Source organism: Microcaecilia unicolor, chromosome 1, assembly GCF_901765095.1.
Source record: "Microcaecilia unicolor chromosome 1, aMicUni1.1, whole genome shotgun sequence".
Classification (NCBI taxonomy): domain Eukaryota; kingdom Metazoa; phylum Chordata; class Amphibia; order Gymnophiona; family Siphonopidae; genus Microcaecilia; species Microcaecilia unicolor.
The window spans coordinates 113644245-113716333 of NC_044031.1; positions in this window are offsets into that span (position 1 = coordinate 113644245).

A 72089-nucleotide genomic window follows, 5' to 3' on the forward strand; every position below is an offset into this window, starting at 1 on the left:
CATTGATTCTATCTTTGTGGCCTGTGTACTAAATATTGCACTTAATTGGAGTGTGCAATTTTAGCTTGCTTTTTTGTAGTTGTGGTACATCAGATTTTAATGCCCATTTTGTGCATAAATGTTTTAAATATGTTCTTTCACATTAATTGCTGAGAAGAGAACACTGGGCCTTTTCATTGCACCTCTGGGTCACCCTCCATAACCCCCCACGAAGGAGGACTTATTTCCTAGATTCCTCCCTTGCTCTCGCCTCAATCCCTGGAGAACATGAGAAAAATGCACTGTTATCTGGGAAGGTCTGAGGATACCATTTTAGAGGGTACCATGCAACAAAAGTGAGGTAAGTGTCTTTCTTCCTCCTGCTGAACTTTGTGGAGGGCAGGGGTGGGGGCTGGGTGGGGTACAGACCTGTGGGAGTCAGTAAAGGTTTCTTTGTGGTAGAGAGGTGGGAAGAGTAAGCAGGGCTGTGAGCCCATCTTTTGAGGGGAGTGGGTTTCTTTCAATTTGGGGGTGACTTTTAATAGGAGAGGCCCAGGACTCCGCCTTGTACCCCACGGCTAAGTGCTTCACTTTGAGCTGGTCATAAAACTTTGCATGTTGAATTAAGTTCTAATATGGGCTTAGTACACATTGGGCTAATTTTATAACAGTGCAGATACATGTTCAATCAATTATGCTCATACAGTACACCAGTTTTCAAAGTGGAGTTATGTGCACAACTTCACATTGGAGTTAGCTTTCAGCCAGAGTGATCACCATACCACGTTAACACTGACACTGGTGTATAAATTTATATGAATACAGCCCTGAGGAAGTATTTAGCAGCAGCTTTGAACATACGTAAGTGGTGACTGAACTGGTACAATCCATTTAATTAATTTCTGTTATTCAGCATGCCTAAATGGATTTACAGTGGTGGAAATAAGTATTTGATCCCTTGCTGATTTTGTAAGTTTGCCCACTGACAAAGACATGAGCAGCCCATAATTGAAGGGTAGGTTATTGGTAACAGTGAGAGATAGCACATCACAAATTAAATCCGGAAAATCACATTGTGGAAAGTATATGAATTTATTTGCATTCTGCAGAGGGAAATAAGTATTTAATCCCTCTGGCAAACAAGACCTAATACTTGGTGGCAAAACCCTTGTTGGCAAGCACAGCGGTCAGACGTCTTCTGTAGTTGATGATGAGGTTTGCACACATGTCAGGAGGAATTTTGGTCCACTCCTCTTTGCAGATCATCTCTAAATCATTAAGAGTTCTGGGCTGTCGCTTGGCAACTCGCAGCTTCAGCTCCCTCCATAAGTTTTCAATGGGATTAAGGTCTGGTGACTGGCTAGGCCACTCCATGACCCTAATGTGCTTCTTCCTGAGCCACTCCTTTGTTGCCTTGGCTGTATGTTTTGGGTCATTGTCGTGCTGGAAGACCCAGCCACGACCCATTTTTAAGGCCCTGGCGGAGGGAAGGAGGTTGTCACTCAGAATTGTACGGTACATGGCCCCATCCATTCTCCCATTGATGCGGTGAAGTAGTCCTGTGCCCTTAGCAGAGAAACACCCCCAAAACATAACATTTCCACCTCCATGCTTGACAGTGGGGACGGTGTTCTTTGGGTCATAGGCAGCATTTCTCTTCCTCCAAACACGGCGAGTTGAGTTCATGCCAAAGAGCTCAATTTTTGTCTCATCTGACCACAGCACCTTCTCCCAATCACTCTCGGCATCATCCAGGTGTTCACTGGCAAACTTCAGACGGGCCGTCACATGTGCCTTCCGGAGCAGGGGGACCTTGCGGGCACTGCAGGATTGCAATCCGTTATGTCGTAATGTGTTACCAATGGTTTTCGTGGTGACAGTGGTCCCAGCTGCCTTGAGATCATTGACAAGTTCCCCCCTTGTAGTTGTAGGCTGATTTCTAACCTTCCTCATGATCAAGGATACCCCACGAGGTGAGATTTTGCGTGGAGCCCCAGATCTTTGTCGATTGACAGTCATTTTGTACTTCTTCCATTTTCTTACTATGGCACCAACAGTTGTCTCCTTCTCGCCTAGCGTCTTACTGATGGTTTTGTAGCCCATTCCAGCCTTGTGCAGGTGTATGATCTTGTCCCTGACATCCTTAGACAGCTCCTTGCTCTTGGCCATTTTGTAGAGGTTAGAGTCTGACTGATTCACTGAGTCTGTGGACAGGTGTCTTTCATACAGGTGACCATTGCCGACAGCTGTCTGTCATGCAGGTAACGAGTTGATTTGGAGCATCTACCTGGTCTGTAGGGGCCAGATCTCTTACTGGTTGGTGGGGGATCAAATACTTATTTCCCTCTGCAGAATGCAAATAAATTCATATACTTTCCACAATGTGATTTTCCGGATTTAATTTGTGATGTGCTATCTCTCACTGTTACCAATAACCTACCCTTCAATTATGGGCTGCTCATGTCTTTGTCAGTGGGCAAACTTACAAAATCAGCAAGGGATCAAATACTTATTTCCCCCACTGTATGTTTAGTGGCTGAGTATCACCACTAAGTGGGGAGGTTATCAACGTGGGTTACTATTAAGACATGCTATTTTACTGCAAACCCCAGTTATTAGTAACTAGGTTTCTGCACAAAATGGGATCTGTGCATGAGTTAGTGGTAAAATAACACATTTTAATGGTAGCCCATGTTGATAGCTGTGTCCCTGAATGAATAGGGCAGATATTCAAAAGAACTTATCTGTATAGTTCAAATAGTATGAAGATAATAAAAACACTGGGCCTGATACTCAAAATTTTTTAACCAACCAGGAACGGCTCCTGGACGGTTAAATATCATTTTAGTGCCTAACTGCAGATAACTGGTTATCTCCCGCTGAATATTTGCAGGAACCGGCTATATCACGTGATATAGCTGGTTAGAGGTGATATTCAGCACCACACTGGCTATGTTTAGTGGTTAAATTGGGCCACATAACTAGCAGGCTGATATTTAACTGCTAAGCCCTTAACCGGTTAGTGCTGAATATAAGCTTAACTGGTTAAGTTGCTGCGGTCAAGAATGAAACCGGATATTCAATGCTGGTCGCTGGAAATGACCCAGCATTGAATATCTGGGTTTAACGTTGGCGGCGGACAGCAAAAGTACTGTCCACCACTGGTCGAATATCGTGGGGGTTGGAGGTGCATCTACTTTGGAGCGTATTCTATAAAGAAAATTATGTGCCTACTTTTCTTTATAGAATACTAATGTAAAAAGTCAAATATGTACCTTTGGTTTTAGTGTGAGCACTGACCCCTGCCATAAAGCTGGTATAAATGCTGGCCAGCAGTTTGCACATATTTTCATGGTGGTTGACTCTCGCAGATACTGGCATTAAATTATAGTTTTTATTAAAATAAAGTGCTTGCTGCATTGCTCTAATATTGACCCAATAATTTCTGGTGCTGCCTGCACTCCTTCCTTAACCTGGCCCAAATTATTCAGGTACCTTCCTCCTTTAATCACCAGAATTTATCAAGTTGCGTATTATTTGTCCATTAGTGTGACTTGAATGGTGCTAACAGAGGCTGTCTTGCTCTAATGCAGAGATTTTTAAGTCATTGTGAGTTACACAGTAATGAGATGCAAAACATGCAAATACACATAAAACAGCGTATTTACTATGTAATTGCTGTAACACCACTTGTAGTGAACACCGGCTGCACACCACAAGTTCCATTATAGCTCTAAAATGATGGAAAAATAACTCCAATTATTTTACTGCACCAGAGCATTGGGCTGCCAAGCCATAGCCTGATGCTTCCAGCCATGACTTCACAGCCTCCCTCTGATCCCATCCCCTCATGAAGAAGAGCCTTCAGATCCAGAACACTCTGAAAAGAGCCCCCCTCTAATCAATCCCCTACCCTATCAAAGGTTCTCCTCTACCCTTATGGTTGTACCTTAATTCCCTGGTGGTATAGTGGTCTTCAGGCAGGAGTGATTCCCAATCGCTCTTGCCCTTCCGGCACCATCCCTCAAAGTGGCATCTCTAGGGGTAGTCTCGTGATACTCCTGCTAAAGATTCTGTTTCCTGTGCCCCCTCCCCCCCCACCGAAAATACAGCATGTCTCTGGGAGAGGTGCCTCTTCAGAGACAGAAGGATATCTTGTCTTTTTGGGAGAGGAGGTGTCTCTCCCTCCAGCCAGAGCTGCCTCAGATGTAGTGGCTTGAGGTGATCTTCAGAGCTGCAGGATTGCAGGTGCAGATCGATGAGGTCATTTGATACTCCCTGTCAGGAGGATTGGCTTCTAATGCAACTGAGATCCAGTGGAGTAGACGGAGTGTCTGTCATTACGACTGGAGGTTTGGAGGCATCAGTCGAAAAGTCAAGTAACTTCCAGATAAGAGTAGAAGGACCAGTGGAGAGCTCAGGCTCATTCTTTCTGACATCAAGCCCCCTCCTGCCTCTGTTGAAGCTGCAGGCTATCACATTGGATTCCTTTTTGACCGCACTGGTGAGACTTAATGAGTTTGTTAATTTTTGTATTAAGGATATTTATTCAGTTGCCAAGAATATGGAAATATTAGCCCAGAAACATAGCACCAGTTTGTCTGGGGTAACTACTACAAATGAGAACAAGGCTTGGAGGAAGTTAAGCAATTAAATGTTAACTTGGTTAGTGTTCTGCCCCCCATATTCATGGAGACAGGGTATATTGTGATGTATAATATGAGTATTATGTGTATTCAATTGCATTGTTTTTGTAATACATAGCACTGTGTATTAGGACTTCATTTCCTATAGTTTTCAGTATTCTGTGATTGACTTCTTGTGAGCTTTCCCTATTGGCTATTCGCATTGAGCTAGGGCCAGCCCTCTCTTTCTACCCCTGCAGGCTGTATGAGAGAGCCCAGCTTTCCTTGCGTGCCTTGGTAATCAGCAGCTGTTCTCTGACCCCTCATTAATCTACTGCAATTTCATCAAGATTTTTCACCATCTCCGCAAGTCATTTCGCATTTAGTTTCCATAATTTTTTCTCCCTTATTCTCCTTTGAGTGTTACAGCTTTTCCTCTCAGCTGGGCTGAGGTTGTGGCCATCTCATTGTCTCTGGAGTGGATAGATTCAGACTTTATGTGCAGAAGGCAACAATTCTCTTCTAAGCAACTGAACTGTAAGTTGGATTTTCTTTGTTATGAGTGTTACAATAAAGATTTGCTTAAGAATTGAGAGTCTACAGGTAAAGTTTCTACTTGGAGGTGGTTTAAGCTGGCTGTTTAGCTACACTATACTTTGCCTAGCACAGTACAGTTAGAGCTAGACACCTAATTAACCATAAATGGGAGCAAATGGAGAATGCACGAATGAGCTGTAATCTTAGGTTTTTCAATTTTCCTAGGATATATGGTCAAATATCTGTGGAGACCCTTAAGAAATATGGTATGGAGATATTAAATCTGCTAGAGTGGACTACCACACTTAACAAAGTATACTGTCTGCCAGGGCGGAGAAGAAATGGAGTGGAATTGCAGGTAGGGGGAATTCCAACACCTTCTGACAGTTTAGATGTAACAGTGTTGTTAGAATAGCCTAATCTGATCTCCTTTGTTTTTGCTCGAGACTTACGGCTTAGTTTCCACAAATTGCAAGTTCCTTTTCTGGACTAGAGGAGCTGGGTCTATCCAATGTCACAAAAGAAACTCGGTGTCACAAATTATTTGTCTTTTCACCCAAAGACTCAAGGTCTTGGCTGTTCTTGTAAATGTTGTGTGAATTATGCTAGTGTTGGATATGTTTTCTTTGTCTCATAGCAACTAAAGGCATTTCTAGCTGGCAAGAATGTCTAGTGCAGGTAGGACAGAGGTGCACTTACTTAGCTAGATAATAATGAGTTGTGCTATCCTGTTAAGCCTTTCATGATTTATTTCCTTCGATTGCATCTGCTTTATAACTTCCAAAGATCTTCTCCCCCTCCCTTTTTTTCTTTGAGGGCTAATTCAGTGCCAGTACCTGAAGACTGGTTCTGTTAATTTTACAAGCACTTTTACTAAACTGCGCAAAATTATTCATGTACTGCAAATGAACTTCTGTGGTAAATAGAGGGGGCATGCCCTGCATTTACTGCATAGGGCACACGTTACATGCTTCGGTTGATAGTACAGGCTGTCTGTACTATCCGCTGGGGGAGGAGGGGGCATTTGGTCTGTGTCAGGGGCATGTGGATGCTGCATTGGGGGAGGGTTAAGTCTCATCATGGGAGGTGTCGGTCTTCAACAGAGGTACAAGTGACTGATTGGGTTTATATGCCACCGCACTGCTACCGACAGCATACTGTGCTGGTCTGCCGATAGCGCAGCTGCACTTATTGCTTCCTCTAGAGGTGGTGGTAAATTTCGGTTGTAATATTGGCATGTCTGACAGGTACTGCATTGTAATGACCTGTGCGCTAGCTGTCACAGACAGCAACTCCTCCTCCTCCTCCCACCCATGTCCTGCCCAGATCTCACTGTTTCCCATGTTGAGCAGCTAACACAAATTACCTTTTAGTTTCTTTATTTGGATATTTTGGTGCCAGTAATTGTTTTTTATTTATTTATTTTTACAAGTGTTTTCCATTAAATGGATTGTTAGTATTGCTGTAAAAAGAAAAGGAGATATCTCCTCTTATCCAGGACATTTTGAGGGGCATAATTGAAAGGGACGCCCAAGTTTTGCTGAGGACGTCCTCGCAAAACGTCCCAGCGAAGGGGCGGGGAAACCCGTATTATCGAAACAAGATGGACGTCCATCTTTTGTTTCGATAATATGGTCGGGGACGTCCAAATCTTGAAATTTAGGTCGTCCTTAGAGATGGTTGTCCCTAGACTTGGTCGTTTCTGATTTTTGGTGATAATGGAAACCAAGGATGCCCATCTCAGAAACGTCCAAATGCAAGCCCTTTGGTCATGAGAGGAGCCAGTATTCGTAGTGCACTGGTCCCTCTGACATACCAGAACACCAACCAGGCACCCTAGGGGGCACTGCAGTGGACTTCAGAAATTGCTCCCAGGTACATAGCTCCCTTACCTTGTGTGCTGAGCCCCCCAACCCCCCCAAACCCACTATCCACAACTGTACACCACTACCATAGTCCTTACAGGTGAAGGGGGCACCTAGATGTGGGTACAGTGGGTTTGTGATGAGTTTTGGAGGGCTCACATTTACCACCACAAGTGTAACAGGTAGGGGGGGATGGGCCTTGGTCCACCTGCCTGATCTGCACTGCACCCACTAAAACTGCTCCAGGTACCTGCATACTGCTGCAATGGACCTGAGTATGACATTTGAGGCTGGAACAAAATATTTTGAAAGATGTTTTTTTGAAGGTGGGGGGTGTTAGTGACCACTGGGGGAGTAAGGGGAGGTCATCCCCGATTCTCTCTGGTGGTCATCTGGTTAGTTCGGGCACCTTTTTGTGGCTTAGTCCAAGTGTTCGTCAGGGGCGCCCTTTTATTTTCCATTATGGGTCGAGGACGCCCATGTGTTAGGCACGCCCAAGTCCCACCTTCGCTACGCCTCCGATACTCCCCCGTGAACTTTGGTCGTCCCTGCGACAGAAAGCAGTTGGGGATGCCCAAAATTGGCTTTCAATTATGCTGATTTGGGCGACCCTGAGAGAAGGATGCCCATCTTCCGATTTGTGTCGAAAGATGGGCGTCCTTCTCTTTCGAAAATGAGCCTGTTTGTCATTTTTCTCATTTGTACTCTACCATCTGTGACATAGAAGATCCCCCTACAGATAGTTCAGAAAGCACTGGCTCATTTAGGGTCCCTTTTATAAAGGTGCACTAGTGTTTTTAGCACATGCTAAACGTTAGAGACGCCCATATATTCCTATAGGCATCTCTAGCATTTAGTGTGCGCTAAAAACACTAGCACGCCTTTGTAAAAGACCCTCTTAATTTCTTGAATTGCTCATTTTGAGCATATTTCACCTGTGCTAGTAGAGCTGCATTGGTTTTCTTTTCATGAAAGAATATGGTTTAAGTTGTTCTTGTTACAGCAACCGTTGAAACAACAAGCACCACAGTATCTGTCAATGGTGTTGAGTATCTATCAGCCAGATCAGCAAAGACATTTAATTATGTGGAAACCAGAAAATGTACTTTTTCGATTGCTGGACCTGAGGGATGGAACTTCCTCTCTGGGTACCTAATGCTGATGTATGACACTTTTACCTTTAAGAGACAGACAAAAGCTTTTTCTATTTATGCAGGCATATGGAGTGGGCACTTAATACTGTTTATGTCAGATGTTGTCATTTTATGGGTCAGTTGTTATATGTAGGACTGATGATGTGGATGCTGCTTTAGTGTTCAGTATTTTTATCTTATGAAGGTTTTTGTGATTATGTATGTTTTTGTTGTACCCTGCCTAGGTATAGGCAGGTTATAAATGTAACGAATAAATAAACAAACAAACAAACAAACAGAAGGCATAAGGCTCTGACCTACACAGAGCAGCATTATGACCTTGAGCACTTTGCTGGGCCGACTAGATGCGCCATTTCAACCTTTTTCTGCCATCACTTATTATATTACTCTGCCCTTCTTTCTCTTGTGTGTTCTGCTAGGATAGAAGTCTTGATGATTGGCAATTCTGCTCATAACTTTCACATTTTTACTACTTCAGTACTCTATGTGTATGATGGTATGTGTCCATCCTATGGGGTCCTTTTACTAAGCTGTGGGAAAAAGGGCCCTGTGGTAGCGGCAGAAGCCATTTTCCCCGCACGCCAGGGCCCTTTTTACTGCACGCTAGGGTCCTTTTTACCACAGCAAAAAAATGACCATGTGGTAAGATAACACTGCATAGCCATGCGGTGGGGAGCACTTACCACCACCCATTGTGGTGGTAAGGGTTCCCACGGTAACCCAGTGGTAATCGGGCAGAACATGACAATGCCCAATTACCACTGGGTTAGCGCTGTGCTACAGATAAAAATAATTTCCGGAGCACCAGAAATAGTGTGTGCTTCAGCCGGGACTACCACCAGCGGTCACGTTGGGCTGGCGGTAGTTACTGCTGCTTTGTGAAACACCTCCAATGTGCACATATTTTGCTTGCTTCTGTAATTTATGGAATATTAATGTTCAAAGAGCTTTAGAAGCTCCATACTCACCAGTGTCTGCTAGCATATTTACCCTTATTTGTCTCTAGTTGACTATTGGGCTCATTTTCGAAAGAGAAGGGCGCCCATCTTTCGACACAAACCGGGAGATGGGCGTCCTTCTCCCAGGGTCGCCCAAATCAGCATAATCGAAAGCCGATTTTGGGCGTCCCCAACTGCTTTCCATCGCGGGGATGACCAAAGTTCCCGGGGGTGTGTCGGAAGCATAGCGAAGGTGGGACTGGGGCGTGCTTAACACATGGGCGTCCTCGGCCGATAATAGAAAAAAGAAGGGCGTCCCTGACAAACACTTGGCTGACTTTACTTGGTCCATTGTTTTTTATAACCAAGCCACAAAAATGTGCCCTAAATGACCAGATGACCACTGAAGGGAATCGGGGAAGAACCCCCCTACTCCCCCAGTGGTCACTAACCCCCTCCCACCCTAAAAAAAATGTTTAAATATTTTTCCAGGCTCTATGCCAGCCTCAAACATCATACCCAGCTCCATGACAGCAGTATGCAGGTCCCTGGAGCAGTTTTAGTGGGTACTGCAGTGCACTTCATGCAGGCGGACCCAGGCCCACCCTCCCCCCCCCACCTGTTAAACTTGTGGTGGTAAATGTGAGCCCTCCAAAACCCACCACAAACCCACTATACCCACATCTAGGTGCCCCTCTTCATCCCTAAGGGCTATGGTAGTGGTGGGGGAGTGGGTTTTTGGGGGCTCAGCACAGAAGGTAAGGGAGCTATGCACCTGGGAGCTTTTTCTGAAGTCCACTGCAGTGCCCTCTAGGGTGCCCAGTTGGTGTCCTGGCATGTCAGGGAACCAGTGCACTACGAATGCTGGCTGCGAGAACGCCGTCAGGAAAACTTGGGCGCCCTGTTCGATTATGCCCCTCTACTTGAAGCTGATTGGATAGCAATATAATAATATAATAGACACCAACATTGTGTTTCAAAAAAACAAAATATTGTCACTTTATGACTTTTAATCCACTTTACAGCTACTTTATTTCTGATGTAAGTTTTATCCAGTACTTTTCATTAAAATGTTTCTGAATATCAACTAATCTTGGGGAATGAAGGAGTCTTTTGGATGCATTTTATGAAAGAATATTTACATGAATCTTCCAATCAAAGTTGCATCAGTGTTTATTTAAAAATTTCCCTTCTGCCTTAAAACTAATCGGAGTACACGTAACATACACAATAAAAGTTTGATACAGGTACAGTCTGTACACACCATTACATCTCTCACAAAGGCAGAAAAGCCCTAACAAAACAGTTTAACAAAGAAATGAGTTTTCAAGCTTTTTCTAAACTGTCTCACACCACGACATAATCGTAGAGTTCCTGGCAAGCTGTTCCACAACAGTGGCCCTGTTATAGAAAAAGTGTTTCTGTATATCTTGTTCTTGTCATTCTCTCAGTAGAAAGCTTTACAGCTGTTTCAGATCTTAAGTGTCTAGCTGGTTGATAAACTGCGAAAGCTGGCTGAAAATACCAAGGGACAATTGCATACAAAACCTGATGAATTATTGACAGTATTTTATATTGAACCTGCCATGCAATAAGTAACTACTGCAATTGTTTCAGTAATGGCATAATGTGATGAAACCTCGGAGCCCCTAATATTATCCTAGAAGCAGTATTCTGAATCATTTGCAATGCTTGCACTCTAGATTTAGGAATTCCAAGACAGAAAGCATTACAAAAATTAATCCTCGATAGTACTAAACTTTGTGTCACAGATCCGAAATCACTTCCAGATAGCATCGGCTTCAGTTCTTGCACATGCATATGAAACGGAAATATTTTACATGATGAAGCAAAGAAGAACTATTCCATAGCCTATGTGTCTAACAGGGTTCAGGCTTTGCATTCTCCAAACAAATTAACCATATTGAACTGCTGGAGCTATTTCCTTTGTACACAATTACAAAAATTCCCTAAGATGCACTGAAAAATGGCCTGCGTTAGTGTAGGCGCGGGTTTTGGGCTCGCATAGAATAATTTTTCAGCGGACCTGTGAAAAAGGCCTTTTTAAAATTTTTGCTGAAAATGGACGTGCGGCAAAATGAAAATTCCTGCACATCCATTTCGGATCTGAGACCTTACTGCCAGCCATTGACCTAGCGGTAAAGTATCGTGGTAACCGGGCGGTAATGACCTACGCACGCCAAATGTCACTTGGCGCGCGTCCGATATGTGCAGCAGAAAATAAAATTATTTTTCGGCCGCACATATTGGACGTGCGGCAACAATGAAATTACCACAAGAGCCACACAGTAACCATGTGGTAACTCCATTTTGGCACATGTTGGGTGCACGTAGACGCTTACGCGGTTTAGTAAAAGGACCCCCAAAAGTTTTGAAATTAGATGGGCATTTTTGTTAGAATATTCTCTGGGGTTTTTTTTTCAGTATTGTGTAGTGAATAGTTGTGGAGTTCTTCATTATCCGTACCATGATAATATCTAGCAAATGTCTTTTAAGCAACATGTAAAACAGAAACCTGAGGAAGTAACTAAATGGACTGAAGAACTTAACCCGTGGGATTAATGAAGACTTGACTTTTGGTAAAGGAAGTTGTGCTGTCATCCGATGACGTCTTATAGTCCTCTAGTTCAGCTTTACCTCTGAAGGGATGACAGATGGTGCTTGAGCACTGCTGAACCCATAGAACATTTTCAGCCTTTAACATTTGTGCATCACAATGTAGAAATCATATTTTGAAGACAGTAAATGATTTTATGCTGTCTAAAGGTAAGAGAACACTTCTTTTTCGCTAGGATTGAAGCCTTGAGGATTGATGCTTTTACACAAATTTGACTTGTACTAATCCAAATTCTTATGTGTATTTAGTTCTGATCAATTTTGTGGGTGATAAGCAAGACTTAAAAACTGTAATTGTACTATAGCTGTTTTTGAATTCCTATATTTTCTGTTAGTAATATTTCTGAAATGTAATTATAACTAGTTCAGAGAGGGAATATATATTGTAAAATGTATATTCTTATTTTTCCGAACTTAACTAAGATTTTAGAGAGAAGGATTAAGATCTAATCTCAAATACTTTTTTATTTCATTAGAATGTCATATTCAGAGACTGGTGTAAATATTATCTGTTGCAGTGCACATGTTTGAAGTTTTGAAGACTTAAAGCATGTTTGCTCTATATTAATTGGCTAATGAAAAATTTGGTAACCATGGAAATGCTTGCTACAAAAGCAGTCTTTTGTACTTCTATTAACCACTTTGGTTACTAATTTAGTTATAATGTAGTCTATAAATAAAAGCTGATAATGATGAAGCTAGTGATGACCATTCTTTTGTTTCCAGCAACATCACAGATACAAAATTGCTTTACTGAAAATGGAGATTCTCGGAGTGAAAATCTTTCTTCACGTAACAGGTATGTCATGCTGTTCGGTAACCATATTATCAGTTTTAAAACCTGCTTTGTCTGTAAAGTATGAAAAATGAAACACAAGGAGAACCTCATGGCTGTGAACTTAGACCATATCATTGAGTACTCCTAAAAAGCTGTAGAAAGAAAGGAGCCAAAGAAATCAGAAAAAAGGTTCCAGAAATTTTAAAAAAAAGGATAATAGATCTTTGAAGGTCCCCACATAATAAAAACATAAATCATTTCTCCTGGAAAAATGTTTAACTACTAGAAGCAAGATTAGAACAAGTTTTGGCCACCTAGAAGCTTATGGGGCTCATTTTCGAAAGAGAAAAACGTCTAAAAAGTGGCATGTCAAGGGAAATGTGTTTAGTGTATGTCATAAATATGAAATCTCAGAAATGAACTGCAAAGTTATCTGCATCATTCATACTGTCAAAGAATACGCCAGTTAAAGAACTTTTGTGACACAGTACGGTCCATGGTCTCCGGAAGCAAATGGAACGAAGTAGTGCACAAGTATTAAAACAGAAAGGCCTCCTTTTACAAAGCCACACCAGCGATTCTGGCACAGCAAATGTGGCAAAAGTCATTCTATTCCTATGGGTTTTATCACATTTGCTGTGCCGGAATTACAAGTGTGGCTCTGTAAAAGGAGCCCAAAAATTATAGGCCTAATTATCCTTACCATAGAGAAACTACATTTATGGGATCACGATAAGCACATGGTATCTACCACAGGGCCCATTTTATTCCTGTGGGCCCTGCAGCAGATAACATGTGCTAACTATTGTCCTTTCAAAATAGATCCATTAGGCCAAGAAAAATCTACAAACCAGTAAATAAGTAAAAAAACAAAAAAAAAACCACCTGTCCATTCCTTCAATAAATTGTTGGATAGACATATAATAACATGTGTTTGTTAGTGTGCCTTACATTTAATGTACACAAAATCAATGAACTAACCTACACATAAATGTGTGTACAATTTACTGTCTTGATTTGAAAAGTTCTAAAAAAAAGTGTTAAATGATGTTAATAAAGTGAATGTGTGAAAAGACCCAGAAAAGTGTGCTTGAAAATCACAAAAATCTGAAAATAAACTGAAACTTTGTGCCTGTACATGACCCTTGTTCATATCCAACAGATGGATGAGATATAGATGTGATTAAAAGTTCTTCCATTAGCCTCTTTGTGGAGTGTAGATTTTGAATGGCTAATGTAACCAGAGGAAGGGACAGCCTATTCCGGAATGATTGGCTCCACCTTAACCAGGGTGGGACCAGGCTGCTGGCTTTGGCATTTAAAAGGGAGATAGAGCAGCTTTTAAACTAGAACCTGGGGGAAGGCTGACAGTTGTTCAAAAACACATGGTTCGAAACAAGGTAAAAGATATCACCAAAACAGGGAAGATAGGGCATCCCAATAGCAAGGTTTCAGTAGAAACCATAGTAGACCAGGTGTCTTTAAATAAAAATCAGACAAAAGATTGCAAATTAACGCTGTCAACTGCTGAGCAAGATATAAATAGGAACACCAAGCATAGTTTGAAATGTTTATATGCAAATGCCAGAAGCCTAAGAAATAAGATGGAAGGAGGATAACCAGTGGGAAACTGTCATACCGGGGTACAAATTATATCGTAGTGATAGGGTGGATCAAATTGATGGAAGGGTACTATTGCATGTTACAAAGGGTCTTGAATCAAATAGATTGAAAATTCTGCAGGAAATAAAACACATCTTGGAATCCCTATGGATTGAAATTCCATATGTAAAGGGGAAAAGGATAGTGATAGGATGGTACTACTGTCCACCTGGCCAGGATGAACAGATGGATGTAGAAACATTACCAGAAACTAGGGAGGCTAACAAACCGGGCAACACAATAATAATGGGTGATTTCAATTACCCTAATATTAACTGGGTAAATGTAACATCAGGGCATGTTAGGGAGGTAAAATTCTTTCATGAAATCAAGGACTGTTTTATGGAGCAGCTGGTACAGGAGCTAACAAGAGGAGGGAATGGGACTTGATATACTGCTTTTTATTGTGTTTTTTGTAATTACATTCAAAGTGGTTTACATAGTATATACAGGTACTTATTTGTACCTGGGGCAATGGAGGGTTAAGTGACTTGCCCAGAGTCACTAGGAGCTGCAGTAGGAATTAAACCCAGTTCAACAGGATCAAAGTCTGCTGCACTACCCACTAGGCTACTTCTCCACTCCAGTTTCACTAAGTAACTGTGTGACTGTCAATCTTCTTTTGGTGGAACTGTGTCATCTGTTGAGACAGACGAGAAAGACAGGAGACGGTAAGGGCAGGGGGGAGGTCACAGCTGCCCATGTTAAGAGAGTCGGAGGGCCACAGTACATGACAAATGTAAATAACAAGGCGCCGTGCCACCTTGCCCTGCGTTCACCCCTGGGCGCACACAGCTCCCAGATATCACGGGAGCCACAAGGAGTCTGGTGACGCCATCAGAAGCCAGGAGGCTGATGGGAACAGGACACAGCAGCTACTACTACTACTACTACTACTACTACTACTTAACATTTCTAGAGCGCTACTAGGGTTACGCAGCACTGTACAAATTAACAATTAAGGACGGTCCCTGCTCGGAAGAGCTTACAATCTAAAGGACGAAATGTCAAGTTGGGGTAGATAAGTTTTCTGAGAAGAGGTGTAGTGATTAGGAGCCGAAGGCGACATTGAAGAGGTGGGCTTTGAGCATTGATCTGAAGATGGGCAGGGAGGGGGCACGGCGCATGGGCTCAGGGAGTTCGTTCCAGGCATGGGGTGAGGCGAGATAGAAGGGACAGAGCCTGGAGTTGGAGGTGGTGGAGAAGGGTACTGAAAGGAGGGATTTGTCTTGAGAGCGGAGGTTACGGGTAGGGACGTAAGGGGAGATGAGGGTAGAGAGGTACGGAGGGGCCGCAGATCGAGTGCATTTGTAGGTGAGTAAGAGAAGCTTGAACTGTATGCGGTATCTGATTGGGAGCCAGTGAAGTGACTTGAGGAGAGGGGTGATATGAGTATATCGGTTAAGGCGGAAGATACGACGTGCGGCAGAGTTCTGGATGGACTGAAGGGGGAGTAGATGGCTACGTGGGAGGCCGGTCAGGAGTAGGTTGCAGTAGTCAAGGCGAGAGGTAATGAGAGAGTGGATGATAGTTCGGGTGGTGTGCTCGGAGAGGAAGGGGCGAATTTTGCTGATGTTATAGAGGCAGAAGCGACAGGTCTTGGCTATCTGCTGGATGTGCGCAGAAAAGGAGAGGGAGGAGTCGAAGATGACACCGAGGTTGCAGGCAGATGAGACGGGGACGATGAGGGTGTTCTCAACTGAGATAGAGAGTGAAGGGAGAGGGGAAGTGGGTTTGGGTGGGAAGACAATAAGTTCAGTCTTAGACATATTCAGTTTCAGGTGGCGGTTGGACATCCAGGCAGCAATGTCGGATAAGCAGGCCGAGACTTTGGCCTGGGTATCCGCAGTGATTTCTGGTGTGGAGAGATAAAGCTGGGTGTCGTCGGCATAAAGATGATAGTGAAACCATGAGAAGAAATTAGGGAGCCTAAGGAAGAGGTGTAGATTGAAAAAAGAAGGGGCCCAAGGACAGATCCCTGAGGAACTCCAACAGAGAGCGGGATAGGGGAGGAGGACGAACCATGAGAGTGTACTCTGAAGGTATGATGGGAGAGATAAGAGGAGAACCAGGAGAGGACAGAGCCCTGGAACCCAAGGGAGGACAGTGTGTCAAGAAGTAGGTTGTGATTGACACTGTCAAAAGCGGCGGAGAGGTCGAGGAGGATGAGGATGGAGTAGTGACCTTTGGATTTGGCGAGGAATAGGTCATTGCAGACTTTAGATAGTGCCGTTTCTGTTGAAAGCAGCGACCATGTGGCACAGCCCCCCCTTTCCTGAGAGCATCCCAGCCCACCCACCCCAGAAATTCTCAACCTCTGAGCAGCAGCTGTCGCAGCAGTTAGAGTTCCCAAACCAGAAAGGACCAGAAGGTACTATAGACTGAGATTGGCTGAGAGAGGGGTGCCCTAGGGGCAGTGCACAGCTCAAGCTTGATCCTGTGTAGGTGCGGGATAGGGCTGCCTTGCTTCATAGCAGGTGCCACCCCAACCCCACTCTTTGTGCAACAACATAGACGGTCTTGCTGTATAGCATGGTGGGCCAATATGATGGCTAATAATATTAACTGAGTACCAGCTTGCTTGGGTATTAAGTTATTAATACATGTTGATATATCAATAAATTTTAGACCTAGTCCTTAGTGGAGCACATGATTTGGTGCAGGAGATAATGGTGCTGGGGACGCTTGATAACAGTGATCACAATATGATCAAATTTGATATTGGCTTTGCAGTAAGTACACACAGGAAATTCAATGGGCAGACATTCCGCCTGAAATTAAACGCAGAAAAAACCCGATGCCTGATACTCACCTCCCAATACAACACAAATGAATTCAGCGCTATAAACACACCAACCCTAAACCTCCCAGTCTCAGAAACACTAAAAATCCTTGGAGTCACCATCGACCGCCACCTAACACTCGAAACCCACGCAAACAATACAACCAAGAAGATGTTCTACGGCATGTGGAAATTGAAAAGGATAAGACCATTCTTCCCAAGATTTGTCTTCCGCAGCCTAGTGCAATCCCTCGTCCTCAGCCACCTGGACTACTGCAACTCACTATACGCGGGCTGCAAAGAGCAAATAATGAGGAAACTTCAAACAGCCCAGAACACAGCAGCCAGGCTCATCCTCGGAAAACCAAGATACGAAAGGGCGAAACCACTACGAGAGAAATTACATTGGCTTCCACTTAAGGAACGCGTTACTTTCAAAGTTTGCACACTAGTCCATAAGATCATCTACGGCGAAGCCCCAGCGTACATGTCTGAACTAATAGACCTACCACCCAGAAACGCTAAAAGGTCATCCCGAACATACCTCAACCTCCACTTCCCCACTTGCAAGGGCCTGAAATACAAGACGCTACACGCGTCAACCTTTTCCCACATGAGCACGCAGGCCTGGAATACACTACCGCGCAACCTAAGAATGATTAACGAACAAGCTTCCTTCCGAAAACTACTGAAGACGTACCTGTTTGAACAAACTTACGGAAAGAACCAAAACACATAGAGTCCATACTCAATGTTCATCAATGCAACATACATCCACTTCAGATCCCTCATCCTGTAATCAATTGTCCCACTGTCTCCTCCCAGTGTTTCTATGTTGATGTCCCATTGTTATATTCCTAATGATAATCGAATGTCTCACACAACTCTGCACAATGTATTCCATATTCAAGTTGTTACAAATGTATTTCTACTATTCATATCTTATTGTAAGCCACACTGAGCCCGCAAAGAGGTGGGAAAATGTGGGATACAAATGCAATAAATAAATAAAATACATTAGCATTTAACTTTCAAAAAGGAGACTATGATAAAATGAGAAGAACGGTGAAAAAAAACTTAAAGGAGCAGCTGCGAAGGTAAAAGACAGACTTTGAAAAAAAGATTATGTTGGAGGCAAAAACACATAATAAATTTTTTAAGGTATATTAAAAGCAAGAAGCTTGCAAGAATCAGTTGGACCGCTAGCTGACCAAGGAGGTAAAAGGGGCACTCAGGGAAGAAAAGCCATAGCGGAGAGATTAAAGGAATTCTTTGCTTCGGTTTTCATTGAGGAAGATTTGGGAGAAATACCAGTGCCAGAAATGGTATTCAGAGTTGATGAGTCAGAGAAACTGAATGAAATCTCTATAAACCTGGAGAATGCAATGGTTCAATTTGACAAATTAAAGAGTAGCAAATCACCTGGACTGGATGGTATTCATCCCAGAGTACTGATAGAATTGAAAATTGAATTTGCAGAACTATTGTTAGTAATATGTAATTTATCTTTAAAATCAAGCATGATACCAGTGGCTAATGTAATGCTGATTTTTAAGAAAGGTTCTAGAGCTGATTTGGTTAATTATAGACCGGTGAGCCTGATGTCTATGCCGGGCAAAATGGTAGAGACTATTATAAACAACAAAATTACAGAGCATATTCAAAAGCATGAATTAATGGATTTAGTGAAGGGAAATCTTTCCTCACCAATCTATTACATTTCTTTGAAGGGGTGAACAAACATGTGGATAAAGGTGAGCCGGTTGATATTGTGTATCTGGATTTTCAAAAGGCTTTTGACAAGTACCTCATGAAAGACTCCAGAGGAAATTGGAGAGCATGGGATAGGAGGTAGTGTCCTATTGTGGATTAAAAACTGGTTAAAAGATAGAAAATAGAGAGTAGGGTTAAATGATTAGTATTCTCAATGGAAAAGGGTAGAAAGTGGGGTTCCCCAGTGGTCTACTACTACTACTTATCATTTCTATAGCACTACTAGACGTACGCAGGGTCTGTGCTGGGATCGTTGCTTTTTAACATATTTATAAATGATGTAGAGATGGGAGTAACTAGTGAGGTAATTAAATTTGCTGACGACACAAAGTTATTCAAAGTTATTAAACTGCGAGAGGATTGTGAAAAATTGCAAGAGGACCTTATGAAACTGGGAGACTGTACGTCTAAATGGCAGATGACATTTAATGTGAGCAAGTGCAAAGTGATACATGTGGGAAAGAAGAACCCGAATTATAGCTACGTAATGAAAGGTTCCACATTAGGAGTCACCGACCAGGAAGGGATCTAAGCATCATCGTTGATGTTATGTTGAAATCCTCTGCTCAGTATATAGTGGCGGCTAAGAAAGCAAATAGAATGTTATGTAATATTAGGAAAGGAATAGAAAACAAAAATGAGGACATCTCTATGCTGATGACACCCAGCTTTACCTCTCCACTCCCGACATCACAGTCGAAACCCAGGCCAGTTTCGGCCTGCCTTTCAGACATCGCTGCCTGGATGTCCAACCGGCATCTGAAACTGAACATGGCAAAGACTGAGCTCCTTGTCTTTCCACCAAAACCCTCTTCTCCTCTTCCCCCACTTTCCGTCTCTGTTGAAACGCCCTCATCCTCTCCGTCTCTTCAGCCCGCAGTCTCGGAGTCATTTTCAACTCCTCCCTCTCCTTCTCTGCCCATATCCAGCAGACAGCTAAGACCTGTCACTTCTTCCTCTATAATATTAGCAAAATTCGCCCATTCCTCTCTGAACAGACCACCCGAACCCTCGTCCACTCGCTCGTTACCTCTCGTCTTGACTATTGCAACCTTCTCCTCGCTGGCCTCCCGCTTAGCCACCTATCCCCCCTTCAATCTGTCCAAAATTCCGCCGCACGTCTTATCTACCGCGTGAACCGATACTCTCATATCACCCCTCTCCTCAAGTCGCTTCACTGGCTCCCGATCTGCTACCGTATACAGTTCAAGCTTCTCCTATTGACCTTCAAGTGCACTCAATCTGCAACCCCCTATTACTTCTTTACCCTCCTCTCCCCGTATGTTCCCACCCGTAACCTCCGCTCTCAGGACAAATCACTCCTATCTGTACCCTTCTCCATCACCGCTAACTCCAGACTCCGCCCCTTCTGCCTCGCATCACCTTATGCCTGGAACAGACTTCCCGAGCCCATACGCCATGTGCCCTCCCTGCCCATTTTCAAGTCCTTACTCAAAGCCCATCTCTACTCCCTTGCTTTTGGCGCCTAACCACCTTCCCCATTCATGATACCTACACTGACTACATAGTTTGTTACCTTTAGATTGTAAGCTCTCTTGAGCAGGGACTGTCCTTCCCCATGTTTAAACTTGTACAGCGCTGCGTAACCCTGGCAGCGCTATAGAAATACTAAGTAGTAGTAGTAGTATTATAACGCCTCTGTATTGCTCCATGGTACAACCGCACCTCAAATATTGTGTTCAATTCTGATCATCACATCTCAAAAAAGATATAGTGGAATTAGAAAAGGGACAGAGAAGGGCAACAAAAATGATAAAGGGGTTGGTACGACTTCCCTATGAGGAAAGGCTTAAAGAAAAGACGGCTGAGGGGAGATATGATAGAGGTCTATAAAATAATGAGTGGAGTGGAACGGGTAGACATGAATCGCTTGTTTACTCTTTCCAAAAATACTAGGACTCGGGGGGCACGCAATGAAGCTAGGAGCCCATTATAAACCATAAAGCTGTATTTCTCTCCACCCCTCATCTATCCACACCCATCCTGTTAGAATATCAATGATATGCTTTGATGTCCCCATGCATACCTCCTACCCACCCCCATCCTCCCACCCTGTCAGACTGTCATAGTAATGCTTGAATGTTTTCACTTATATACACTGTCAGCTAGCACATTTGCTTATTTCCGATCTGACGAAGAAGGGCAACCTTCGAAAGCTAATCAAGAAATGTATTAAGTTATGTCCAATAAAAAAGGTATCATCTTATTTTCTTTTCCATGTTTTATTTTGTTTGATTTCTATTGATAACCTTAAGAATGGACTAACACGGCTACCACACTCCTTCACTCAACCTGTAATTAAATTCTGGAATTCACTGCCAGAGCAGGTAGTAAAAGCAGTTAGCTTAGCGGGATTTAAAAAAAGTTTACATGGCTTCCTAAAGGAAAAGTTAATAGACCATTATTAAAATGGACTTGGGGAAAATCCAGTGCTTATTTCTAGGATAAACAGCATAAAATGTATTGTACTGTTTTAGGATCTTGCTAGGTACTTGTGACCTGGATTGGCCACTGTTTGAAACGATGCTGGGCTTGATGGACCTTTGGTCTGTCCCAGTATGGCAATACTTATGTACTGAGGAGTCCTTTTACTAAGCCGCTTAGGTGCCTACGTGCGCCCAGCATGCGTCAATTTGGAATTACCGCTCAGCTACCATGTGGCCCGGGTGGTAATTTTATTTTTTACGTGCGACCACTATGCACGCCGGAAAATAATTTTATTTTCCAGTACGTGGGCGGTCATATCGGCATTTGAACGCGCATTGACTATTACCGCCCGGTTAACGCTTGAGACCTTACCACTAAGTGAATGGGTGACGGTAGGGTCTCAAACCCAAAATGGACACGTGCCAATTTTCATTTTGCCACATATCCATTTTTGTCTCCCCCCCCCCCCCCCAAAAGGCATTTTTTACAGGTGCACTGAAAAGTGGATCTGCGTGTGTCCAAAACACGCGCCTACACTAGCGCAGGACACTTTTCAGTGCACCTTAGTTAAAGGACCCCTGAGATATTTACACACACATAGCACTTGCTTTTCTGACAGAGACTTTGGTTTTCATTTAAACCTGTAAAAAAAACCCCAAACAAGCCCAGAGAACATTACTTAGGAAAATAGTTCTATTACTGTTGGAATTGAAACTAAATACTTATTTGAAATTTGTTGTTGAAGAATATTCTTGTGGTATTCTAATATGCACAAATTCTTAAATAGGTTTGTTTAATAGAATATATTGTAACTGGATCCAGTCTAGGATAGAGAAGAAAGGATTTTAAATCTAAGGCTACTTTTACATGTTTTTATTGGTTTTAAATATTTATTCAAAAGTTTTAAATTGATTTTAAACTGCTTTTAATGACTTTTAAATCTATTTAATTTTAACAGTGCAATAAAAACTTCACAATTGCACTTCATTAATGTTGTCATTTCCATCATTTCACCTTTAATGAGAATCTTGTAACACCTTATCTGATTCTCCTAAAAAACACTTAATATTTCCTAACCAGAATTCCCTGAACCCATTAAGTTCTGAGGTGGTTAGTATTTTTCTTTGTATCACCTTACCTCTGAGAGAATACTCAGTCTGAGGTAACTCAACTGTACACGACTAAAACAGGGTAAAGTAGGCCTAAGATATTTTTTTTCCCAGCAGAGTAAGGGCTACACTAATTATTTTTTTTTTGTTTAAATGGGCATAGTTGAATTAAGTTCTCTGTGCTAATGAAGGGTTTTCTTTGATAATCAGGTACTTAATTAGGAATGGTGTTTGTGCAACCTTTATTTTCATTCATCTCAGGAGGTCATGAACCTTATTGCATTACAGGATTATTTTATTTTAGTTACATTTGTACCCCGCGCTTTCCCACTCATGGCAGGATCAATGCAGCTTACATATACAGGTACTTATTTGCACCTGGGGCAATGAAGGGTTAAGTGACTTGCCCAGAGTCACAAGGAGCTGTGCCTGAAGTGGGAATCAAACTCAGTTCCTCAGTTCCCCAGGACCAGAGTCCACCACCCTAACCACTAGGCCACTCCTTCACTCCTCTTTGAGGGGCTCTTTTACTAAGCGGTGTAGGCGCCTATACGTGCCCAACGTGCCTCAATTTGGATTTACTGCCTGGCTACCGCGTGGCCCAGGTGGTAATTTCATCTTTTTACACGTGTCCACTATCCAGCTTATAATCGAAAGAAAAACGCCTATATTTCGACCCAAATCGGGAGATGGGCGTTTTTCTCGCAAAGGCGCCCAAATTGGTATAATCGAAAGCCGATTTGGGGCGTTTCCAACTGCACTCCATCGCGGAAACGAATAAAGTTGATGGGGGCATGTCAGAGGCGTGGTGGAGACGGAACTGGGGCGTGGTTATCAGCCAAGGAGAGATGGGCGTCTTTAGCTGATTATCGAAAAAAAAAAAAAAAGGCGTTTTAACTGCGATTTTGGGTCACTTTTTTTGGACCCTTTTTTTTCACGAACAAGTCCCAAAAAAGTGCTCCAACTGCCCAGATGACCACTGGAGGGAATCGGGGATGACCTCCCCGGACTCCCCCAGTGGTCACTAACCCCCTCCCACCAAAAAAAAACCCCACTTTACAAACTTTTTTCCAGCCTCTATGCCAGCCTCAAATGCCGTACCCACCTCCATGACAGCAGAATGTGTTCGATCCTGTCACAGCCTTTCCCTGGGTCAGATGTGGCTCTCGGGTGCAGTACAGGGTCACATCAGCATTGCATTGTGGTGGGTGTAGGGTGTTGGGCTCCGTGATTTCATTAGCTTGTGTTACAGTCTCACGATGTTGGTAGTTGGTAGGCTCTTCTCCCATGGTGCTTTTTCCCCCTGCCTACTGGGTCAGAGTGTGCCCTGTTGTGTTTTCTTTTGTAGTCCATGCAGTAGTGGCCATTTTTGTAAGCCAGTTTTAGTTCCCTTTCCTGTGTTAGCCACGCTAGACAACTTAGTTCTTCCCTTGAATGTGGCTGAAAGAGGGCATTGTACAGCATTCTGCCAGCTCTGACCTACTGCTAATCTTAGTACCAGGGAGACTCGTTGCCAGTGGGGCACAACCTCTGATCTGCAGTTAACTGTGAGTAAAGGCGGTTATTCCAATAAAGGACGTTTTCGGAGAGATTAGTCTTCAGGTGTCAACTGGTGTGCCAATGTTATATAACAGCAACCAGTCCTAGAGGCCTGCGTGTATGCAGGTCCCTGGAGCACTTTTAGTGGGTACTGCAGTGCACTTCAGCCAGGTGGCCCCAGGCCCATCCTCCCCCCCCCACCTGTAACACTTGTGCTGGTAAATGGGAGGCCTCCAAAACCCACTGTACCCACATGTAGGTGCCCCTTCACCCCTAAGAGCTATGGTAGTGTTGTACATTTGTGGGTAGTGGGTTTTGGGGGAGGGGGGTTGGGAGCTCAGCACCCGTGGTAAGGGAGCTATGCATGTGGGAGCTTTTTCTGAAGTCCACCACACTGACCTAGGGTGCCCAGTTGGTGTCCTGGCATAACAGGGGGGGCCAGTGTACTACGAATCCTGTCCCCTCCCATGACCAAATGGCTTGGATTAGGACGTTTTTGAGCTGGGCGTTTTTAGTTTCTATTATCGCTAAAAAAACAAACGCCCAGCTCAAAAACGTCCATTTTTTCGAAAATTTGGTTCGGCCCGCCCCTTCACGGACCCATGGAGATAGGCGTTTCCGTTCGATTATGCCCCCACGCGCACCAGAAAATAATTTTTATTATGTGGCGCGCGGCGCTAATCGGACAGTAGAAGGCATTCTACGTGCGTAGACCATTACCGCCCAGTTAACGCGTGAAACCTTACTGCTCAGACACCAAAATGGACGCGCACCAATTTTCATTTTGCTGTATGTCCATTCTCGGCCAAAATTTTAAAAAGGCATTTTTTGCAGATGTTCTGAAAAATGGATCTGCACACGTCTAAAACACGCGCTTAAACTAGCACAGGCCATTTTTCCGCACACCTTAGTAAAAGGACCCCTGAGTATTCTTTCTTACTGTGACCTGAATTCATACATTTTGGGGTTAATTTCTGTGATTTTTAGGGGCATAGATATCAAGGTGGGCAACTATTAAGACACATTATTCTGCCACTCAGTGAGGAAGTTATCAAAGTGGGCCACCATTATTGTTGTGCTATTTTAGTACAGGTCCCATTTTATGCAATGAGACTAGAGGCTTATTTTCAAAGCATTTAGACATACAAAGGGGCCCTTTTACTAAGCCATGTACGTGTCTATGCGCTCCCAATGCAAACCAAAATGGAGTTACTGCCTGACTACTGCGTGGCTCTTGCGGTAATTTCATTTTTGGCGCACGTCCGATACATGTGTCTGAATATATTTTTTATTTGCGGGTTCGTAATGCATGTAGGTCATTACCACCTGGATTCTTTACTGCTAGGTCAATGGCTGGTGGTGTAAGGTCTTACCCAAAATGGACGCGCTGCAATTTTGATTTTGCTGCATGTCCATTTTTGGCAAAAAGAAATACCTTTTTTACAGGCTCACTAAAAAATGGATCGGTGTGCACCCAAAACCCTTGCCTACACTACCACAAGTCATGTTTCAGAGCACCTTAATAAAAGGACCCCAAAGTTACTTACAGGGAGATGCACTAAAGTCGTCGTTAGAGCCGTTCCCTACCGAATTCCATAGCAAATCGGTAGGGAACGGCAATGCATCAAAGAAAGGGAATGCAAATGAGCTGCTCGTTGCAGCTCACTTGCATTCTCTAATCCCTCGTAAAACGGTCAGAGAATCGGCCAGTAGAACATTTTAAAACTTAGCTTTTCCTGGTGCTTTCAAGAACATCCTATAGTGGTTTAGGAATTTAAGGGATGGAATTTAACACACAATTTATTCTTATTTTAGTTGATTTGACCCTGATGCAGCTACTGTGAAACATGCTGCATCTCGGTCACTTTGAATAATGGGTTCATAGATAACATTAAACTGTTATCAGTTATCAGCCACCAGGAAAAGCTAAGTTTTAAAATTAAATGTTTGACAATTAAAGGATTAAAGAATTAAAGAGTACTGTTGAGGAAGGTGGAGTGGAACGATGAGGAGCCAATGCGCATTAGAGTTGGGAACATTCATGCCTTCTGACAAATGAAGCGCTGCTACAATATACATTGTGCTACTGAGGTCCTTTAGTTAAAATAAAAAGACAAAAACGGAATGTGAGAAAGTTTGCATTTGAATTTGAAAAAATATAGAAAAATAATAGATATAACGGAAGATATTGTATTGTGAATGCTTGAAAATTGATGGCGTTGGGCAAATACTTTGATTACTAGATGTAGATACCTAGCCTCCGCCTTTTGAACTTGTTATAATTCTATTGAGTCCACACGTCAGATTTAGTAGTATTTTGTTGTCATGTTTGTATTTTAATATCTGTTTTATTAGAAATAGTACAGAATACTGTGATACACAGTATATAAAAATAAATTTTGTGATTCCATACTTTTTTACTTTTTCATATTTGGAATCCTTTGTCTGGTTTCCTTGACACCATCGGTATCAAGCTGACAGTTTAGTTAGTATTGCGGTTTTTCCTTTGCTGTTGTGTTTCAGTGTGGTTGTCTTCCATTTTGGTTTGCTGTGAGATCTTAGTCTGGCTCTTGCTGAAATAACAGAACGAAATAGAGTTGTTTGAAAGAGACTGAGCTAATTTAGCACTTTGTGCTGAAACACTGGAATGAGCCAAGCCATTTCCAAATAATGATCTAGTTGAATAACAAAAGTGGAAAATGATAAGAATTAGTAGTCAAATCTATATAAACAATTATTTTTGTATGGTGCTTTCAATCAAAAGAAAAGAAGGACTTAGATCACATGGCAGTGTTTTTTTTGTGGATAGATAAAGTTATTACTTGTGAGTAAAGCCCCCCTTTGGAGTTGTTAATGTAATTATTTTTGTGATATGATTTCTGGGCCACTCATCCTCAGTTCTAGATGGATACCAATTAAGCATAAGCAATAATTCATGAAACACACAAACTATGACACATCAAGATTGACAAAAACTCAGCAGAACAGTAAACTACATCAACCAACTAGGCCAAAATGCTTGCTGAAAAAAATAGGTTTAATCTTTTCCCTATAAACGTAATACAGCCTAATCTTCTCAACTGGAGAATTCCACAAAGCTGGACTAACAATAGAAACAATATGAGCCCGTGTCTGGGACTGGAAAAACTGTTGAACAGAGGAAATAGATAACAGCTTCATCCTTTTTATCCTAGTGTACGAGAGGGAGCAAAGACAGAGAGGGACATTTAAAGAAGACTGGAGCATCATCATACTATGCTTTAAATATTAATATTTTAAATTTCTGGTTACTAGGGAATCAATATAGTACATACAGACTAGAAGTGATATTCATGGTGCTGATGCTCAGTCAATAACAGCACAACCCCCACATGAACTCTAGGGATTAATATTGCCCTTGATAAAAGTATGCATTTAAGTTTACTCCCTACCCCAACCCTGCCTCTGTAACCACCTCCCTGGTGCATAGGTAAATTTGTTCATGTATTGGGACTCTGCACGTAAGCTTACACACATAGGACTAGATTCAGTAAATAGCGCTGAAAAATCGGCACAAAAAAATGATACGTTGAGCGAGCATTCTATAAAGGGTATCCACACTTATAGAATAGCACCTAAGTACCTAATCCACACCTAACTTGAGACACCTGCATTTATGCCTGCTGAACCCAGGTGTAAATACTGATGCCTAAATTAGGTATGGATCAGGCATATTCTATAAGAATGTATGTAATTCATAAGAGCAGCTCTAAAATTCCCCTCATAAAATATGCATCCTAGGATTTACACGTAGATCGTTATAGAATATGTTCCACGTGTAAATCCCAATTAATGCCAATGATTGGCTCATTAGGGAACGGGGATGGGACTTGATATACCACCTGGGGCAATGGAGAGTTAAGTGACATGCCCAGAGTCACAAGGAGCTGTAGTGGGAATTGAATCCAGTTCCCCAGGTTCTCAGCCCACTGCACTAATCATTAGGCTATTCCTCTACTCAATTAAGTTGAGAGTGCAAATTGACAATGTGCACTGATTTGCATGCACAACTTTAGTTGCCATGTATAGAATGTGGGGTTATCGATTAATTGTGTATGCCTATTCTGCTTAAATCAAAAATAATGGCTCAGCAAATTACAACAATAAGAAACAAAGCTCAATTATAAGATAGTACATAAAATCAGAAGAAGCATAACATAGCAACATACATAACATAGTAGGTGACGGCAGAAAAAGACCTGTACGGTCCATCCAGTCTGCCCAACAAGATAAACTCATATGCGCTACTTTATGTTCATTCCATAAGAAAATATTTCTAAAATAACCATATTTTCAATAATAGACTGTGGGAACATTGACAAGGATGGGCTCGGAGCCTTGATAAATGGAGCCATACAGTAGGTAAAAGCAGACATAAACTACTTTATTAAATTCCTGTGATTGGGTAGAATACTGTTCACTTCACAGGTAGGAAGAAAATAAATACAGACAGCCAGTTCTTAGACTCATGAATTGTCCTCCTGTGGCCTGCTTTGGTAGCGTCATGGCGTGCACTACTGTCTCTCAAAACAGAATATCCAGTTTGTCTTGGCATGAGACCTAAATATAAATTTCTTTCTCCCACCAGATAGCAATCACATTTCTGCAAGGCTCCAAAAATGAATTAGACCTACCTGAATATAGCATCTGCAAGCATCTGGGGGTCCCAAGTAGGTGGTGGATGCATAGGTGGTTGGGCTCCAATTTTTCCCTCTGGGCCTCCCTGACCTAGCTGTGCCCTGACCTTTCCTGTGTCGTCTACCCCCCCCCCCCCCAGCAGGAGTCTGAGGGTTAAGGTGGTTCTGCAACTGTGAGGGAGTATTTTTAAGGGTTAATGGGGAGTTGCAATTTCCTATAGAATCCCTCACATAGACAATAACATAAATTATTAGTTTGACATTGTAGTTCTAATGGTTGAGCATGCCATATTTCTTGTCCAATATCAGTCATTTAACACTTCTTTGTAGATTGCAATCTGAATGCTTTGGCAGCAGGCACTACTGCTCTAAATTGATCTACTGAGCGTAATTGTTGATTTGGATATACTAGGTGATCTGTGAATGCACATATATTGGAATTAGGCCATGTAAAATCTTAAACAGAAAAGTTAATAGTTTAAATTGGATCGTCACTTTGTCAAGTAACCAGTGAAGAGGTAGTAAACAAGGAGAAGCCCAATCCCATTTTGATTTATGAAAAATCAATTTTGTGGCAACATTTTGCAAGGTTTGTAGTCTAGAAATTTGATAATCTGGTAATCCCAACAACAAAATGTTACCATAATCTAACATAGATAGCACTATAATTCCCATTACTGCACATAAAACCAGTTTCATTCTTCATAAAATTGCATTGACTAGTTGACAGGAAGTTGAGAAAACAGTTCTTGAATACAACCTGTGACAGCCCCCTTAACTGCCTCTATAAAGACAAATTACACATTGGAAATCTTCTTGCCTGGATTGCAGGGAGTTCGGATGGAGAATAAAGATGTAACATCAAGCATTTCAGCCAGGTCAGAGCCCACACAGCTCTCTGCTTGAAGACTTGCAGATGCTTAACATTAATGGAGCAAAGGAATTACAAGAAAGCAAAAGTGAAACAGTAGAACACAGAGATCAGCCAGAGCAACCCAGAGCATACTTGGTTACTTGTGTTACCATCATTATAGAAAGAAAATGACAAATGAGATACGTATTGCATAGAACATGAGTGAAAATGGTAGTGTAATAGGTTAGCTGTATTCAGAAACATAATGCATGGAAACACAGGATATCCTTGAGCAACAGGAAGCTCATGTCTCAGCTGCTCAGAGGATGGAAAGAGAAATTTTGATTGAGAGGTTGCAGAATGAGGACAAAGCCACTGCTGACAGACAACCAGAAAAAAAAAGCATATGGCATGGGCAAAGAATACTCTAGTTGGAGCACGAAGGAATGGGAGAAAGTGTTATTTAGTAATGAAAGCACTTTCTACATCCTTGGAAATCGTGGAATAACAGTTGTGAGAAAATTGCCAGGAGAAGAATAGAAACCAGAGTGCCCGAATGTCTTGGTTAAGCATCCAACAAAAGTAATTATCTGGGGATGCATAGCAGCCATTGGAGTTGGCAGATTTCCACATTGTTGATGGGATGGCTAGTGCCACGCAAATACATTGAAATCCTCACCAGTGCATGCTACCATCAACTCAGGCAGTTGCTTCCCGGAGATTATTTCTTCCAGGGAAATGGGACTTGATATAGTGCCTTTCTGAGGTTTTTGCAACTACATTCAAAGCGGTTTACATATATTCAGGTACTTATTTTGTACCAGGGGCAATGGAGGGTTAAGTGACTTGCCCAGAGTCACAAGGAGCTGCAGTGGGAATCAAACTCAGTTCCCCAGGATCAAAGTCCACTGCACTAACCACTAGGCTAATGCCCCATTCCATCGAGTGAAAATAGTGGTGGGGTGCTGGAAGAAAAAGAACCGATTGAAGACAATTGAATGGCCATCACAGTCTCCAGATTCTTGGTCCAATTAAGCATTTATGGCATAAGATGTCACTGGAAATAGTTAAGAGACACCCAGGTAACAAAAGGGAACTTATTCCCCCCCTCCCCCATATTCAGCTGGTAGCAGGCAGCACAGTTAACTGCCACTTCCAGCGCTGACCCTGGATATTCAATGCCGGGACACAGCAGTTTATCCAGCTAAGTGAATATTCAGCAGTAGCTGGTTATAGTGGTTAAGATAGGCCTGCTATTAAGCGGCCTATCTTAATGTTCATCTTAGCCGGTTTAGTGCTCAATATTCGCACTTAGCTGGCTAAGTCATGTGACATAACCAGTTAGCGGCTAGCTGCTAAGGGTCAGATTCTATATATGACGCCTAAAAAATTTGCGTGGAACTACGCATATTCTATAAAATTTAGACGCAGTGTATAGAATACGCATATTCAATTCTGTAGCACCTAAATCTACGTGCACCCATTTATGCCAATAAAAACCTGATGTAAATCCATGCGTGTAGATGTAGATGCACTGACCCGTATTCTATAATTATGAGCGGAAATTTTGGAATGCCTACAAAACGCCCATAAACATGCCCCTTTTATGCTACGTGTGTGTATTTTGAATGTGATTTGCAATTTAGGCACAGTTCTTTATAGAATACGCTTAAGGGCCCTTTTACTAAGCCGCATAAGTGTCTACACGTGCCCAATGTGCGCCAAAATGGAGTTACCACCCAGCTACCATGCGGCTTTTGCAGTAATTTCATTTCTGGTGTGCATCTGAGACTTGCGCCTGAAAAAATCATTTTTATTTTCGGACGCACGTATTGGGTGTGCTCCAAGTGGCATTTGACCCACGTAGGTCATTACCGCCCGGTTACTGCGTGAGACTTTACTGTTATGTCAATGGCTGGCGGTATGGTCTCAGACCCAAAATGGACACGTGCCAATTTCATTTTGCTGCACGGCCATTTACAGCAAAAATTTAAAAAAGGCATTCTTTGCAGGTGCGCTGAAAAATGATTCTGTGCACACCCAAAACATGCGTCTACACTACTGCAGGCTATTTTTCAGTGCACCTTAGTAAAAGGACCCCTTAGTGATTTCTGTGCGTAAATGGCCAATTAGTGCTCATTATTGCTTGTTAATTGCTGTTAAAAACGCTGATTACCTTGTTTTGCAAATTAAGTTACGCGCATATCTTCATGTGGAATCTGGGTGCCATATATAGAATCCGGGGGGTAAGGGGGAGATTCTGTATATGACATCTAAAAAATTGGCGCTGAAATCACTGCTGACTAAGCATATTCTATAATCAGCACCTAGATTTAGGTTTGGTATATGGAATACACTTAGTTGAGTTATCAGCACCTATAACTATGCGCGTTTTTCAAAACACACACGAAATGCCCATTTCCCTGCCCATAACCACGCTCCTTTTTACCTGCATGCATTAGAAATTAGGCACACTGTGTTACAGAATACACTTAGCGAGTTGTGCATGTAAATTTTAATTAGTGCCAATTAGTGATCATTATTGCTTGTTAATTGCTGATATCGGTGCTGATTATCTTGTTAAGCCAAATAAGTTACATTGTGGTATTATAGAATCCACTTGGATTCAGCGCGGATCTCTAGGCGGACTGTATAGAATCCGGTAGTGTTAATATTCAGTGAGATCACTGGCTATCTGATGCCGAATATTAGTGCTGAGCCGGCTAAATGCTATTTAAACCATTTCTGGCCAATTAAATATTGCGAATATCAGGCCCATTAAGTCTCTTATGCTGCCTGGAGCTGTGTCGTCACTGATGAACACTCCTGAAACTGGTACAGAGCCACTACAACAAATAAAAATTAATTCCTAGAAGAGGGATTAACATCAATAGCCTGATAGTAGTTGTATTATTTAAGTGCACTTCTGATATATGCATTTGTATTGAACAGCACAGCAGTACAGACAAATCCCCCCCCCCCCCCCCCCCCCGAGCAAAATAACCTCTCTGTTGACATTCTGCTAGAAATCTATAGTCAGAAAGAAGCACAATTGAATTATGATTGTAAGCATTTGCATTGTTCTGGAATTCTGGAAAAGAATTTGCTATACAGCGCACAATCCATTTTATGTCAAGGTGATGCAAAACTTGTTCACAGCAGTGTATTTTTCTCAGTATACATGTAGGTGTTCCAAGGGGTAAAGTTTAGATAGAACTGTGACTTGTGCACAGAGCTGCACAAAAAAAGAATGGGAAATTTGTGCAAAGATTAGAGCAAATGTATAAAAGCCAATACCTATATACCATGGACATTTTAGAAAGTGCATATATTGCCTTTATAGGTGCAATATATGCGCATATGTGCCTTGTGTGCCTAGGTACCCTACTATAGAATTACTCTCTATGAGACCTGTGTGAGGGTTGGAAGTGGGCGGGAGAAATAATGCAGCCGGACAAAAGGTATGAACACAAAATAAGTATTTATTTAAAGAACTCCCTGGGCCTGTACCTTCACAGGGACCGAGACATAGTGTGGGTAAACCTCTGCAGTTTTAAGAAACACAGTTATTAAGCAGGCCTCTAGTGGCAGGCTTAACACAAGTTGTAACTGCTGGGGTCAGCCTGTAGTTCTTGTTTTCCCTCGGACGTCCAGGTATGACTCCAGCCAGACCTCAGCAAAGCTTGCGAGTCTTGACAAAAGTAGAAGGTTGGCCTACCTTAGCTAGGTCACAGAAGCTAGATGAATTCAGTCAGGGCATAACATAGGCGCCCGGTATAAGAGGCAGCCAGAAGTTAACAGCAGGATCAGCAGTTTCTCCGTCTTTCTCTTCCTCCAGACCGCTCTCTCTTCTTTGCAGTACTCTGCGGTTTCTCCTCTTTCCCTCCCCGTGCGACTCTCACTTCAGGCTGGGTGGCTGGCATCGAGTCCTCCTGCTCCTTTATTGCTACTGGCAGTAGCGGTAGCGATCGGCGCCAATCAACTCTGCGCATGCAGGGGGTGGGACCTATGGGCAGTGGCGTACCGAGGGCGGGGCAGTCTGCCCGGGTTCAACTGATTAGGGGGTGCTGGCCATCCACTGACATCTTCCCCTCCCCCAACTGGTGCGGTCCTGCATGGGGTGTCCCAGCATCTCCCCCCCCCGACTAGTGCGGTATCGCTCCCCCCCCTCCTTCGCTCTCCCCACTCTGCTAGTCTTTAAATTTCGAAGACTCCGGCAGCATCAGAATGTGAGTGCTGCCTTCAGTTAGCCCCAGAAGCATTTTCTATTCAGCGTCCCGCATACGCAGGAAGTTGTATAGAGGAGACATCCAGGGCAGGCAGAAGGCAGCACATCATTGCTGAGATGCTGCTGGTGAGCCTGGAAGCTTGGAGGCACGCAGGAACAGCCGTGGAGTGAGAAGGGGGAGTGCAATAACGCACTAATGGGGGGGGTGGGGGGGGAGAGCGATTCCAGCCAGACCAAAGGGAAAAGGGGGTTGGAGAGAAGAGGATGGAGAGATACTGGCCCTGGGGTGAGAGTGCAGGAGAGAGGGAGAAAGAAGGGTAGGAACATCATGGGAAGGGGACACAGGGCAGATGCTGAACTTGGGGGTAACAGAGATGGGAACACAGAGAGCAAATACTGAACATGGGGGGACGGGGATGGGAACACAGAGAGCAAAATGCTGAATATGGGTGGAATAGGGACAGGGACACAGAGGGGGACAGGGGAGGTTATGGATAGGAGAGATGGCGAGTCAGAGGGGAAATGACATTGGACATGGAGAGAAAAAGTCAAATAGGAGGTAAGCAGAAGATGGATATGGATGGTGAACAGAGAGAGGAGAAATAAAGATGGAGGGGGAGATACTGGAATGCATACTGTAAAAAGAAAAGAGGAAGACACAGGCAGAAGGGAAAGAAAAGGCCAGGCAGTGGATGGAAGGGGCAGAGAAGCTGGCAGACACCATATGAAAAGGGGAAAAGGGCAGACAGTGGAGGTTTATTCTATTTTTTAATTTGTAAAGTGGTGATTGGTGTTTGTCAGTTTTGTTCAAATTTACGTCTGCTATCTTTATATTTTGCACAGTACTAGGGATATGCATCACTGTTTCTGTGGTGTTGCATTGAAAGTGGAATCTGGCCTCTTGGGGTTCAGTTTAATTTTTGTCTATTTTAACATATTTCTATTTTAGTTTGTGGTTACTTATTCTATACTTGGTGAGGATGTATCTGTGTGTTTTTGATGCCAAAATTGAAATTTGAAAACTCTTATCTCTATCTGTTCGTTAATAAAAGGAGCTCATTGTGAATACCATCCACCTAAAATGATGTTTTGTGGCTGTACATGAGAATTGTGATATGATCCCTTGTTTCATATTGTTGACGCTCTGTGATGTTGTCCGTATGGGTGGTATACTGGTATATTAGGGTCTTCTCAGTGTAATATTTATGGTACAGTAAGGTTCTGTGTGTATTTTTGCACAAGTTTGTGCATAGTGTTTTGCAGTTGAGCAATTGTGGTTAGGATATACTTGAGCAACACTTTATTCTTTGACATATGATACATATCTAATATCTAAGATTTAATAAAAGGTATTAAATTGTGACTATGTTATTTTTCTTATTTTTTTCTGTGCGTTGTCAGACAATTATGGATGTAAGCTCCACCCCTGGCCCCACCCCCTAACCCCGCCCCCAATATGGGCATAAACTGGAGCTTCTGTTCTTCCTTTCCTGTTCCTCCTTAACTTCAGCCTGGCTTTGTCTTCTATACTCCCAGGTATGGGCTCTGCCCCTCCCAGCTCACCTACTCCCGGGCGGGTTTCATGCTCTTCAGGTGGTCCAGGCCATTGGAGGGGACTGTTCTTAAGGTGGCCCAGGTTATCAGAGAGGAACGTTTCTTAAGGGAGATCCCCTCACACTCTCCAAGGGTGGAGGTTTTTAAAAACATGGGTCTTTTCCAATAAGGATTCTTCCGTAAGCCCGAGTACTGTGAAAGTCCTTTTTGAATAAAACCCCTAACTCTAATTCTGTAAAAGGCGCCAAACATACAGAAATGTAATTGAATAACAAGCTAATTAGCAAGCAATTATTGGCAGTAATTAATTTTAATTGAACTTATGTAAAATTTACACATGATTTCAAAAGGGGGGTGCGGAAATGGAAGAGGCATGTGCAGAATGGAGGCAATCCTAAAATTAATGCATGTTGTTATAGAATAACGGGGATATGCACCTAATGAAGGTGCTTCATTGCACCACGTCTCAGTTGATGCAAATAGCCGTGCCTAAAGTCAGGCGTGATTCTCGGTAATAAGCGCTATTCTGTAAACTGTGCCCAACTTTAAGTGCGGCTTATAGAATAGCACTTTTTTGCTGCCATATATAGAATCTAGCCCTAAATGTTAGAAAAAAAATATTTTGCCCTATATTTCATGTACCATGCTATTTATGCATCAGTGTCAAATATTAATAACTACTGAATGTTAATCATGTGAGTCATATACAAGAATAATTATTTAATTCAATAAGACCAACTGGAGGAGGCAATTTCTCCTGTGCTATGAATAGCTGATCTAATTAATAAGAGGAATTTCTAATTAAAACGTGGCCCTGATAAATTTCAGTCTTCTGTAAATCTGCAAGGTTACATGACTGCCTTATCTAGGGAATAAGATGAATACGTTTTAGTTGCCACCTATGAAGAATGACAAACACTTTTTTTTCTGCTCTGTGGAATTTTGAAACTATAAGGGAAAGGCTTGTTGAAGTTCACATTATTCACTATCCCAGAGGAAGGGCTGGGGTGGGCGGGGGTCACAAGTAGGAGAAGAAAGGCGTGGGAGACAGTTATGTACAGTACATGTAGAAGATTATGTTGTCAGCTTATAGATAAGTTCTCTTTCAGGAGAGACTGAGAAATTAGGTCAGATGATCCAGTCTTAATTATTTTTGTACTATAGTACATTATTTTCAGTTTACTAGGAGGATAACTCAATCAGGAACAGAGATGAGGCACACTAAATTGTTTGCCGAAAGGCTAAGCTTAAACTAGCTGCTCAGCCAAAACTGTAAAATGCAATCAAATAAGCATGAAAGATAAGGATGGGAAACATTTTTATTCAGTACAAGAATGTTTCAAAAATGAATAGCTGCAGCAAGAACAGAACTGAAAAGATCGGCATTAGATACATCATAGCCATGAAGACAGCCCTAATGTGTGGTCATTTCCAATTTTCTGTGCCTCCATCAGTGGTTTATCAGTTTATATTATAAGACACTTTCATTTCTGCCCTACCTAACCTTTTTTAATAGCTTCTACCCTGTTGCAAAGGTAGGCAAAACCATTTTAAATTCAGCTGTGTGGCATATACATAGGTTTACAAAAAAAATATTGAGGACCGTATTGAGTTGCCCAGCTGCCACATTCAACAGCCCTTTGCAAGAACCACTAAACACCTACAATTACTGGAGAGGTACAAATAATTCAGGAAGTATTAAGAAGCCACCCAGAAGATAGTGAACATGAAAGTGCCAATTTCCACATATTTTTTAAGTATCAGTGAAGTATGTCCATAAATAAAAAACAGTCTACAATCCGTATCAAAATCTATCCACTTGACAACCATCACTCAAACAATATATGTGTAAGAGACGCCCAGTATGTTGAAATCTGAAAAACAAGAGCAGGACACTGCTCGACAGAGCATCCGTTTTGTTTTCTTCCTCAGGAGCAGATCCACTCTAAAGCAAACATTGACATCCTCCGATATCCAGCCATGGCGTCTTCCATTTTGAATTGTGATGTTTGAATATTTTACTGCTGTAATTCTCTATTTCTTATGTTTGACTTATTCTTGCTGTGCACTGCCTTGAGTGAATTCCTTCAAAAAGGTGGTAAATAAATGCTAATAAATAAATAAATAATAATAATAAATAGATGTAATATCCCATGATATGGCTATTACTAAAAGTTGTGTTAGATTCTTCCAGAGGCCCTTGGGGGAGGAAGTGGGCTGAGGAGGCCTGCCCCGGGGAGAGGTTGGCAGAGAAATTGCAGAAATAAAGTGAATCCCTGTACAGAGTGACAGCAGGGGTGGAGTTTGGAAAGTCATAAAAGAGTCTGGAGTGAGGTACATGAGATCTTTGGTTGCCTGTACCTCTGCCAGCACCCTTGGAAGCATTGGGGATCCTGGAGTGAAAGAAATACATACAGGATGATTACAGGACAGAGCTTCAGGTGAATAAGGGGAATCCGGCAGGAAGCAGGACCAGGACAGGAGCAGCCTGTCCAAGGCCAGAGTATAACCCTGGTGAGGTACACTGCTGGAAGAAGGACAGCCTAAATGGTCTGTGCCTGAAAGGCTAGATTGATATCAGGAGTAACAGAAATAGCCTTAGATTTATTCTTGACACAATAGGATGGGTGAAGGATAGGAGTCTGTGTAAATATGTACAGTATTGGTTTAAAGAGTGAAGAGAAGTGGCCGAGATCATCACAGATGGTCTTGGATTTATAATTTGCATAAAAGGTTTTGAGGAGTTTAACTGCCGGTTGCAGAACTTCCAGTAAAATTATTTGCATTCTACCAAGTCCGGGAGTGCAGAGTGGTTTTTGGCACGAGAGATGAACTTATGCTGAAAGGAGAGTGTATACAAGATATATCCCTGCCCAACTCCCAATACTCCGTATCTCTGTTCAGGATCATATACCCACTCCCAGTTCGACTGCAGGAGATTTGGGACATGAGGTGTGGTGTGAGAGTGATCCGCTATGACACCATGACCAGAGAAAGAGAGAGAAATAAATTATATTATATCTTCCCTGTGACCGAGTCAGGGCTTTTGTGAACCTGAACTAGTAAAGGGCGAGGACCCGGGTTACTTAGAGATCAGGAAAAATATAGTTTCAAGTGGAAATCTCTGTGTATATATATGTTATGTGTATTGGCACTTGTTGGTTTTGCATAATGGCAAAAATGTTTTCAATAAAAAAATGAATATTAAAAGAAAAACAGTATTTGTGTGAAAACTATTTTGGAAGAAATTTAATGAAAGGGTGTGAGGCATTATTGGGGAGAATAGTAAAGAAGAGAACTTGAAATATTAACCAGATGCTTGTGGGTTTCCTGTTTTGATTAGCCTCTGAGAGTGCTGAGAAAGAGCAGAATAAGAGATTTGTAAACTCATTTCCAATATATCTCACTCAGCCAGTTAGATTAGTGTGACCCTTGGGGGGAGAGGGGGGCGAATAGTCATTGTTGAAGAAAGATTTGACAAGGTCTGAATGGAGGTTGGAAGGAACAAGAGGCAGGCATTCAGGAGAGAAAAGAGCAGTCAAAAATCCACGAAGAGGCCTATTTACTAAGCTGTTTTGAGGTTTTACAATTAACTTCCAAGGTAACTGCGATTCTCCTTGGTATCTGTAGGAGATATTCCCAGCACTTAGGGGAGGATAGCCATGCCATTAATATAGGGCAAAGGTCTCAACTGTGTGTTAGTTACTTGCTTCCAATCCGAATGCAGTTAGTGACATCTCTTGGAGGTGAAGTTAATATGGCCAATAATGTGAGATAGTGAGCAATAAAAGCATGCTTGTTAACAGCCAAGTGGAGTCCCCAAACAGTGCTGCACATTTAACGCTCACTAATATGAATTCCATCTTAGGTATTTCATCAACCATTGGTGTATTAAATCTGCATTAAACACCTAAGTGGCTTAGTAAATATGTGCCAAAGTGAGACAGAGGTGGAAGATTAGGTGGGTGCCAAATAATTTTATCAAGATCAAAATTAAGATAGTAATAGAAAAAGTGGTTTGAAAAGAGGATAGAGCAAAAGACAGTAAAGGAAGTTAACTCCTAGAGCTATTAGTGGTGGAACGTGTACATTACATTACATTAGGCCACACATATCCATAATTTAGTTCAGTGCGGCTTACAAACAAGAATAGGGCAAACCCTTAGAGCATACATAGTATTAAAACCACTAAAAATTATCACAGTTCAACATAATACAAACTTCTGGAATAACCAAGTTTTTAAACAGCTTTCGAAAGATCGTATAGTTGGACTCTGCCTATATTCTTTGACAGCATATGCCACCATTTTGCTGCTTGATATGGAAAAGTTAAAGAGAATTCTGTCTTGTAGATTATATATTCAGGTGAAGGAACTGAAGTGTCTAATGTCTAGAATTATTAACACAATTTTACTAAGTATAGAAACTAAATTTACATTGTACTGCGGTGCTTGGCCATATAGAATTAAAAAGAGCAAACAGCATAATTTAAAAATTGAAAGTGCCTCCATTGGAAGCCAGTGGAGTTACAAAGCAGTGGCCTGACACTTGCAACAGGAGCTGGACTGGGGTGTCAGTTTGAGTGGGCCCACCAATAGGTTTGGTAGCCATTTCAGTGCAGCCCTCAGCTGCGTGCCCTCCAGCATAGCTGCTAGGGTGTTGTTCCAGCACCCCTTCCTTCCCCTCCAGTGGGGCAGGTCCCTCCAGGTGTCCTCCCTCTCCTTGGCCTCCAGATGTTGCAGGGTGTGGGCTTGTTGTAGAGTGTCTGGCACCTCCAGGGACCATTAACACATCTTCACATGCTCTCTCTGGACTGCCCTGGTCCTGGGCGGCCTGATCTAGGGTGGGCTTGTCCTGGGCAGGCTGTTTAGCAGCTGGAGTGTGCCCTGTGTGTTGTATAAGGTTTGCAGTTGAGATAAACACATTCTTCAAGGCTTAAATAGAGGTGCATCTGGCTATCAGGAGGCGGGGACATGGACAATTAGGGGCAGCTGTTGTTACCTGGCGGACATATCTGAGGTGTAGCACCAACAAGATATCATAGCAGGGAGCACTGGAGGCAATGACATCAGAGCCGTTTGTCCCCTGAGAGGGTTGTCTGGCTATCGGTGCGCAGGATGAGTTAGGGCCCTGCTTGGATATCCCTGGGTAAGCAGGTACTTGCTGGAAAGTAGAATGGCACTCTCCTGTTGCATGGATGGGGGCCATGTTACCATTTTTTGTTAGGGATGTGGGTATGTGTGAGTCCCCATGCCTATATGTTGTACAGTTAGTGTGCGTCCCCATGCCTATATGTTGTACAGTTAGCTGGGAGATGGCGGGGACCTTGTCGAAGCCACTCATCCTTCTGGCCATCTCTGCTGGGACCCCCCAGGAGAATGGCAATTTACAGACATCAAGGTGGGAAAGCTTGTTTTGGGGGCATCTATCTGTGGGGTACTTGTGCTATCTGTTTTAAGGCCCTCACTGATGGCAGTGGCTGCACATCACCCCATGACTCATGCCTATACTTTCAGGGTTCACCGGGGGGGGGGGGGGGGGGGGGGGGGGGGGGAAGTGTTCACATAGGTGGCAGTTTCCTTAAAGAGGGTTGGGGTCCACTATAATATGGAGATTTCAAGGCCCTACAACTTGTGCCTTGAAGGATGTCTCACAGGGCAGCATACCGAACTTTGGAGCTGACAGTGGTATATCAAATAAGTATGGGTTAGGGGACATGACAGACTATAGATTTTGGGAGCAACGGATGCTGTGTCGTCCCTCTACGGTCAGTGTACTGTCCTCCTTGAACACTTCTTTGTCAGATATGTGTTTGACGTAGGGATTAGGACTGTGTGCCCTGAATGCAGGGGGGTGTGTGTTTGTTTGATTCCCACTGTGGGTGTTTGGGGTTACTATTTTGTTTCCCCTGCCATAGCAGTTGCAATGTGCTAGGTAGGTGTGTGTGACACGCTGGACACTTTTGTATTGGTTGTGGAGGATGTTGTCCAAAGGCTTCCCCCCTCCCTCCTTCCTTTCTATGTCATCTCATAAGTTGGGGGTTGGCTGCAACATATTCTAGTAGATATGGGATTGTGGGCACACTGTAATGTGGGTAGCTGCATACTGAGGCCTGGATCGGGGCCAGAGCTGTTATAGGGGTGCAGTGTCTGTGGTACTTGCGTCGGGTCCTGAGGCTCTTCCTCATGTGATGGATTAAGCAGATGTGCCGGTATCCACTGGCACCAGAATGACTTCAGGTCCTGGTGGATACCAAAACATCTGCAAAACACAAATTGGTGAAAATAGGATTCAGGTAATGGGTCTTCTTGGTGTCACATACATTATTATTTTTTACAACAAGTTATGCAATGCTCCTCACTTACCCTGTGACAGATGGCAATAGCCAGATTTGGGGGGGGGGGGGGGGCTATGTTTGCATTACACAGATGCATGCTGTGTGAGCTGAAGTGACCATGGGAACAGAGTATGACATGGTGGCCTTTCTGTGAAGCATGTGCACTTTTGCTGGGAGGTGAGGATGGGCAGTGAGGTAAAGCAGGTGTGCCTTTGGGTGGCTCAGTGTACTTTACTGAACTGCTGCCAACATTTCCATCAGTATGTAGGTGTGGGCAGGATGCTTGGGAAGGGGGGAGGAGGTCTAGATATGTGTAGCCCTTCATTTTAGCATTGCATGGTTAGTGAAGGAGCCCCCCCCCCCCCTTGTCATTGGATATTCTGTTTATTCTGAATTCAGCAGTGTTTTGTTATTGTTTCTTATGAAAAACCAATAACATGTATTGCAACATCAAAGGGACCTCTCTGTATGTGACCCTGCCTATGTATGGTGCTTGCACGTGAGTGATGCTGTGATCCTGGGAGGCAGTGCTTCATACTCACCTTGCCAGGGTGTCTTTGATAGATCTCCATGCTCTCAGGTGGGGGGGGGGGGGGGGGGGGGGGAGGTGATGGTGCTTAAAATTTCTCTCTTGTGCCTGAAGGCCAGGAGATCCATCTCTGGCACACTGAAATTTGGCTCCATGTACAGAGATTTATAGCCAGCTTTAACCTCAAGGCAGGTACAAAGAAACATTCACAATATCAAAACATACATTAAAATCATACAACATCACAAATCTCAACTATCAAAAATGAAATGAAATAGGGAAAAATGCCAAAGAAATAGATTGTTGTCATGCAATAAATGCTTTTACAAAATAAAAAGCTTTAAACTATTTCTTAAATTGTTGATAGTCAGTTCAAAGTGTCAAGTAACCTGGAAGATGGTTCCACAAATTTCCCGTAGCACATTTAACACATGGAGATAACGTCCTGCCATTGCCATGGACACTTTCGCGACACAGGGACCAGTATTGCCATTGCATGTTTTGTGAAGTGTATTTTGATTTGACGTCTATGACGTTTGCAGTGCATTCTCTTTCTAAACATTTTTTTTCCAGTATTTTCGAATATCGGAAAACATTTAGTTCTTTCTTCCATTATGGACTTTCTTTTTTAGACGTTTTCTGATAAACGTTTATTTCGTCATTTGAACGTTATATCGAAAATACCCCTCCTAATGTCACACATAGGAATTATGTGCTTTAAATATGTAACCTATTGTAAATAGTCAAGCATTTGAAAATACCCAAAGTTAAGTATAACGGGTAAAATTCATCTGTTCAAAATTGCAAGTTCTCACCCATTTTTGTACCCTATTTCAGATGGTGACTATTCTATCATACAAATCAGTATGTAAGATTAATACATTGTTTAGTAAACAGCTGTTAGGTCCTGGGTGGATGCGGCTGTTTCTCTGGGACTCACAGACAATCAATTAGGGCTCTATCACTGACTCTGCAATTGGTGGATTGTGGAGGATACATGGCTTAGGTGGTACTACAGCAGACTTAGCTTCCACAGAATGAGGAGTTGATGTGTCTGCAAGGGGAGCTGCCTTTTATGGCAGATGGTCTTTACAATTTAATTTGAATTTCTCCAAGGGGCTAGTCTCTTGTGAAACTGGGTGGTGGATTTGGCCTCCAAAGTGCACCTGATCAGTCTGTTCTCTCTCTCCCTCCCTCTCCTCAAGGACAAATAGGAACAAGCAATGAACTCCAGACCACTAGCTGAAACCTGTGGCCCCCAGTGTCTCGCCAAAGGCTTATGTGAACAAAAGCAAATATTTTAGGATTCTTATTTAGGAATAATAGTAGAACATCTCTCTTTGAATCCAACTAACTCTAGTTGCCCAAAATGTAGTTTTTAAGTTATTACTTTTCTATTGCCTTTTTCTTCATGGATGAGTCATTGCCTTTACCATTCCTCTCTGGAACATTCTCTCTTATTTTTCCGTTGAATTATTCTGTTTTCTTTCTTAGTCAGGCCTTATCTGCAAGAGTTTTTGTGAGAAACAGGATAACATTCTATTTCCTAATGCATAGGATATTAGAGTTCTCTGTAGTATGTTAATCTCATTGACCAGAATCAGATACCCATATGAAAGTGCTCAAAGGCTTTCATGTTTCCATCCATTCAGTAGTTGGCTTTCTCATCACATTACCAACCACATCAAATCACATTGCTGAAATGTCTTGTCTTTCCAAAGGCTCTCTAGGGAGTGCAAAAGACATACTATCCTATTTTTGTCTCTACTTGTCATATGGAAAGAAGTTAATTGCCAATTTACCGTAGAAGAAGGGTAAAATGGGAAATATGTTTAAAATTAATTTTAGTGATATTTTCAGAGTAATGTATCAGCAAAGATTTTTTAAAAATATTCTTAACAATATAGTACTGATAGTGAGATAATTGTGGAAGGACTGCACATTATACGTTTGAAAGGACAAATACAGGTAGAAAATCTTTACATTTCTTTTCTTAAAAGGTAAATAAAACTGTTCTTATCAAACTGAAATGATTTGGTTGATGAGACCAGCCCTGTAACAGTAGTGCACAGACCTACAAACCCACTGACATGCTTTCTTTTTCACTAGCCTCTATTTAACAGTGTGATCTGGAACAAATCACTTAACCTTCTCATCTGTAAACTTAGATTACAAACCTTCTAGGGCAGGAACCCATTAAATTAAATAAATATCTTGAAAGGATGTGTGTGGCAGCAGAATGCTAAAAGGATACGAGGGGTGGCAGGCTGCCAAATAGTGCTTATAGAGTTCAATTGTAGTGTGCCCAAAGAATGTGAAGGATAAATAGTGATATTTTTTTGTCACAGATAAAACAGATCAGCAAGTATTAAGAAACTGGCAGTGGTCTTTTCCTACAGAAGGTTACAAATAGTAGCCCATGTAGAATATTAAATTGGAAAGCATTGTGCAAGTACATGGGGCGCTCGTAGAAAGAGTAAACCATGCTGACTTATTTTTAAGCACCTCTGAATACACTACACTCTTGTAACTAAGGAGCTTTGGCATTTTAATTCCAATAGGCCAGAAATAAGATTTCATCTAACCTTTATTTTGTCTAACGTTTTTCACCGTTCTCCGATTCTCTCGTTCTGTTTACCTAAATGCTTTCTCTTAGCTTTCTACCATTCTTTCCCTCTCTGTTTCTTTTAGCCCTTCCACGTTTTTCTTTTCTTTGACTTCTCCTCTGTGCTTGTTTCTTTTGTTGGTGATTTTGTTTCTGAGTATCTCCAGTGCCTTTTGTCTCTCTTGTTCCCTCTTTTATGCTTAGGGAGTGACTGTCAATAGTTAGCTTTGTTGCGAGGTATGTACCCACTTTAGTATGAGTAACATAGCCTGTGTCTATTTGAAGATCAATTTTTAGGGCTAGGTTTGCTAAAAGGTGCTACAATGTCAGGGCCGTGCCTAGGGTCTCTGGCGCCCCCTGCAGCCTATCAGTTGGCGCCCCCCCTGCAGACTATCAGTTGGCGGCGGCGCCCCCCCCCCCCCCCGTGAAAATGATCGCTCACCACTTGCCACACTGACAGGAATTGTCAGCAATATCTTAGAAAGAAATTGCTATACATTGCAAAATAAGATAGCAGATGTAAATTCTCAAAGTGGACATATTCCAAACACTAAAATGAAATAAAATGATTTTTTTTCTACCTTTGTTGTCTGGTGACTTTCTTTTTCTGATCATGCTGGCCCAGTATCTGATTCTGCTGCTATCTGTCCTCTTAACTCCATTTCCAGGGCTTCCTTTCCATTTATTTCTTTCCTTTCCTCCTTTCTTCTTCATTTCTGGTCCTCAGCTTCTGCCTATTTTCTTCATCCATGTGCAGTTTTTCTCCTCTCTTCCTTTTCCCTCATTTCATCTCCTTCATCTCTCTTCCCTCCCCTCTATGTCCAGCAATTTCTCCTCTCTCCCTGAGCCCTGCCCTCCCAATCCATGCCCATCTATGCTCCTCTGTCCCCTGCCCCTCCATTCATCCCTTTCCAGCAATTCCCCTCTCTCCCTGAGCCCTGTCCTGCAATCCATATCCATCCATGCCCATCTGTCCCCTCCATTCATCCTTATCCAGCAATTCCCCTCTCCCTGCCCTCCCAATCCATGCCCATCCATGCCCATCTGTCCCCTGCCCCCTCCATTCATCCTTTTCCAGCAATTCCCCTCTCTCCCTGAGCCCTGCCCTCCCAATCCATGCCCATCCATGCTCCTCTGTCCCCTGCCCCCTCCATTCATCCTTTTCCAGCAATTCCCCTCTTTCCCTTCCATGACCCCCCCTCGCATCCATGCTCCTCTCTCTCCCATGTCCCAGCCTGGCCCGCCCTCTTCTCCCCCCCCCTTCGCATCCTTGCTGTCGTTTCTCCCCTGGCCTCCCGCTCCCATTGTTCTCTCCCCCCAACATCCCTTTTCTTTTTTTTTCTTTTTAAATTTACCTCCGTGGCGGCGGTTCCGGCAGCGCAGCGTCAGGGAAGGAGGCGGCGCTTCCGACGTCTAGCCTTCCCTTTGCTGTGTTCCGCCTTCTTCTGACGTCATCATTGACATCAGAAGAAGGCGGAACACAGCGAAGGGAAGGCTAGAGACATCGGGAGCGCCGCCTCCTTCCCTGACGCTGCGCTGCCGGAACCGCCACCACGGAGGTAAATTTAAAAAAAAAAAAAAAAAAGAAAAGGGATGTTGGGGGAGGGCGAGCGAGGTGAGCATGGTGCGGCGGCGCCCCCCAGAGGGAAGCGCCCCCCTGCCATGCTTACCTCGCTTATCGGGTCAGCATGGCCCTGTACAATGTTACCACATGTTGACATACATTAATGCATATTATTTACCACAGGTCTCATTTTATGCAGTCAAAATTGTTTACTAGTATTGCATGTTAATGTCCTTAGTGCAGTTTGGCGAATCTAGCCCTAACTGTCCCGTTTTCCTCTCTGAACACTTTTTTTTAGTCTGGCTAAAAGTGTGTGCATTCTGAAAACCTGTGTGCAATTACAGTTGCAGTTTTCAAACTTGGCATTCTACAGTACCTGGGTAAAGATGGTGCTCATTTTCAGAGCACTTAGACTTACAAAGTTCCATAGGTTACTAAACTTTGTTCATTTAAGTGCTTTGAAAATATGCCTCGATACGTGAAAATTGTCATTTTCTAGGTTTGTTCTTTCCTAGGACTTTTTGAAGAAATTCATCCAAGATGGTGTAGTTGATATTTTTAGGTATTTAGGGGTTATTTTGGATCATAGACTTTCTTTTCAAGTATTCAGTATTCTCTAGTATTGTAAAAGAAGCCCTAAATGTTGCAGTTTAAAACAATCCCTAGAAATAAATACAGGTCAGGGAAATAAACACCACATTTTCCTTTTATTACTCCATTTTTTTCTTTTATTAGCATCATACCTTTGAGCACTCAATATGATTTCAAAAACAATAAGAATAAAGCCATTGCCAGTTCTAGTCCATTCTAGCAAAGTTCTTGAGCGTTTCAAACTCTTTTCTTTGATTCAGTCTGTACCAAAATCTGACCACAGCAGTGTTCTCTTTCAAACAGACAAAATACTTTTTTGCTGCTCAAATTTCCTCTGGGTTTTCTCAATCATTTCTTTAGGGCAAGTTCCCTTCATTAAATGAAGTAAAACAGTCCCAAAACTTCCATTAATATTTTGTTTGCTTCTCCAGTCAGACTAATTAAGCCTTGTCTGTAGCATCTTTCCCTAGTTCCTTGCTGGGCTGCAGTAAAAATCACAAATAGTTCTCTTCCACTTATTCTTTCCTTGTAATCCAAAACATTCAGAAGGCTATGTTTCTGAAGCAGAGCCGTAGCGAGGGGAGCTGACACCCGGGGCGGGTCGCCGCTGCGCACCCCCCCCCGGGTGCAGCACGGCGCACCCTCCTCCCGCTGAAGCACCCCCCCCCCAGAGCGCATACCTCCCCCCCCCCGGAGCACATACCTGCGGCGAGGGACGGGCGGGAGGGCTGATCCGCCCCGACTGCACGTTGCTGGGGTGTGTCGGCTCCACGCTGGTTCACTGCTCTCTCTGTCCTGGAACAGGAAGTAACCTGTTCTGGGGCAGAGAGGGCAGTGCACCAGCGCGGAGCCGACACCCCCCCAGCGGCGTGCACCCGGGGCGGACCGCCCCCCGCCCCCCCTTCCTACACCACTGTTCTGAAGGCTTCCTAGTGAGATCTAGCCATTCTGGCTCTGCAATACTTACCCAACTGCCCCTCCCTTTAGTCACTCGATTGTTTCTCCATCCCGTCTCAGCTCAGGAATCCTGCTGCTCTACTCAGATAAATGTTTTAATGGGCCCTTCCTCAGATAGATGGCTCCTGTTCTTCCTTGAGTCCCAGTATATTGGAAGTAAAATATTATTTTCTTTCCCTATTTTTCATGTCTGACCTCTGTTCCCAACTAAGCTTCCAGGGCTTTGGGGTAGCACAGTTCTCTTGAGTTTGAGGGAAAGAATGCGGTAGATTCCGGACACGTCAGGGGGAAGGATAAGAGCAGGGTCACAAAGTTTTCTCTCCTTATGCCTAAGTGAGCAACACCAGCACTTGAAACATTTCACAATTCAGTGGCCAATGATTCTCTTTTAGGCCTCAGTCAACATGACCGATTGTAGCATACTAGCATATGGAAAATAATCTAATAATCTGTATGAATAAATAACACCCTTATTCGCCTTTTCATGTATTGCTGAATGCACTTTGCTTTCTGCTATGCAGGGTGTATCACACGGCTTTCTTTCCAACTGTTTATGTTCTCTGTGTTCAGCATCTGTTCTCATTTGGGTACCCTCAGCTCACTCCCACATAGTTGCGTCCATGGTTACTGCCTGTCCAATATTGGCATTTGCTAGCTTGTTGGGGTAATGGCTTACTTCTCTCCTTGCAAAAGTTGGGCTCTCGTGGCCTCCTGACCACCCTGTTCCATTGAGGGCTGCTGCAGGATGTCTTCCCGTCTGAAAGCGGCAATGGGAGCCAGTCGCTGTCTGAGCTGCTTCAGACAGGCACGCAGACGATGTACTGCGGCTTCAATCCCACAGCCAATTCCTTATAGGTGGGCCACATTCTGGCCATACTGATGCTGTTGTGCTTTCAGCATGTGGGCCACTATGACATTGTGTACATTGGAGACCCCAGCGATCATGTGTAAGCATGAACCGCTGACCCTTGAGCAACTGGCACAGAACATACATGGGCTGCACAAGAGCAACAAGTGCGCCAACCAGCAGTTGTGTGGGGAAGAGGTGTGTGGAAGTCTGACTGTCTTGAACAACTCCAACTGGTGTGAGGAACATGAGACCATGGAGTTCTTGTCCTCTTTGGTCTTCCACTTTCTCATGGGCACACTGTTGTGCCGGCATAGCATACAGTCTAGCCTACAGAGCCCCAAGGGCATGATCCTGGTTGACTTCATCTATCAGATGTTCCAGGCATACGACATCTACTACCTGCACCAGCACTAGGACTACCAGTTCCAGATTGGTGGCTTCGACCAGCTGGGCAACATGATGACAGTCTATGAGTTCTTCCAGAAGTAACGATGCCCACTTTTCATTCATAAGGGGACCTGGGTGAATGTTGTCATATGACCATTTCACCATATTTCAGTAAACAAATTTATTAGAATAAGTTGTTTTAGGTTTCATCTTGTAGGTCATACCTTACACCTTTCCCATATTTCTGTGCAAGATTCCAAGGGGGGCGCCATCTTCCCTTACTATGCCACTGTGTGTGACTTGTAACTGAAAAACCAGGGTCTAATTAGAGAGGAACAGATGAGAGAACAGATGTAATGAGATAAGTACCGTTGACGCTTAAATACGTATATAAATTTATATTATTTTTATGGAGTAATCTCAGAGTAAAAACTCACCCAAGTGAGGAAATGCCGAAGCGATTTATACCTCTAAGGGTGGCTAAGCTTCTCAATCATAGATTTTACTCCTGTAATTTTCAATTTTCTTAAGTAAGCAAACACCCAGTGCTCTTAAAATTAAACTTCATACTCTAACAATCGTTCTCTCATAGTCCCCCACCAATATGTTCACTCTAGCACTCCAGTAAATAGTGCTACGGAGATATTTTCAACACTTAGCTTGAGTAGAGGTGGTCCGCTGTTGTGTCCTTCTTCATTACAGCATACCAAGTTCACACCAATACTTCTTAAAAGCCAATAACAAACGCTGGAAAAATCACAATCTTGACAAAAAAGTTCCCACGCGCTGCAATATACCGTCAAATCCTCGCTAAACCATTCCAATCATATGTCCCCACTCTTTGTAATCCAAATTCATCCTCTGTGTGTGACTTAGCAGTCATTAGTGCAGAAGAAGAAGAAAAACTGAGTGGAGAATGTATATGCCAGGGGATGGATGAGAGGGTACTTAGGGAAATGGTGTTTATCCAATAAACACCTATTTTTATTTATTTTTTTTGCATCTGGATTGTTTTATTGGTATTTATAGTTTAAAAAATAAAATCAGAAGCCCTAATGTATTTTCCTGCAAGTCATTCCCAGATTTTCTGAACTTTATAATTTTGATTTCCTTATCTTAGCAGTCACTGTTTCTACTGCTGTTAAATAACAAGATTTTAATAAAATTATATTCTCAACATTAAGTAATAGTTATTTCCTTATTTTTACATTCGAGAATCATTTTTCTGTTGATTTATATTGCATTGTAGTACTGTTGCTAAGCCCTAGTTTTTGTTTTTGTCTTTTGCCTCTTGTTCTTCCCGCATTTGCATGGAGGAAGGCTGCTTGTTGTTATGTATATATGTTAAGCATTGTGACAGATTACATTGTCTATATATTAAATGATGCTGTGTACTAGGACTACAAATTCCTGTAGTTTTGTAGTTCTCTGTAATAGACTCTTTCAGAGCACATGTTCCAGCTCCCTGTGTCTTATGGGACTCTCTATTGGATTGCCTCATCTGTAAGCATGCTGGGAAGGAGCCCACCCCTCTTTCTCTCCTTCAGGTCTGTAAAAGTTAGTCTGCAGCATGCATCTTCTGTGAACTGTAACCACCCATGATATGCTCTTGCTCCATGAAGCTTTCAAGTCCCCTGTGATTTGTCAAGTTTTCACCAATAAGTATAAACAGCATTCTCAGCATGTAGCTGATGCCTCAATCCCCTTTTTGCCTTGGGTAGGGGGGGGGGGTGGTTAAGAATAGACTGTAAGGGGCCACATTTTACCACCATTGGAAAAATTGCCGCGCAGCCATTTACTGCTGGAGCCCTTACCACCTCCTATTTAGGAGGTGGTGATGACTCTGGCAGTAACCCGGTGCTAGAAAAGTGCTGGAAATGGTGTGCAGGCTCCTGGGTGAGCCCAGCGGTAGGGCTGATTTGCCACACGCCTAGCCAATGGTAGCCCTACTGCCCTTTGTTAAAAGGGCCCTTAAGTTTGCAGAAAGTAGCAACTCTTATCCAGTGCCTCTGAACTGTAAGTCTTGTTTTTCCGTGTCTTGATTACTGCATTAAAGAAGAATTGGGCCAGAGTTTGAGTTTATGCCTGGTAATGTTGTATATTTGGATCACTTTTGGGCTCATTTTCGAAAGAGAAGGATGCCCATCTTTCGACATAAATCAGAAGATGGACGTCCTTCTCACAGGGTTGTCCAAATCGGTATAATCGAAAGTCGATTTTGGACGTCCCTAACTGCTTTCCGTCGCAGGGATGGCCAAAGTTCAAGGGGGCATGTCGGAGGTGTAGCGAAGGCGGGACTTGGGCGTGCCTAACACCAGGATGTCCTCGACCCATAATCGAATGAAACAAGGATGTCCCTAACAAACACTTGGACGACTTTACCTGGTCGTGTTTTTCTTACGACCAAGGCACAAAAAGGTGCCCAAACTGACCAGATGACCACCGGAGAGAATAGTGGATGACCTTCCCTTACTCCCCCAGTGGTCAATAAGCTCCTCCCACCCTCAAAAAACATTTTTCAAAATATTGATTGCCAGCCTCTATGCCAGCCTCAGATGTCATACTCAGGTCCATCACAGCAGTATGCAGGTCCCTGGAGCAGTTTTAGTGGGTGCAGTGCACTTCAGGCAGGCAGACCAAGGTCCATCCTCCCCCCTACCTATTACACTTGTGGTGGTAAATGTGAGCCCTCCAAAACCCACCAGAAACCCATTGTACCCACATCTAGATGCCCCCCTTCACCCCTAAGGACTATGGTAGTGGTGTTCAGTTGTGGGTAGTGGGTTTTGGGGGGCTCAGCGCACACGGTAAGGGAGCTTTGTACCTAGGAGCAATTTATGAAGTCCACTGCACTGCCCCCTAGGGTGCCCGGTTGGTGTCCTGGCGTGTCAGGGGGACCAGTGCACTACAAATGCTGGCTCTTCCCATGACCAAATGGCTTGCATTTGGTCGTTTCTGAGATGGACGTCCTTGGTTTTGATTATCGCCGAAAATCAGAAACGACCAAGTCTAGGGATGACTAAATTTAAGGATTTGGATGTCCCTGATCGTATTATCGAAACAAAAGATGGACTTCCATCTTGATTCGAAAGTACGGGTTACCCCGCCCCTGGATTGGGACATTCTGCGAGGACGTCCAAATTGAAATGAGGACATCCCTTTCAATTATGCCCCTCTTTGTAAGGACAGTGACACTTCTGTTCACTCATTTCTTAATTTTTCCCAGTTATATTGTTGTGTTCACAAATGTAAAAAAAACAATAACTTTTAAAGTTCAGTTATAATCATACATGGTTAATTCATGCTTGGTGTGTTTTTTTTTTTTATCCAGAAATTTTATTGAATTTTTAATAGGAAAACATTACAAAAGGGAAATAACAAGAAAAGGAGTCCTCACATCTTATACAATAAAGAAACAAAATAATAAGAAAAAAAGAGTCAATAATACTGAGGAAAGAAAGTTAAATACCTAAATGATTGGTTAATAGCCTACTATGTAGAAATCATATTTTGCAAATAATCATCAATAGGAGACCACAGTTTCTTTTTTACAGGGAGCAAACCATATTTCCCTGCAACAGCTAACTCTAGTTTTCGTGGTGTAACACCGAGTTCCACCAAAAATGCACATTTAACAGGTTAGCAGTTTTCCAGTTAGCTAGGATAGTAATCTGTGCTATAGTGAGAAGAGCATTAAAAAGTCTGGCACCAGTACTAGATAAGGCTACATTAGGAGAATATGATTTAAAGACCACAATGGAGAAAGAAATAGCATAATCTAGGTGAAATGTAGATTGAATTACAGACCGTACTTGTCTCCAAAAAGACTGAACTAAAGGACATTCAAATAACATATGCAGTAAGGTTCCTGTAGAGCTCTTACAATGCCAACACTTATTGTTTGTAGATAAGCCTGCATTACAAAGTTTATTTGGAGTCCAAATAGATCTTTGATACAAGAAATAAAGAGATTGTTGTTGTGATGATGCTGATGTTAAAGGCCTCATTGCAGAGAGCCAAAAGGAACTCCAGACTTCTTCAGATAAAACATGGCCAACATCTATTTCCCATACTGAGCGAAGAGATGAATTAGTAGGTAACGTTTTCGAGAGCAATAGCTTATAGAGAGCTGAAGCAGTATGTCCAGAGATAAGCAATGTCTCAGCAAGAGAAAATATAGTGGGTTTCTCTAAGAAGTATTTTTGAACAGAATCCTTCTTGGAGAGGCAATGTCCATGTCCATTTAAATACATTTAATTCCTTCAACTGATATTTTTGTTGTAATAAAGCAAAGGATAGCAGCGCTTGGTCTTCCATAAGAATATCCTGCAGTATTCGTATTCCTTTATCAATCCATTCTTTCCATAGAAAAGGAGTTTTATTAATCTTTATGGAAGGACTGAACCACAGTGAAGCATAGGTAGTTGTATGCATTGGATGTTGCAATGTGGAATCCAACTCTTTTAAACATTGGATAGAACACCGGAGAATGAGATCCAAACATTTGGTAGGAAGTGCTGAAGCAGTCAAAAGAGATTGTGGTAGCAATGGAGAACAAATGACTCTTCAATATTTAACCATAGTGGTTTATATCCGGACTTAATGTGAAGCCATAAACATGTTTGCTGTAGGACAAAAGCTTTATGATAACAGAGAAAATCAGGAAACAAAACACCACCCCGCACTTTAAGATTTTTAAGTTTCTTTAGTGCTATTCTAGGCTGGCATGTTTTTCCAAAGAAATTGAAATAATAATTTGTCCAATGTGGCATAACAAGAAAGTGGAAACAACACTGGTATCATACTTAATATAAAGGTAACCTTGGGAGTAATCATCATTTTGATTGTTGCCATTCTTCCCCACCAGGAAAGGTAAAGGGGATGCCAAGTATGTAGTAATGCCTTTACAAGTTGAAGTATCAATGCACTGTTATTATCAATAGTATCAGATAGTAAAGTATACAAGTTAATACAGAGATATCTAATTTTAAGATTAGCCCATGTTAAATTAAAGGCTTTAGCTAAATCCATATTAGCAAGGTAATTCAGGGGAAGCATTTCAGTCTTCTGCTGATTAATCTTATACCCTGAGAAGACTGAAAAAGAATCAGTAAGTTGAAAAGAGTAGGGATTGATTCCTCTGGGTTTGATAGATATACAAGAACGTCATCAGCATAAGCTGTGATTTTAATTTCACTGTCTCCGAATGGTATACCCACAATACGGGGTTGTTGCCTTATTGCCATTAACAAAGGTTCCAACACAAAGTTAAACAAATATGGTGAGAGAGGGCAAACCTGTCTTGTTCCTCTTTCCAGATATACATATTGAGAAAGTAAATTGCTGGTTAAAATTCTTGCTGAAGGATTAGCATAGAGCACTTTGACTTTTTGGATAAAGGAGGCTGGGAAACCAAACCATTTTGAGAAGAGGAAAATCCATTCAACTCTATCAAAAGCTTTTTCTGCATCTAAAGACAAGGCAATCATAGGGTTAAGTTATGATTGGGCAATATGAGAGAGATGTAAAATATACGAGAGTTATCTGTAATAAGATGATTCAGCATAAAGCCAACTTGATTGGGGTGAATTAAGGAGCCTATAATCTTCTTTAATCTAGAAGCCAAGATCTTTGCAAAAATCTTATAATCTACATTAAGAATAGAAATAGGATGATAATTTTGAACCAGTAAGGGGTTTGTATCTGGCTTGGGTATTACTGTGATAATAGCCTCTGAGAAATGATTCTTAAGTATATCATCCGAAGACAGCGAGTTGAAAAGAGGAATCAAATAGGAAATTAAATATTTTTTAAACATAGTAACATAGTAGATGATGGCAGAAAAAGACCTGCATGGTCCATCCAGTCTGCCCAACAAGATAAACTCATATGTGTATACCTTACCTTGATTTGTACCTGCTTTTTTCAGGGCACAGACCGTACAAGTCTGCCCAGCAGTATTTCCCGCCTCCCAACCACCAGTCCCGCCTCCCATCACTGGCTCTGGCACAGACCGTATAAGTCTGCCCTCCACTATCCTCGCCTCCCAACCACCAACCTCTCTTCCCCCACCTGCTCCGCCACCCAATTTTGGCTAAGCTTCTGAGGATCCATTCCTACTGCACAGGATTCCTTTATGCATATCCCACGCATGTTTGAATTCCGTTACCGTTTTCATCTCCACCACCTCCCGCGGGAGGGCATTCCAAGCATCCACCACTCTCTCCGTGAAAAAATACTTCCTGACATCTTTTTTGAGTCTGCCCCCCTTCAATCTCATTTTATGTCCTCTTGTTCTACCGCCTTCCCATCTCCGGAAAAGATTTTTTTGCGGATTAATACCTTTCAAGTATTTGAACGTCTGTATCATATCACCCCTGTTCCTCCTTTCCTCCAGGGTATACATGTTCAGGTCAGCAACAATTTATAGAATTTATAGAATTCAATCGGTATTCCATCGGGGCCTGGAGTTTTACCACTGGAAATATCTTGAATTGCCTGTATAATTTCAGTATCAATAATGGGTTTGTTCAAACCATCAGAGTCTGAGACAGAAATGCGTGGACCTTGTAAAGAGGACATAAAGTTCTCTATAGAAATTTCAGGATTAGCAGTCTCAGATTTATACAGTGCAGTATAAAAACAATGAAAAGCTTGAGAAATTTCTGGTAGGGAAGAGTGAACAACAAGGGATTGCGATTGTATAGCAGGTATCTGCACTTTGGTTCTTTTTCTCTTTAAATAGCAAGCCAACAAATGGCTACTTTTATCTTTTTCAGAATAATGTTTGCAATGATAATCAAATAACTATTGACCAGCTTTAACACTAAATAATTTGTTTAACCCTAATTTGGCTCTGTATATCTTATTTAATATTAATGAGTCATTGGCAATAAAAAACTGTTTTTCAAGCTTTTTAATGTTTTGTTCTAAAGAGATTATTTGAGCATTTTCTTCTTTATGCTTATGAGCACTGATAGATATCAATTCTCCTCTCAAAGCAGCTTTGTAAGCTTCCCAAGTAATGAGGAGAGAGATATCAGAATTATGAATCAAAATAGATACTCCATGCTTCCTTCCTTCAGATGGAGCATCATAATAATTAGCAATCCAATTAGCTCCCTTAATAAACAAGTCAGTAGTGGAAACATGAGTTTCTTGAAGGAATATTATATGTGGGTGTAGTTTTTTGAGATATAAGAGAATTTTATTATGCTTAATTGGATGGCGTAGACCATTAACATTCCAAGAAACTATATTAACATTATTAGTATTAAGTGACATCAAAAATAATAATCAAATCAATAGCATGATCATAATCATTAATGACTGAAAAAAAGATCCAGAAGAAGACCATGCTGTTCAAAAATACCATCCTGGAGGCCCAGGCTAAACATATTCCACGAATTAGAAAAGAAAGATGGAAGTCCAAAAGACAGCCAGCATGGTTGAAAAGTGAGGTGAAGGAAGCTATTAGGGCTAAAAGAAATGCCTTCAGAAAATGGAAGAAGGAACCGTCTGAAAATAACAAGAAGCAGCATAAGGTGTGTGAAAGCAAATGCAAGGCGCAGATAAAGAAGGCCAAGAGGGATTACGAAAAAAAGATAGCATTAGAGGCAAAAAAACATAGAAATTTTTTTTTCGGTATATTAAAAGCAGGAAGCCGGCAAAAGAATCGGTTGGGCCGCTGGATGACCGAGGGGTAAAAGGGGTGATCAAGGAAGATAAAGACGTAGTGGAGAGATTGAATGAATTCTTTGCTTCCGTCTTCACCGAGGAAGATTTGGGTGGGATACCGGTGTTGGAAATGGTATTTCAAGCGGACGAGTCGGAGAAACTTACTGACTTCACGGTAAACCTGGAGGACATAATGGGGCAGTTCAGCAAACTGAAGAGTAGCAAATCTCCTGGACTGGATGGTATTCATCCTAGAGTACTGATAGAACTGAAAAATGAGCTTGCAGAGCTACTGTTAGTGATATGCAGTTTATCCTTAAAATCAAGCGTGGTACCGGAAGATTGGAGGGTGGCCAATGTAACGCCGATTTTTAAAAAAGGTTCCAGGGGAGATCCGGGAAATTATAGACCGGTGAGTCTGACGTCGGTGCCGTGGAAAATGGTAGAGACTATTATCAAAAACAAAATTACAGAACACATCCGAGGATATGGATTACTGAGACCGAGTCAGCACGGCTTTTGTATGGGGAAATCTTGCCTGACCAATTTACTTCAATTCTTTGAAGGAGTAAACAAACATGTGGACAAAGGGGAGCCGATTGATATTGTGTATCTGGATTTTCAAAAGGCGTTTGACAAGGTACCTCATGAAAGGTTACAGAAGAAATTGGAGGGTCATGGGATAGGAGTAAATGTCCTATTGTGGATTAAAAACTGGTTGAAGGATAGGAAACAGAGAGTAAGGTTAAATGCGCAGTATTCACAATGGAGAAGGGTAGTTAGTGGGGTTCCTCAGGGGTCTGTGCTAGGACCGCTGCTTTTTAACAAATTTATAAATGATTTAGAGATGGGCGTAACTAGTGAGGTAATTAAATTTGCTGATGACACAAATAGTTATTCAAAGTCGTTAACTCGCGACAGGATTGTGAAAAATTACAGAAGGACCTTATGAGACTGGGAGACTGGGCGGCTAAATGGCAGATGACATTTAATGTGAGCAAGTGCAAGGTGATGCATGTGGGAAAAAAGAACCCAAATTATAGCTACGTCATGCAAGGTTCCACATTAGGAGTTACGGACCAAGAAAGGGATCTGGGTGTCGTCGTCGATAATACGCTGAAACCTTCTGCTCAGTGTGCTGCTGCGGCTAGGAAAGTGAATAGAATGTTGGGTATTATTAAGAAAGGTATGGAAAACAGGTGTGAGGATGTTATAGTGCCGTTGTATCGTTCCATGGTGCGACCGCACCTTGAGAACTGTGTTCAATTCTGGTCGCCGCATCTCAAGAAAGATATAGTAGAATTGGAAAAGATGCAGCGAAGGACGACTAAAATGATAGCGGGGATGGGACGACTTCTCTATGAAGAAAGACTAAGGAGGCTAGGGCTTTTCAGCTTGGAGAAGAGATGGCTGAGGGGAGACATGATTGAGGTATATAAAATATTGAGTGGAGTGGAACAGGTGGATGTGAAGCGTCTGTTCACGCTTTCCAAAAATACTAGGACTAGGGGGCATGCGATCAAACTACAGTGTAATAAATTTAAAACAAATCGGAGAAAATTTTTCTTCACCCAACGCATAATTAAACTCTGGAATTCATTGCCAGAGAACCTGGTGAAGGCGGTTAGCTTAGCAGAGTTTAAAAAGGGGTTAGACGGTTTCCTAAAGGACAAGTCCATAAACAACTAAATGGACTTGGGAAAAATCCACAATTCCAGGAATAACATGTATAGAATGTTTGTACGTTTGGGAAGCTTGCCAGGTGCCCTTGGCCTGGATTGGCCGCTGTCGTGGACAGGATGCTGGGCTCGATGGACCTTTAGTCTTTTCCCAGTGTGGCATTACTTATGTACTTACGTACCATGGAAAAGATGCAGTGCATGTGAGAGTGGTAAAATTCAAAAGGTATAAAGAACTAAAACAGTTCAGTTGAACGAAAGAAATTAAAAAATGGGGTTGTTAAGTGAGAACAAGAAGCCACCTAAGTAAACCACTCCTATATCAAAAATATTATACAGTGTCTTATGCATTTAAACCAAACAAGTAGTACAACAGATCTACCTATGAACCTGTATGAAACCAATATAGATGTTAACATAAGTAATATTGGTTGGAAAGTTATACATTTTATGAAATGTACTAAGCAACTGACGAGAGAAAACATATGTAAAGAACCCAATAAAATGAAGCCAATATGTGAGTCAGTTTAGGAGAATTGTAGAGCCAAAAATGATAATCAGGAAGATAGTCCTTGTGACTGGTTTTGTAATTGCTCTGGGGAGTCAAAAGATCTGGTAATTGTCTTACATGCTGGATATTGGAGACCATACCTCACTCCCATGGACTTTAATCGCACTCTCATTTCCAAGAAAGACTTGTGCTTGTTCGCTGTAGTTTTTGGTAGATCAGGCACTATAATAATTTTCTTCCCTTCAAACTGAAGATCCATAGTAGAACGAGCCATAGTCAAATTATTAAGTGCTTGAGGAAATCTGAGAAGTTTAGCTACCACCGGTCGTGGATGTGCCAAGCGTGACTTCAACTTCGATGGAGTATAATGAGCTTGTTCAAATTCCAGAACAGGCTCGGCAGGAAAATGGAGAACATCCGGTAGCCATGACTGCAAGAAGGTAATCATATTCGCGCCTTCAGCTCCTTCTTGTAAACCCAGGATTCGTATGTTGTTTTGATGATGTCTATTAGAAAGGTCTTCTATTTCTTGTTTCATTCGCTTGAGTTGTTTTTGCATTTATGTATTTTGCTGCGTCACGTGAAGATCCGCCTGATCCATTCTCGTTTCAAGTGTTTCAACCTGAAGCTGAAAAGCTGAAAGCTAATTAAGAGTTTGTAAGTCTGATTTAAGCTCATGTGGTATCATAATGTTTCAAAGTGAGTTCTCTTAAGGCTCTTAGTTCTTCCACTATGGCATCTGATGATAAAGCATTATTTTTCCCCAGTCGCCATCTTGAATGGAGGTAGAGGATCCTGCTTAGTACGCTTAACTCCTGGCAAGATCAGACTTGAGGTTTCGGGTTTCCCCGATTTAGTCGACGTCATTATAAGAGAGAACTTCAGAGCAATAAAGAGGGTTCTTCAACAAAAAAATTCAGTTGCTAGACAAGTTGCTAAGACCGATTTTCATTGAAAGTGAGACGGAGCAGATGATTCAAACAGCGATCATTGTGCATGGCTCAACAGTGCCCCCCCCCCCCCATGCTTGGTTAGTTTAGATCTCTTCGTAATATCAGGTTGGAAACCCTGCTCCTTTAATATATGCAGCCCTCTTCTGCTTATTCTGAGTGGTTTGTAATCCAGATAAAAATATGTATGATTTATTCACGGATCATTACATTAGAACTGTGAAACAGTACCAGTTTTTTCCATGACAGTTCAGTACAGTTATTGAGGAGAATAAAAGTGGTGAAACATTGCTTGGCAAATTGTGCATATATTTCTGGGGTAGCAAATTGTATGAAGTGTTTTTCAGATACCAAAGTTTGTTTATGGGTAATCTAGTATTTGGAGAGTTTTCAAACTTCCTTGTTTGCTAATCAAAGTTGCCAAATGACAGCTATGGACGGACATAGAGACCAGTTATTACTGATGCCAAAATTTAGAATTCTGTCATGGAGGCTACAAAGAATTGCTTTGTTTAAATCATTTTAAGTGTTTACCCAATTTAACTGTTCAGTAGTAAATAATGTAGGAAGATTTGCCAGTCAGGACTCAGCCTGTGCCCAGTGCTTTATTTTGTGCTGATTGCCATGTTCATGGACACTTGGAAGATATATCCAAATTCTTTTTTCCTTTAGACAAATATTGGAAAATAATCAGATATGAACTGTTATAAAAGCAGTGATTTGTCACCCCCCCAACCCCCCCTCCAGAAAACAAAAACACACTTATCTTGATATGGAATGCACAGAAGAATGAGCATGTAGTTAGTGCAGTGGAAACCAGGGTTGATTTCCCCCTCCTCCCAGTGAAGCACATTCTGACCTTGGGCAAGACATTTCACTCTGCATTGCCTCAGGTACAACTTGGGCTGGGAAATAACTGTAAATTATGGTATCTATGAATTAGGGCTGTACCGAATATTTGTGTTCAATTCGATTTGCCCCCCCCCCCCCCCCAAATAGTGTCCAAAATACATTATTTGTATTTGGTCAAATATGTTTATCTGTGTGTGGATGCTTGGAATGCCCTCCCGCGGGAGGTGGTGGAAATGAAAACGGTAACGGAATTCAAACATGCGTGGGATAAGCATAAAGGAATCCTGTGCCGAAGGAATGGATCCTCAGGAGCTTAGTCAAGATCGGGAGGCGGGGCTGGAGGTTGGGAGGCGGGGATAGGGCTGGGAAGACTTATACGGTCTGTGCCAGAGCCGGTGGTGGGAAGCGGGACTGGTGGTTGGAAGGCGGGGATAGTGCTGGACAGACTTGTACGGTCTGTGCCAGAGCCGGGGTTGGGAGGCAGGGCTGGGGAGGTGAGGATAGTGCTGGGCAGACTTATACGGTCTGTGCCTGTGCCAGAGCCGGTGGTTGGGAGGTGGGGCTGGTGGTTGGGAGGCAGGGATAGTGCGGGGCAGACTTATACGGTCTGTGCCCTGAAGAGCATAGGTACAAATCAAAGTAGGGTATACACAAAAAGCAGCAAATATGAGTTATCTTGTTGGGCAGACTGGATGGACCGTGCAGGTCTTTTTCTGCCGTCATCTACTATGTTACTATATGTTACTGTGTCTCATTTCCCACCTTCTGTCCCTCTGCAAAATGGAGCTTCACACCTTGCTGTTGAAGCAAAAAGAAGAAAGTGCAACCCGTAGTTGGATTTTCAAAAGGCATTTGACAAAGTACCTCATGAAAGACTCCAGAAGAAATTGGAGAGTCATGGGATAGGAGGTAGTGTTCTATTGTGGATGAAAAACTGGTTAAAAGATAGAAAACAGAGAGTAGGGTTAAATGGTCAGTATTCTCAATGGAGAAGGGTAGTTAGTGGGGTTCCCCAGGGCTCTGTGCTGGGACCGCTGCTTTTTAACATATTTATAAATGATCTAGAGATGGGAATTAAATTTGCTGACAACACAAAGTTATTCAAAGTTGTTAAATCGAGAGAGGATTGTGAAAAATTACAAGAGGACCTTAAGAAACTGGGAGACTGAGCGTCTAAATGGCAGGTGACATTTAATGTGAGCAAGTGCAAAGTGATGCATTTGGGAAAGAGGAACCCGAACTATAGCTGCGTAATGCATGGTTCCACATTAGGAGTCACTGACCAAGAAAGGGATCTAGGCGTCGTCGTTGATATGTTGAAACCCTCTGCTCAGTGTGCTGCTGTGGCTAAAAAAGCAAATAGAATGTTAGGTATTATTAGGAAAGGAATGGAAAACAAAAGTGAGGACATTAAAATGCCTTTGTATCGGTCCATGGTGCAACCGCACCTCATAAGTACATAAGTACATAAGTAGTGCCATACTGGGAAAGACCAAAGGTCCATCTAGCCCAGCATCCTGTCACCGACAGTGGCCAATCCAGGTCAAGGGCACCTGGCACGCTCCCCAAACGTAAAAACATTCCAGACAAGTTATACCTAAAAATGAGGAATTTTTCCAGTCCATTTAATAGCGGTCTATGGACTTGTCCTTTAGGAATCTATCTAACCCCTTTTTAAACTCCGTCAAGCTAACCGCCCGTACCACGTTCTCCGGCAATGAATTCCAGAGTCTAATTACACGTTGGGTGAAGAAAAATTTTCTCCGATTCGTTTTAAATTTACCACACTGTAGCTTCAACTCATGCCCTCTAGTCCTAGTATTTTTGGATAGCGTGAACAGTCGCTTCACATCCACCCGATCCATTCCACTCATTATTTTATACACTTCTATCATATCTCCCCTCAGCCGTCTCTTCTCCAAGCTGAAAAGCCCTAGCCTTCTCAGCCTCTCTTCATAGGAAAGTCGTCCCATCCCCACTATCATTTTCGTCGCCCTTCGCTGTACCTTTTCCAATTCTACTATATCTTTTTTGAGATACGGAGACCAGTACTGAACACAATACTCCAGGTGCGGTCGCACCATGGAGCGATACAACGGCATTATAACATCCGCACACCTGGACTCCATACCCTTCCTAATAACACCCAACATTCTATTCAAATATTGTGTTCAATTCCGGTCGTCACTTTTCAAAAAAGATGTGGAGGGGCATAATTGAATGAAAACGTCTATCTCCATGGGCGTTTATCTCTGAGAACGGGTCCGTGAAGGGGCGGACCGAACCGTATTTTGGAAAAAAATAGACGTCCATGTTTTATTCGACAATTTGTGAGCTGGGCGTTTTTGTTTTTCAGTGATAATGGAAAATGAAAGCGCCCAGCTCAAAAACGAATAACTCCAAGGCATTTGTTCGTGGGAGGGGCCAGGAGTCGTAGTGCACTGGTCCCCCTCACATGCCAGGACACCAACCGGGCACCCTAGGGGGCACTTTTACAAAAACAACAAAAAAAAAAAAAGGTAAAAGAGCTCCCAGGTGCATAGCACCCTTCCCTTGTGTGTTGAGCCCCCCCAAATCACCCTCAAAACCCACTGCCCACAAGTCTACACTATTACTATAGCCCTAAGGGGTGAAGGGGGGCACCTACATGTAGGTACAGTGGGTTTGGGGGGGTTGGACGACTAAGCATTAAGCAGCACAATTGTAACAGGTAGGGGGGGATGGGCCTGGGTCCACCTGCCTGAAGTCCACTGCACCCCCTAACAACTGCTCCAGGGACCTGCATACTGCTGCCAGGGAGGTGGGTATGACATTTGAGGGTGAAAATAAAAAGTTGTGAAACATCATTTTTTGTGGTGGGAGGGGGTTAGTGACCACTGGGGGAGTCAGGGGAGGTCATCCCCGATTCCCTCTGGTGGTAATCTGGTCATTTAGGGCACTTTTTGGGGCCTTATTCGTGAAAAAACAGGGTCCAGGAAAAGTGCCCTAAATTCTAGCTACAAATGCATACTTTTTGTCCATTATCGGCGAAAGGCGCCCATCTCTCCTCGGCCGATAATCACGCCCCAGTTCCACCTTCGCCACGTCTCCGACACGCCCCTGTCAACTTTGCACGCTTCCGCGATGGAGTGCAGTTGAAAACGTCCAAAATTGGCTTTCCATTATACCGATTTATTCGTTTTTGTGAGATAAATGTCTATCTCCCGATTTGGGTCGAAATCTAGGCGTTTTTCTCTTTCAATTATAAGGTGGATAGTGTAATTAGAAAAGGTACAGAGAAGGGCAATGAAAATGATAAAGAGGATGGGATGACTTCCCTATGAGGAAAGGCTGAAGTGTCTAGGGCTCTTCAGCTTGGAGAAAAGACGGCTGAGGGAAGATATGATAAGGTCTATAAAATAATGAGTGGAGTGGAATGGGTAGACGTGAATCATTTGTTTACTCTTTCCGAAAATACTAGGACTAGGGGGCATGCAATGAAAGTAAATTTAATACGAATTTGTTGCCAGAGAATGTGGTAAAGGTGGTTAGCTTAGTGGGGTTTAAAAAAGGTCTGGACGTCTTCCTAAAGGAAAAGTCGATAGACCGTTATTAAATTGACTTGGGGAAAATCCATTGCTATTTCTGGGATAAGCAGCATAAAATGTATTGAACTTTTTTCGGGATCGTGCCAGGTATTTGTGACCTGGATTGGCCACTGTTGGAAACAGGATGCTGGGCTTGATGGACATTTGGTCTGTCCCAGTGTGGCAATACTTAGGTACTTATGTAGTGAGGTTGTGTCAATAAACCTGCCTATATGCAAAGCACAAAAGACATATGGTTAATGTATATGCCTTTGTTTTTTCTTTGTCCCTTTATTTTGGTGTATATTTCATGCTGGAATGCCTTCAGCAGTGTAGTAAGCTTGTTTTTCATTTTGGTTACCTGTGCCAATTCTTGCTGGAAGTGTTTTTTTTCATAGCTTCTGCTTCTTTATACATTCACTTGACTGCCTTGGTAACCAGCACAGCAGGAGGAACACAGTTTCTTTGAAGTATTTCAAATGAGTCAGTAAATAAACATTAGAATGAAGGAAAAGGTTCTAGCCAACTAAAGTACTATTCAAATGAGCATTTTCAGCTTAAATGTTTCCCAGTTTGGTGAACTGGAGATATAATAGGAAATCCAAGCAATTTATGCTTAATAATTACATTTTTAGTCAACATCAGTGATTCACTGCTATTTTTCCCTCCTAGGATTTATCCTTAGTGCACAGTTGAATAGAAATGATTCTCCACTTTGTGCTCTCTTCCTTTCTCTTGACAACTCCTCTCTGCTCTTTGCTCTTTCTCTTTGTTCTTTATCCTTTCTCTCTCTTCCCTTCTCTCCCCTGTTCTTTTATACTTAAAAAATGTTGTTGGCATGGCCCCTGGCATGTGTGTTTCCAAAGTAGTGCATTCTGTGATATTCAGGAAAGAAATACTTATTTGTTTTCCTTTGTTAATATTCTTTCTTTTGGTGCTCCCATTACAGTATTATGGACTTATATGGGGAACTGTTATATTTTTCTTTGATTTCTAATTTCTTCTTTACATTTCTGGTTAATAGACATTATAAAGTCAAAATGCAAGATGTTCTTTCCAGAGAGCTGGAAACCCCTTTGTGCGATGCCTCAGTGCTCCCTACTTTCTCTTATTTGGTTTAATATTTATATGAACAATCCCATTTCCACTAATAGCTGCTAGCCCCCTGGGAAACCCAAACCGGCAAGACTCACCTGGACCACAGCCCGAATCCTGTACTACTGATAGTGTCCAAATGACCACATTTTGTTATGGCTTTTCTTCTCTTGGTGTGAAATTTTATTTTTATGCAGACAGTATATTTCTTTAAATTCCTGTGGATGATCATTTGACATTTACTTTGTCGAGGGTTTCAAATTGCATTAGAACAGTTGAGAACTACAGTATAATTCATGGTTTCAAACATAAGACCAAGTTGCTTTGGTTAAATTATTGTGAGCATTCTGTTTCTGAGGAATTGCTTTTGGAGGCTGAAACACAGTCTGTATAGAGTTAATGTTACTGGGACTTCTTTTATTAAATATATTTTTCTGGCTTATGGTCTGTTGATACTTTGTTTTCTTCCACTCTCGTGGCTGTTTCTTCTATTGGAGATGACATTCATTATTTTCTGGAGCTGAGGGGCCCTTTTACTAAGCCGCGTAGGTGCCTACGCGCATCCAACGTGTGTCAATTCGGAGTTACCGCCCGGCTACTGCATGGCCCATGTGGTAATTTCATTTTTGACGTGCGGCCAATACACATGCCAGAAAATATATTTTATTTTCTACCATATGGCGAAAATCAGGCAGTAACTCTGACTTGAAGTGCGTTGGCCATTACTGCAAGGTTAACGTGAGAGACCTAACCACTAAGTCAATGGCTGGTGGTAAGGTTTCAGACCCAAAATGGACACGTGCCAATTTTTATTTTGCCGCATGTCCATTTTCGGCAAAATGTTTGAAAAGGCCTTTTTTACAGGTGCGCTGAAAAATGGATCTGCGCACGTCCATAAAACATGCCTACACTTCAGCAGCCCATTTTTCTGTTCATCTTAGTAAAAGGACCCCTAAGTTTACATTGACAATTGCTTTGCAAGAATAGGTCCACTAAGTTACTCTGAACACTTCAGTCTGTTGTTGAAGAAGGACTTCATGATCCTCTGGGATTGTTATATCCAAGTAAAAATTTCACATTTTTTTTTTATCTCCATACTCAACAGTAAGGATGTGCATGTGTTTAAATGACATTTACCTTGTCATTTTATATCATTGACAAAAAGGAAAAAATACCACAAAATTTCATATATTTTTTCATTTGCTGTCAGTAGTGCACACTCTTCTAAAGAGCACACCCTCTTTTGGTATGCATTCTTGACGACAACACCTATAACAATAAAATACATGGAAAACCTCAAACAAAGCAAACATACCTGTAAATGACATGGGAAACACAAAATGAAACATTTCTGGCTGCACACCCCTAATCTAGAATAGACTATTTTCTGGTCAAGTAGTTTACCTAGCGTGTAGGAGACTGAAATTCTCAATACTGAGATGCCAGATTATGCTGGTATTTCCCTTACATTTCTCTGGGGGAGTTGATTCTTCTCCTTTTGAAGGCTCAGCTCTTCTTTGTTGGAGTAATCAGAATTTAAGGTACTGGTAATTCATCCTACGTGGGAACTTCTCTGTTCAGGGAAGAATACAAAGCAATACGAAGAAAAATGAATTATGCTACCAATTTCAGATCTAGACTAGGAAATTGAAGCAGCAGTGTACTCTTTATTGCTACAGTGTGAACTTTTGAAATATAAGTACAGCACTATAAGCAAGAAGGCTCTTCTATCTTTTTTCAAAAGACTCCTTTGTTATGCAGATAATAGCAGGAGTGGTTATTTGCTGGCACGTGCTTAAAAGCCAGAAAATTAGAAACTGAATTCAGACGTTACAACCAAAAAAAAGAGTCAGTGTTAAGGGTGAAAAAATTGTAGAGCAATTTAGAAATTTCTGATCAGCGTGGTGCACCTCAGAAATAGCACGTTCAAACAGCTGTCTGTTACTTTGTGCATAGTTTTCAGCAAATAGGGCCTCACTGGATAAAGAGATAAGAGAAGTAGAGATACAAGCAGAAATTTCTGCTTTATCTTTTTGCAAATCACCAGGCTCTGATGGAATTGCAAAAGGGATTTTCCATCATATTATGGTATTTAATTTGAGACAGCTCAATAATTTATCTGTGAAGGTAAAATAGAGGGATCTTTTGTTAAGGCAATGCCAATTTTATTGGAAAACTTAGAGGTCCTTTTATAAAGGCGCTGAAAAATGGCTTGCGGTAGTGTAGGCGCGGGCTTTGGGTGCACACATCCATTTTTTTTTGCCAAAAATGGACATGTGGCAAAATGAAAATTGCTGTGTGTCCATTTTGGGCCTGAGACCTTACTGCCAGCCATTGACCTGGCGGTAAAGACTCACATGGTAACCGGGTGGTAATGACCTACGCACAGCAAATGCCACTTGGCGTGCGTCCGTTAACGCGCGCCCGAAAATAAAAACTATTTTTCAGATGCATGTATCGGACGCACGCCAAAAATGAAATTACCACAAGAGCCATGCGGTAGTCTGGCGGTAACTCCATTTTGTTGTGTGTTGGGCGTACATAGAGGGGCATAATCGAACAAAAACATCTATCTCCATGGGCGTTTATCTCCAAGAACGGGTCCGTGAAGGGGCGGACCGAACCGTATTTTCGCAAAAAAAAGACGTCCATGTTTTATTCGACAATTTGTGAGCTGGGCGTTTTTGTTATTCAGTGATAATGGAAAATGAAAGCACCCAGCTCAAAAACGAATAAATCCAAGGCATTTGTTCGTGGGAGGGGCCAGGATTCGTAGTGCACTGGTCCCCCTCACATGCCAGGACACCAACCGGGCACCCTAGGGGGCACTTTTACAAAAACAACAAAAAAAAGGTAAAAAAGCTCCCAGGTGCATAGCACCCTTCCCTTGTGTGTTGAGCCACCCAAATCCCCCTCAAAACCCACTGCCCACAAGTCTACACCATTATTATAGCCCTAAGGGGTGAAGGGGGGCACCTACATGTGGGTACAGTGGATTTGGGGGGGGTTGGACGACTAATAAGCATTAAGCAGCACAATTGTAACAGGTAGGGGGGGATGGGCCTGGGTCCACCTGCCTGAAGTCCACTGCACCCCCTAACAACTGCTCCAGGGACCTGCATACTGCTGCCAGGGAGGTGGGTATGACATTTGATGGTGAAAATAAAAAGTTGTGAAACATCATTTTTTTGTGGTGGGAGGGGGTTAGTGACCACTGGGGGAGTCAGGGGAGGTCATCCCCGATTCCCTCCAATGGTCATCTGGTCATTTAGAGCACTTTTTTGGGACCTGTTCGTGTGAAAAAAGGGTCCAACAAAAGTGTCCTAAATGTTCGCTAAAAACGCCTTTATTTTTTCGATTATCGCCCTAACGCGTACATCTCTCCTCGGCCGATAACCACGCCCCAGTTCCACCTTCGCCACACCTCTGACACGCCCACATCAACTTTGTCCGCATCCGCGACGGAGTGCAGTTTAAAACGTCCAAAATCGGCTTTCGATTATACCGATTTATTCGTTTTTGTGAGATAAACGTCTATCTCCCGATTTGGGTCGAAATCTAGGCGTTTTTCTCTTTCGATTATAAGTTGGATAGACTCTTATGAGGCTTAGTAAAAGGGCCCCTTAGTAAAGGCCCTTTGTACACCTAAAATGAAACACTTTCTCTAATCAATGTGAATTGTAATATATGTGCAAAATTTGGCACAAAGGTTAAGTATTGGGAAACATTTTCATTGAGACCAGATGGTGTTCATGAAGCCTGCCATCTGGTAAAACAAGATTTGTATGTAATGTCTGAAATAATTCTGTGTCTAATGATTCCCTTACGGTTGCAAACCTATTGGATATTGAAAAAGCAATCAAAAGTGTTACATAGGGGCCCTTTTACTAAGCTGTGCTAAAAAGTGGCCATCACTATTTTTAGCATATGGGTTTCCCGCATGCTGAGGCCACTTTGAGCGTGGCTGTAAAATGGCCGCCATTTTTGTTTTTTTCCATTAATGGCCGTGCGCTAATTTCCTAATTTGTGCATGGCCTTAACACAGGAGCCCCTTACCGCCACCTATTTATTAGATGGTAAGGGCTCCTGTGCTAAATCTTTGCTAATTGTCAATGCACAGTGATTTGCCAATTAGCGCAGGACATGCCTACTCTCTGCCCTTGGACATGCTCTTCGCCATAAAAAATTGTATATTTTTTTAGTGCGGGATTGGCGCATGCCAATCCCAGAAATATCGTGAGACATCTGAGCGCGTAGTATCTTTTAGCATGCAGTAAGCATGTGTTAGTGCTTACCGCCACTTAGTAAAAGGACCACATAATACCAGATAAAGACCAGCGTGGCCCATCTAGTTCGCCCAGTAAGGTTGCTAGAGTTGCACCTGCTGTTCCGTTAAAGTGTGCAGGTTATCTCCTCTCTGCCTTTTGTTTAGGTTTGTACCAGCTATTCCATGCAGCTCATACCCTTCTGTGCCTTTTTTGAAGCGTGAAGGTCATTTGTTTTGATTCTATATTATTTTTTTTTATTTTATTTTCTTTTTTATTCATTTATATATTATACAGCTCAAACAGAGATGATATAGCAATTGGAAAATAATGACTTAAACCAATTATCCCTATTAACATTAAGTTGAAATAAATATAACACCTTCAACCTTTATAATTAGGCAATTCAGCTCCAAGAATATGAAAATATCATATTAATATACATTTAGAAAATATATTCAACACAGAAGCTACTGCTGACCCATTATCTTCCTCCAGCCTATCACACAGTGTGCTGTTAGTTAACAATCACATTCACCTCTTCTTTAGATAAAAATTCTTCTAACTGCTTAGGATCAAAGAATTGAAACTGCTTAGATTGAAATAATACTCGACAGATACAAGGAAATTTAAGTACAAAATTGGCCCCTAAAGCCAAAGTCCTTGAGCGCATAGCCAAAAAGGCCTTGCGCCTCTTCTGCGTTTCTCTAGACAAATCAGGATAAATTCTTATTTTAGATTCTAAGAACAGAGAGTGTAAGTGTCTAAAGGAAAGTCTCAAAACAGCATCTTGATCCATCTCCAAGGCAAAAGACACCACGACAGTAGTTCTCTGTGTAACAACCTCTAATGAGGACTCTAAAAAAGATGTCAAGTTCATACCTTCTCCTATTTGTGGTTGAGAAATTCCAACAGCAGATTTTATATTACTTTGTAAGTATTGTGCACGTGCTATAAGAGGCAGTGAGTCACTTCGCATCCCTAAAATTTCAATCAAATATTTCTTTACCATATCTGCAGGTGTTATTAAAGGAGACCTAGGAAAATTGGTTAGTGTCAAATTAAGTTTCCTAGATTAGTTCTCTAAATATTCTAATCGACGAAAGGTAAAATTTCCTTAATTGAGACTTGTCCCAAGTTTTTCAGTGTTTGTAATTTTTCCCTAGTTGTTTCACTTCAGAAAACTGTTGGGCAGTTGTCTGTGCCTGAATAAGGACTGCTTCAGACAACACCTTAATTTCAGCAGTATTTTTAGAAGTCAATAATTGCAATGAAGAGTGTAAAGTGAATGTCAAGTCCCAGAGTGACTCCATTGTCACTACGGCAGGTTTTACTAAAGTCCCCAAAGAAAGAACAGGAGGGGGGCCTTTGAGAATCTGGTTCAGGGTGCTCACTATCTATGAAGGCAACGTTTGTACAGCAATCTGTTCTTCCAACAGACCTTTCTCAACCGTCTCACTCGATATGGGCAGGTTCCCTCCCTGCACGTTCGCTTCCTCTTCACCTGAAAGCCAAGCTGCAGGACTTGCTTCCATGCCTTCTCTTCCTGGCTGTGGGGGGGCCGCATGCTGAATGGGATCAAGGAAACCCTGTCTACACTGCTGGCCAACTCAGAAATGTTGGCGCCGATAGCAGGGGAGGAAGCTTGTCTGGGTCCCATCGTCAGCCCAAACTGCTCCAGTGTCGGTTGCTGCAAAAGGTGGGTCCTGGTGGGGGTTGAGGGATAATCCCATACCTTACCTCTCCTTTTCCCCATTTCACGAGAGATTCAGAGATCTTCCACAGCAGTAACTTGGAGCATGTCTGGGAGCGTCTGGTGCTGTAGCTCATTACACCGCCATCTTGGATCGTCTCCATATTCTTAGGGATCTTCTGTGTTCGTCCCATGCCTTTTTGAATTCTGGCACTTTTTTTTTCCTGACCACTTCCAAAAGGAGGGCATTCCTAACATCCACCACTCTTTCCATGAAAAACATATTTCCTGATGTTGCTTTTAAGTTTACCTCCTTGCAGCTTCATTTTATACTCTCTAGTTCTTTAGCTTCCCCATCCTTGGAAAAAAATTTGTTTGTTCATACATACTTTTCAAGAGTTTAAATATCCATATCACATCTCCCTTGCCTCTCCTCTTCTCTAGGTTGCACATACTCAGGTCTTCAATTAGAGCTTGTCCAAGTTTTGGTATTGGTATTTGGCCTAATTTCGGTTTTGGCTGAAAATGGCGGTGCATTTTCTGCTGAAACCGAAACTGTGCTGTGCAGCCCTGACTCTTTCCCTCCTCCGCACCTATCCAGGAGTGGCGTCCCTCCCCCAGGCCTATCGTTTCCTAATCTAAAATGAGCTGAGGCCTCCAAATTGGTTGTGTGACCAAGCTGATTAATCTTTGATGACTTCTAGCTCAAAAGGAGCCTGTTATTGTACAACCAATCAGAAATCATATTTATGGCTTTATTTTGCTTATGCCCCGATGACAGTAAGAACTCGATATTATGAGAATATATTCTCTATGAAATGCCAAACTTCTTAATTTATATACA